At 45.2% G+C, this 72,089-nt stretch overlaps 2 protein-coding genes across 2 annotated transcripts; one reads left to right on the top strand and one right to left on the bottom strand.

Moving 5' to 3' along the window:
- Nucleotides 17,105-23,837, top strand: LOC8069463 (ras GTPase-activating protein-binding protein 1). The gene is made up of 9 exons (XM_002447577.2): nucleotides 17,105-17,332; nucleotides 17,449-17,592; nucleotides 17,733-18,075; nucleotides 18,167-18,399; nucleotides 18,913-19,072; nucleotides 19,146-19,267; nucleotides 19,364-19,429; nucleotides 22,733-22,799; nucleotides 23,223-23,837. Exons 1-9 carry the CDS (start codon nucleotides 17,246-17,248, stop codon nucleotides 23,480-23,482), a joined length of 1,482 nt encoding a protein of 493 aa, XP_002447622.1. The 5' UTR covers nucleotides 17,105-17,245; the 3' UTR covers nucleotides 23,483-23,837.
- Nucleotides 25,048-29,281, bottom strand: LOC8086479 (chloroplast envelope quinone oxidoreductase homolog). Its single transcript, XM_002446200.2, has 4 exons — nucleotides 28,938-29,281; nucleotides 28,014-28,155; nucleotides 26,732-26,823; nucleotides 25,048-25,952 (listed from the first exon to the last, which is right to left on the bottom strand). The coding sequence occupies exons 1-4, from the start codon at nucleotides 29,043-29,045 to the stop codon at nucleotides 25,260-25,262; spliced, it is 1,035 nt and encodes a 344-aa protein (XP_002446245.1). The 5' UTR covers nucleotides 29,046-29,281; the 3' UTR covers nucleotides 25,048-25,259.

The raw sequence follows: 72,089 nt of genomic DNA, 5'->3' as shown, positions 1-72,089 counted from the left end.
GGTACCGGCCCTTGGGCCGGTAGTACCGGCGGTTTTTTTTACTGCAGTATTTAAGCCGCCCACGGTTATTTTCTTTTGCCTTATCTCTTCCCACCCACCCGACCCTTCTTCTCTTCTCTTCTCCCGGCGGCGGCGGCTTTCTTGCCCCGATCTCTCGGCTCCTCCATCTTCTTCGCCCGATCTTTGAGGAGGACCTTGCCCCGGCCGTGAGGGACGCGTGGAGGCTCTTGGTTGACTCCAAGACCCTTGGGTTTGCGTGGAATCGGCCCTTCTTCTCCATGATGCAAGGTACTCGTTTGAAGTCGCCCGATCTACAAATGTACCTTATTTTAGGCCGTTTCCTCGCACTCCTTTCCTTATCTTAGTGTGTTCTTGCTTCTAGAATGCCTTATGCGCTTTTCCCTTGGTCGATTTGGTCGATTGGAGGTGATTCCCGTGCTCAACGGTGCCGCCGGTAGTACCGGCCCTAGGGCCGGTGGTACCGGCCCCTGTGAGCATGGCAGTTCCTCCCATCGCCTTGATCGATTCCTTGCTGCATTCTAGTGCGGTCTTGTAATCTTCTCTTGTTGTCTCTCTTTATGGTGTTGCAGCATGGACTCCGAGAAGTGCAAGAACCCTCCCCGTGGTGCTCGCCCTAGATCCAGTGACGCCGGTGGTCGGTCTGCGGAACGGGCAGTGCGTGGCCATGGGATTCCTTCCCGTGGTCAGGGTGCGGCTGGTGCTTCCACTAGCGATGAGGGCATTCCTGCCCCTCTTCACACCCACACCATCCTGTGTCCGCCCCTCTCTCACCAGGACAGAGTTCAAAGCCAAGCCGTGCCTGATCCTGTGCAAGAGGAAGGCCGAGCCATGGACCCCAATGTCCTTCGTCGCTCGCCCCTGCATCTCAGTGAAGTTGGTGCTCGCCGGACTCTCTCATGGCATCCTCAGTTTAATGCCCATGTCCGGAGGCCCTCTATTCCCTCTGGTACGTAGCCCCGGCTTGGTATTGATTACAAGAAGCGCCTTGTGGATTTGAGAAATCTGCGCAGCGAAAACCCGTACAAGTTCATCAAGTTTGAGGGAGTTGAGGAGCGGTTTTGGTCTCAATTTCATAATGACTTCTATGAGTCTGTCCTCTACAAAGCCAGCAAATTCACCAAGAATGGTCCCCTTTTTTAGCACAAGTATGTGGTCCTCAAGTCCTTGCAAGAATTGAATCATCTTGAGGTTAATGCTTTGATTAACAAGCTTGAAGAATGGTGCATTCTTCCCCTTATGACCCTTGAGAAGAATTGGAATGAAGAGATCATCTTTCAGTTTTGGGCAACATTTTGGGTAGATCAAGCTTCGAGGGTGCTGCATTGGATGACTCAAGGTGTTCATTATCGCCTTGACTTTATCACCTTCTCTCGCTTGCTTGGTTTTGATCATATGGATCGAGATGCACCCCGGCTGTCTACCTTCTTTGCTGAGGGGATTTCTGAGGTTGATCTTGATGCTGCTAAAATGTACAAGCCAGGAGCTCATCCGGATTTCAAGACCACTCAGCTGATGCCATTCTTCTATGTGCTGAACAACTTGATACGCTACACCATTGACCCCAAGTTTGGAGATTCTATTCACTTCCGTCTCGATGCTCCTAAGATCTTGGCTCGCTTTGGTGCTAATGGTGGTCGCTTTGGTGTCTCGGACTTCATGTGGAACAAGATTGTGGATGCCTCCATGGATCCTCACAAGTACTTGCCTTATGCTCCCTATCTCATGCATATCATTGAGCAAGTTGCTGGAGTACAGTTCTCGCACCCATGTGTTCACTCCTCCTCTCAGTCCTGCTGGTGCTGCTACTCCTGCTGGTGCTGATGGTGCTCAAGGGGAAGCTGTCCCTCCTTAGGACAGCGGTCGTGGACGCCGCAGCCCTACCCGTCATGCGCTGCAGCGGTTCTTCTCTTACTTTTGCTATTGCCAGAAGAAGACCGATCAGCGTCTCCGTCGTCTTGAGGAGAAGGCAGCTCTTCCTCCGTCCTCTCCTCTTCGTGAGTTCCAAGACCCCCTATGTTGAATATGACAACATGCATCGGACTTCTGTTGATGAGGATGAGGAGCAGCAGGATCCTCCACCACCCTCTGCCTTTGATCCATTCTATGGTGGTGGGATTCCTGCTGGCTTCTCCATGGAGGACATCGAGGCTGGCTTTGCTTATCTGGATATCTTTGGAGCTACGCATGATGTCACTAGGGCCTCTGCCTCTGCTGCACCCCTTCACGAGCAGTCTACCTCCGCTGATCCTCATGGTAAGGGGCCGCTGCGTACCTTGATCGACTATGACGACGATGACGACGACGACCTTGATGATGACGATGACGAGTAGTCTTTCTAGCTCTTTCTCGCAGCCTACCCTTTTTGGCACTTGCTGCCAAAGGGGGAGTGTTAGGCTTATCTTTGATGTAATAAGTTAGTTGTTGGTGCCCGTCTTAAACCTTTCTAAGTGGTGAACTATGTGTGGTGAACAAGAACTACGTTTGTGTGATGGCTGATTGTAAGCTAAACACTTTTATGTCTTTATTATATCTTGCTTGTGTTAGCTCCTTTAGACCTTTGTTAATGCAATGTTGTTTTTGAATGGTTATTGTGAGTCCTCCTTTAGTTCTTGCATAATCATTCAAATTCTTCTTTTACTCTTTGTGATATATCCTGTCATACGCATCACGGTTTATCTTTTGTTTCACACACACACTCTTTTAGGCACCCCACGGATTGAAAAATTTAGGGGGAGCTTGATCTTAATGTATGTCATCTTGAAATTAATCAAGATTTGAAATTCCAAATCCAATGCATACATTAAGGGGGAGCCCAACCTAATTTTTGGAATTCAAAAGCTCTACTTCTTTCAATCTTTTATAAGCCTAAGTTGGTTGTCATCAATTACCAAAAAGGGGGAGTTTGTAAGTGCATTCGCCCCCGGTGTGGGTTTTGATAATTAATGACAATCAAATTAGGAACTAGCATGTGTATCAAGTGTAATCTACAGGTGTTAGTTCATTGATGGAATCAAACAAACACATTTGGTGAATCACAGCACCCCCAAATTTTCTTCATTTTAAGCGACGTTTCAACTCAAGAAGCTACCCAGTTTTATTTCTTGTTTGAGTTATAGGAAACGCCGCACTATCAAGAGGGATACAAATTGAGTTGGTAAGATGAGGATAAAGGTGCTCAGGTCAACTTAGGTTTTGCGCTTGAGAGACACACTTGCACGGACGAACTTCTGGGAAGTTTCTTCTCTGCCAGGGTGAGCTAGTAGTACCGGCTCTCAGGGCCAGTGGTACCGGCAGTGCCAGTTCTTCTCCTGAGTTTTGCGAGAAAATGAACTACCGGTAGTACCGGGCTTTGACCGGTGGTACCGGTGAAACGCCGGTAGTACCGGCAGGTCAAATTCTCGCAGAACTGCTTTTTGCGGGAATTTGTACTGCCGGTGGTACCGGCCTTTCACCGGTGGTACCAGCGCTGGCCGGTGGTACCAGCTCAAGGCCGGTAGTACCGGTAGGCCTTTTTCTCGCATCCTCCTCGGCCTTCTCACGTTTAGATCTGAGGACGCCGGTGGTACCGGTGGTTGCACCGGTAGTACCGGCAAGTGTTTTGTACTCTAGTATAAATAGCTCTCTCCTCTTTTCTAACCGTTGGCTTGCTCATTCTAGCTACTCCACATCTGAGAAAACAGTCTCAAAGCTTTGTCTCACCCACTCTCTCTCTCCCTCTTGCTCCTAGATTTCATTTCTTGAGAGATTCGAGCTAGAGAAGTGAGATTAGAGAGTTGGGAGCTTCGATCTGTGACTTGAGCACTCCGTTCCTCGTCTTGCCGGTTTGGTTTGTATTTGTTACTCTTGGGTTCTTGGAACCCTAGCCGGCTAGGCATTCTTCGTGGTTGCCCGTGTTGATTCATTTGTGAGGGCACCCCAAAGTGTTTGTATTACCCCTTGATTCTTAGTGGAAACATCAAGCTAACCTTTGTGGTTGCTTGAGGAGGAGACCTAAGTGGTCAGACCTTCGTGGTCACCTCAACAATGGGGATGTACGAACTCCTAAGTGTAGATTGCCGAACTTAGGGAAAAATATCTTGTCTTGCTGTGGAGGTAGCTTCGACTACCCTTGTTTGTGTTCTTTGTGTTTCTCTCTCTTTCACTCCTCAACAGGTAAACAAAGGTCGATCTACATTGTGGAGAAGGACTAAGCTGAGGAGACTCCAACAACATCCTCTCCTACAATTAGGAAAGTGGGGTAAAACTCAGATCTGAAATCTAAGCCCTTTACACTCTGATTTCGTAGCTATTTTAGGGAGTCGGTAGTACCAGCAGTTTGCGTCGGTAGTACTGGTTGTGTGACACCAGTATACCGGCCCAAACTGTCGGTGGTACCGACAGGCATTTGACTTTCACAACTTGAGTTTTGAGTTTCAGGTTTTTAGATACGCCTATTCACCCCCCTCTAGGCCAATTAGATCCTTTCAACAACACTAAAAATGCTTGTGTGACACCAGAAGTGGCAAACGGTTTTACCGCAAGCGGACGATGGTCAATGTAGCACTTCACCAGGAGTATTCCAGGTATCATATTTTCCACGGTGAAAGCCCTAGTTTGGTTTTGGATAATTGATGAAACCCTTGTACTAACCTCTATACTATGTGTGTGTAGACTTAATGAGGTTGGTACATGCCAAGTGATGGAGCAAATGATGATCATGGTGATGATGGTGATGACCACAAGACAATCAAGTGCTCAACTTGGAAAAGAAGAAAGAGAAAAACAAAACCCTATGGAGATCAAGGCAAAGGTATTGCTTAGGGTTTTAGTTTTGGTGATCAAGACACCATAGAGGGTGCGATCACATTTAGGATAGATAGCCGTACTATAAAGAGGAGAATTCTTTGGCTAAGCGGTTATCAAGTGCCACTAGGTGCCATTGTTCATGTGCATGCATTTAGAATCTAGTGAGCTAACTTAACTCTTTCGAAGAAAATGATTGTGAAAATGCTAACACACGTGCACATGTTCACACTTTGTGATGTTGGCACACATTGAGAAGGAGGTGGAGTTTGATGGGTAGAGAGAGGATGGGAAAATTTGGAGAAACTCACCGGACGCTGGCCTAGAAGCACCGGACGCTGTGCCTGTGCGTCCTGTGTGCAGGCTGCCTGGCTCAGCTAGGGTTAGGCACCGGACGCCAGGCACCGGACGCAGACTGGAGCGTCTGGTGTTCTGAGTCTGGTGTCGGCGCGCTTTGCAATGCTCCCTAGGTTTAAGTCCGGTGAGCACCGGACGGTCTGGTGCTCAGCGTCCGGTGACCCCTCAAATTTGCAGACCTCCCTGAGTTTAGGACCGGTGTGCACCGGACGCGTCCGGTGCCAACTGAGGAGCGTCCGGTGCTCTGCAGGTTACCGTTAGACTCTGATGCGAGAGATTCAAAAGGCGACACGTGGCCGTTTCTGGAGCACCGGACGCAGGGGTTGAGCGTACGATGCCTCCTGTGTAGCGTCCGGTGACCCCATAGTTTGCCCAGTGAAAGAGCCAACGGATCTATTTGCTTGAGGGGTCTATAAATATGTGTTGGCCGGCTTAGGGCTTACCCTCTTGGCATTTTAGCATACATAACATCCTTGTGAGCCTAAGCAAACACCTCCCACTCATCTCCTTCATAGATTATTCATCTTTGTGAGATTGGGAGTGATTTCAAGTGCATTTGCATGAGTTATTGCATCTAGTGGCACTTGGGGATCGTTCTAGCTGCGGTTTTCTTATTGCTCTTGGTGGTTGCCGCCACCTAGACGGCTTGGAGCAGCGAAGGAGCATTGGCATGAGTTGATGATTGTTCATGGCCATCTCCCGGTGATCGTGAGAGGTTTGTGTCTACCTTGGCGGAGAGCCAAAGGCAACTTTAGTGGATTGCTCATGTCATTGAGCTACCTCACTTGTGGGTAGGTTCTTGTGGTGTCCTAGTGAGGACGAGGTTCGTGCTACACCTCTTAGCCACCGAACCACCAAGTGTTGGTCGACACAACAGGGACATAGCGTGCCGGCAAGCACGTGAACCTCGGGAGAAAAATTGGTGTCTCAATTGTGTTTGATTGGCATTCTCCCGGTGCTTGATCGTTTATATTGGTGATTGGTTCATCCCCTACTCGGTGGTATAAATATCTCATCCTCTCTTTTACATTCCCGCAAACTAGAGTAGCTTACTTACATGTATAGAAACTTTAGGTAGCTTTCTAGTGTAAGTAGTGACATAGCTCTTGTGTGTCTAGTGATTATATCAACTAGAATTGTGGGATAGGTGGCTTGAAAACACCCCTTTAGAGCTAGAGCAAAAAGCTTTGCTTTGTTATTTACTAACCTCTTGCTCTAATGAGTTTGTAGAATTTTTAAATAGGCTATTCACCCCCCCCTCTAGCCATATTAGGACCTTTCACACGGGAAACGAGAAGTGGAATAACTAGACCAATTGAGTCGTTAGATGATGATCAAAGGGCTTAGGATTGGGTAGTGAGGTATTTCTAGTATTTGGCTTCTGGCTAAGCTATTCTAAGTATACATGAGAGTTAACTCCCTTCCTACTATGGCCGATAGGTGAAAAGGGTGTGGCGAAACACTTCCCTAGGCAGCTACCATGTAGGCCAACTATTATTTGCAATTTGCCTAACAACACACTGAAGAGAACTCCAAATGTCCAACAGAGGCCTTCACGCTTCGCTGCTGGCGTTCTTCAGCTGCGACAAGAAGTCCACAAGGGCAGACTTAGTTTAGACACCACGTCTACACTAATTCTAGTACTCTAGACCCAGCTAAGGTTTCGAGCATTTCACACAAGGCAAAGAATGTGCCAGATAGGCCGGTTGTATACTTAAAATAAACTAAGACAGAAAGTAAATACTGGAAGTACTTAGATGAAAGGCAACTAGATGGAAGACTTACTAGAAGACGAACATCTGCTGAGGTGTTCCTAGAAGAAGACTCCCGACAAGCTGGGACTCCTCCTCGTGGAACTCCTCACTCTCTTCCCTCTATTCTCACACTTAGCTAAGAGTAGCTCTTCCTAAGATACATCATGATTAACTAGGCTCTCTAAGGGGGTATTTATAGGGAGAGAGGAGTAGGGGCTACTCCAGTGCCACATCAGCGATCCGTGTGCTCCTTCTTCTCCACCGTTGGATCAAACCGACCTTGGAACCGTCATATGATCAATGGTTGGGAATTTCCATCACATGTTCATCATGGGGATGTCGATGGGAGTGCACCGACTCAAGGTGGGCCCACATGATAGGTCGGTCGACCGACCCTTTGCTTCCATGTGGGCCCCACCAACCTTCTGGAAGATGGTGATGTTGGTGGGAGTGTGGACCAGGTGGTGGTCCACCAAATGTAGGTCGGCCGACCTACACTTTGGGGGGTTGGCCCACCACCTTGCTCCACATGATGTTCCCACTTGTCATCTTCAATCTTTTGTTGATATATGGTGGTTTTGGTTCTTGATCATCTTTGCTTCATTTGAGCTTGATCAGGCTTGATTTGTGGCTGTTTCCACCTGCATCCAAATAATGACATGTACATGTGGAACCAAGTGAATTGTACCTATGTCACTACTTAGTGGCTTGGTGTTATCCCCAAAACTTAACTTTTGTTGACGGTTTTAGTGGTCAAAAATCATAGTGAAAGTACCGTCAACACTTAAGAGCTCACGTCCATTGTGAGCAATGAATGGTTACAAGAGGCCAAGACATCATCTGATGTCATTAAACTTCTCTCTTGTTTCACATCCATTCCTTGCATCATAAACACGACCTCTGTAGATTCCCTTTACTATCCTATTGTAGGAGTAAGTTTGATGTCCAAATCTTTGGCATCAAAGCTCCTAGGTGAGGAATCGCTAACCCCAACCAACAAACTAATAAAGTTACCATCTAGAAAATTGGTCGACAGTTGCGGGATCGCATAAAATGTCTCTATCTCAATTAATAAAGTCAACATCCTCCTAAACTTCTTCATCTTTGATATGGAGGAGGTTGACTTGTTAATCGAGCACCTGATCATGAGATTCCTTGAGGGATATCATGAAGGGCACCTCAAGGGTCATCTCGAGAAGGATCTAGATCGTTATGTTCCTTTTGCCAGCTCTGTTAATTCCAAAGCCGAATCACTACCTGAGCCTGACCTTATAGAGGAGGTAATGTCTGCATCTCTTCTAGAAACTTCTCAACCTGATCTAGAGGAGGATGCCAAGAATTTTATTCAAGAAGAAGCTGAGTTAGACGAACCATTAGACTTGAATGAATCTGAACCTCCACCAAAACCATTTATAGAGCTTAAGCCAAAACCTTTCAGGCTTAAGTACGCCTTCCTTAACAGTGATAGAGAGACACACGTGATCATTAGCAATCAACTTTTAGAGGAGGAGTTCGCTAAACTCATCGCCATCTTAGAAAAACATGGCTCTATCTTAGGATAATCTCTACAAGACCTTAACGGAATTAGTCCCGCTCTCTGCACTAAATGCATCCCAATAGAACATGATGTTACACCTTTTAGGGAGCCCCAAAGGAGGCTAAACAATGCAATGAGAGAGGTAGTCAAGAAAGAGGTCTTGAAGCTCTTGCACGCGGGCATAATCTACCCTATTCCTAACAGCGAGTAGGCCAGCCCCGTACAAGTAGCTCCTAAGAAGGGAGGAATGATGGTCGTTAAAAACAACAACAACGAAAACAACGAACTAATCCCTCAACAAACCATCGCAAGATGGAGAAAGTGCATAGAGTACCAAAAACTTAACAAGGCTACTGTTGATATTAGTTACGCACATGAAAGAATCTAAAAGAAATAATTCGCAAGCGCATGGATATCGGTGAGCACTTCACCTAGGAGATAAGTCCAGAGTATCGTATTTATTTTTCTACCACTAGGAGAAAGCGTGCAAAAGACTAACCTTTATCTTACCTACTACCCATGGGCTGCAAGACAAGATAGTGAGATATCAGCGATATAGAGAGAACTCTTTCTTCAGTGTTCTTCTAACCTATGGTAGATATCGTTCTAAGGGGAGTACCTAGAGAAAAGAGACACCTTAGAGAGTGCTTAACTCTTGCACTATATACCCTACCTTAGCTCCTGACAGGACGTAGATTATAGAGACCTAAGAGGATTGTCACTTCCCCCCAAAGCTACCACAAATCAAGCCAAACAGGGAGTATCTACGAGTATTCCTAGTCCAAACACCATGCTTACGCTACGAATAATTACTCTATTCCCTACGCAAAGCAAATAAAGTAAACTCGTAAACCAAAGAACAATAACTTACTAGTATTAGAAGTCGAATTGCCGAACGATTCTAGAACCAAGCCTCGGGTTAGGTGACTTGATCCTGAAGATACAAAGAAGAAGGCATCGACAGGCCGGGCTTCCTCAACTCCTATCTTCACCCTATACTCTCTCAATCTCTCTTGTTGCTATCACCATATAGAGACAGATCCATTCGAGGGACCCCTCTCTGTCTAATTCTCTCTAGAAAATATGAATTAGGGTTTCAGAATTGATCTCTAGGGGAGTCAGGGTCTTATTTATAGCCCCCTAGGAAGCACCACAGCCCTTGGATCAAACAGACTTAAACGTGCGCTCAAGATTACTCCTCAAAGGCGTTGGAGGTAGGATCCACGAGGTGGAACCTAATTGGTTCTTGCCCTCGGGCGCCACCCCTGACAGGTGGGGTGCCCACCCCTGCTGTATGGCAGGTGGGCCTCACCTTTCAGGTGGTGTCTTCCCGAGTCTTCTAGAGTATTTTGGAGTTTACGTTCGTGTCTTCTCTCTATGTAAATCTGACATGTGGACCTCCTTTTGTTATTATTCTGATAACCCCCTGCAGAAATAGAAATACACAAAAACTCATGGAATTCTGTTTGTGATAACCCTATATCTACTAAGTGCTTGCAAATAGGTCCATTTTCATGTTTAGTTTACGGTTAAAATTAGGAGTTATCTGCCATCAACAAACTCCCACACACTTGTCTTTTACTCATCCTCGAGGAAAAGGATAGATATTTTAAACATAACCTCAAACCAAGATATCACCAATAGATTTATTCCAAGTCATACCATTACTGCGGGATTCAAAATGTCTACCATAAAACTTTGGGAAGTTGAAGATGGAATAGTACAAAATAGAGTTCTCTTTTCCTTCAGCCCTGTCACTTGGAGTTTTATAATATTTTTGCAAAGAAAAACTTAGCTTACCCTTCTCTTTCATGTAGCAAACTCGAATCAATCATAGTAAGTGGTATTTGTGGACCTCACCAAGGCATGTATGATATATGCCTCATATGTATCCTACTCTATAGAGGCTTATACGGAGTTGAAAGTAATTCAAGGAAATAGCATACTTACCTTGCATATATTGCTAAGTCAAAACTTAGATCCATGGAAGGGAATAACATACTCTTAGATCAAGAAGTTCATGTGTGTGGAATATATAGTGGCTAATCCTAATTATACATTGCTCTTTTTCAAAATGTCTTTCTTTCTCTGAAGCACTAATGGTATTTGCAGAGGATGGTATAGGCTATCTTTTATTCTTCGTTTTCTTTCTAGGACTATTGTCCCTTTTATCTTCTCTCTTTTTTCAATACTTTTATTTTGCAAAGCCACATACCTCCCTTCTATAACCAAGAAAAAATGAGAAAGACTTTTTAAAGAACTTAGAGCAATTATTCCTACTAAGACTCTTTTTGTGTTTCCTCTCAGTGTAGGAGTAAAACATTTTGTGAATGAAAAGGCATGTTTGTGCGCATTCCCAGTGTAGGAATGATAGATAAACGTGCACTCGAGGCCATGTCATTCGCTTGACCCTGTTTCGTAATCAAGGAGTAAGATTTAGTACCAAAGTTTACTCCTACCTTTACAATTAGGGATGACAACCTAGTTTCATAGTTAGGAGTAAGGGTCAAGAGGCTAGTGGCTAGTTGCTAAAGACAACTTAATTAGTACCAACATTTCTAGTGTCATTGCGTGGGATAGAGATTTAGGTTTTATTACAATGACTTTAGAAATGCCAATAGGCGGCGTCCTGAATGTTGAAGCACTCCTGCGTGGGATCATAATGGTCAGAGTTGAAGTTGGGGGCGTCGGAGTAGAAGATGGGGAACTATCCCTATCGATCCTCTACCAACTATCGCCTGATCATGCCGAGGGTGTACCGCCTTGGACCTGGTGCTCGTGAGAAACCTAAGTCTTTAGAGGCCGGCAAGACAGTCGCCAGCTCCATGGTGGCTCACAAGAGAGCCCCTGGGCGATCCTCGCATATACCAGCACTGAAGCGGATCGAGGCGGAGTACGTCGAGGTGGCATCATTGAGGCCAAACAGGAGTCAACGTCGAGCGATGAACAACCCGTGTGGCAGTAGGGTGGGCAGCGATGAAGCCGCATGTTCCATTGGAACATTGTTGGGTTCCCTCAACGAGGAGAAAGTGAAGTCTGGATCTTCGTAGTCTTACCGGCTCGTCCTCTGTTCCTAGGCATGGATCAAACGAATCCCCAACCAGGGGCTCCCTGTGGCCTGTCGAGGACAATGGGAAGACGACGGGCATTAGCCCAAATGCAGGGTGCTAATGACGGTGGTGCCAATCACACTTCCTCCTAGGTGCGGATGCATGATGGCGAGATCGACGTGCGGCCCCTCCTGTACATGGGGGCTCGATGTGAGTTCCACTCGGATCCTCGACTAAGAGTAGGACCATGTCATAGCCGCGTCTAGTGGACACGAACTCCAAACTCCCAAACCAGATCACCGTAGCATGTGGAAGTAGTGAGGTAGAATCATCCATCCGAAAGAAAAGTTGGAAATCGTCAATAACACGCAAAACCCCTACCTGGCGAACCAATTGTTGGTGTTTCAACCCCCGGGGGCCAACACCAACGAGTGAATTTGTGTGTGTGCTCCCTCTTCCGGATGGTGATACAAGAAGAACATAGACGATTTATCCTGGTTCAGGCAAAGAAGGCCCTATGTCCAGCGGGGTGGGAGAGATTATATTATCTTGCACCAATGTGCTTGTATAGGGCGAATACAAGCGGATGGAAACAGGGTTGCGAGGAGAAGGGCTAGAACTTGGAACCCTAAGTCCTCAGGATCCTAGTATGCAGGTTTAGGGTGGATGAGTTGCGAAGGGTGAACTTGCCCTATTCTATGCCCTGGCGTCCCCTTTTATAGGCGAAGAGGAGGCATAGGGGTACATGGTTCCTAGGGCTAACGTAGGTGATGACATCAGGGTGGATGCCGATCAAGTCGAGGTTACTGTAGAGGCATGGCATGATAAGTCTTGTAGCGATGTACTTTGGTGATGATGAGATCGTCCTTCCCATACACGTGACAATGTGGCTGATGTTTGGTGGAAGGCGAGCGCCCATGCACGTGCGTACGTATTTCTGCATGCGTCACGTCGGGAGTCGTTGAAGCGCTGACTGGTCCTGTGGGATCCTTGCTCGAGAAGGCGATCGATGGTCTTGAGGGCTGAGCGGATAAGGTCGGGCCCTAAAGAACGCGGAGGAGACGTTGACTAGTGCATCTCGAGGGGGTGCCTAACAGGGCATAGTGCGCGGGGTGGCCTGTCTGTCCTGCATGATTTACCGGCTCCCTAGGTATGGGCGGTTAAAGTAGGAAGTGACCGAGGTACGATTCACTTTTACGGCTGTTGTAGCCATGACATTAGGTGGGAGTAGGTGGAGCGCATTAAATGCTCTAGGAATCGTATAGGGAGTAGGTGATCGAGGGGTATCCCGCACTTGAGGCCGGGTCATTCGCTCGACCTTACTTCCGTAATTGAGGTGTAGGTCGAGTGGCGTCCTTGTGGCACCCGTCCTGCCTCGAGTGGGGGCGCGTCGAGCAGGCTATAGCTTGGGTTGTGGAAGACTGTTCTTGGGCGGGTCCAACGCGGCTTGTTTGTTGGGCTTTTCCATAGGTTAAAGTGAGAGGAAAAGTATTCTGGCTTTGACATTTGCCAGGGGTTAACTCTCTTAGTAGAGGATTAAGGGTACCCCTTATTCATGTCCTCGACAATATCTCATATCAGAGTATTGTCGAGGTGGTGACTTACATGCATACCTTCAACGCCATAAAATAGTTTCTGAAAAGGTTGCTAAGCATTTCATCCATCAGTTAGGCAAGTGATTTGTCAATCGTCACTCTCCAATAATAGCAACAATCCTCCAATAATATGCAATGTTGATCAGAAGGTGTGCTGAGATAAATTCCTTTTTTTATAGCTTTGTAATACATTCAAAGCTTATTTTTTAATGCAAGTCTACATGGAGAGCAATGTTTTTTCTCTCACAATAAATCAGTAAATAATACTTTCAGCTATAACTTTTTAGTAAAGTGAACAGCCAGGCAGAAACAACTTCGGAAGTTCTTCGTAGAACCAACATGTCCAGTAAGTCCTAATCCAATGGCCTAAAGAAGGGTCATGATACCTCGATTATCTTCTTGTGTGATTCTTATAGCCACAACCACAAACGTTCATGATCTCTTTCCCCTGCTATATATTGGTTCAATGTGCAGATATCTGCTGTGCTCAAAATGTTCTTGAAGGTATTTGTTAGATTCCATGCTTTGCACTTGTATGCTAGGATTTAAGTCCCCTAATATATATAGATTGCAGAATAAACAAAATAGTTTTAATACAGTCTTACTAGAGGGTGGAGGTATGCATAGTGCACGGCGGTTTAGGGTCCCTGAGGCACTGCATGATGTTGCCAAGTTGTCTTCCAGATTGTTGATGTCACATTTCCGTCCATTACAGTTAGATTCTCTTTGGTGCGTCAGTGTGTGAGTGAAAATGGAATTAGCAAGTTATGGATAAATGTTGTAATTCTCAAGTTATTTAAAATAACAATGTACACCAAATAATAATTTCTTATACTTTTTCTTATTTATTTTTGATGGAATTCAGATTCCAAGGTCAACCGAGCAAGGGATACATGGGCAATGGCTGACTGGCAATAGCTCAAATTATTATTACCCATTATTTTTGCCATAAGCTAGAACTAAAGGTAGTGAGCTTTGGAGAAAGAAGGATTGAATGAGTTGTTGCAGGAGAAATCAATAATATATAATTGTACCATGATATGAACTTGCTTCTGTTAATTTGAGCTACACACTTTACTAAACAATTCGTATTTGCTGAACGTCACTCTGTTGGTAGATTGATTTTTATGGTAATATTAAATTATTTTTTTGGTAACAATATCAATCAATTATTTGATCGCCGGAATGGACTCAGATGATGTTTTTAATATTGTCAACATTGTTTTGTCATTATTATTGGCAATGTTTTTTCTAACAATTATACTGCATTTTTTGTACAATTTAATTTGGTTGTTTTAGTTTATATATATGCTAGTTCTAATTTATATATAGCTAAATGTTGCCGCAGCATTAGCACAGACAATATACTATGCCTTCTTAGACAAAAGTGTTTCTCGAATTGTATACATGCTCAAACATAATTATGTAAAATTTGAATTATGAAAGAAAAATCATTGTTTCATTATTTTCATGTGGATCTCCACAATAAAGCTGTAGCATTAGGGCATTATACTAGTTAGGCATTATTTAGATCCAAAAAGTTTTTGGATTTTGACACTATAGCACTTTTGTTTTTATTTGATAAACGTTGTCCAATCATGGAGTAACTAGACTTAAAAGATTCGTCTCGTGATTTACAGATAAACTGTGCAATTAGTTTTTGTTTTCATCTATATTTAATGCTCCATGCATGTGCCATAAGATTCGATGTGACAAAGAATCTTGAAATTTTTTTTAAATATTTGGGGCTGAACTAAACAAGGCCTTACCAGCGACGAAGCTACTAGTTGAGCAAGCCGGGCTTTAGCCCAACCTACCAATCCAGGTAAAGTGAAGCCCCTCCTTAGCCCTACCTTGGTTTTTTATGCACAATTATGTAGATTAGGAGGGATAATTGGTGTAGATTTATTAGAGATGACTTTTTAATTATTGGGCCTTGAACATCACAAGCACAAGGCAAAGCACAGCCGTCCAAACCCAATCGTGAAACAAACAAACCCTATTGCTTGCTAGCTTCTGGCTTACTACATCCCGTAACCCATCGAGTAGAAGTTCTAGCGGCGGCGGTTGGCAGCGGGCGGGCGCCGGAGGCTAGGGCGCTCACCACAGCGGCGTGCGCCACTGTTGGACGATGGCGGCGCCGCGCAGCTGCTGGAACGCGAGTTGGGCGGGCGACCAGGCAGGCGCCGACGGCTGCAGTGTGTAGCGCAGCAAAGCAGGCAGGTCGCAGGGCGCAGGCGAGCATCAGGCCATCACCATCAGCCATCAAGCAAGCAGAGGAGCAGACATGTAATTTTTTAATTTTAAGTATCATTTTTTAGGCAGCACGTGATGTGTAATTCAATGCTTGATTTATGATAGATTTCAGTTTTTGGATTTTCACTTTCAGTATGTTGAAAAGAACTTTGATAAACTACTATTTAGGTTCAAGTGGCGGTGGCAGTGGCTCAACTCCATGGCTCAACTCCAGTTACTCCACATACTAATGAGAGCACAATTTAACCAAAGAAATGGGTGATAAATGGCTCAATGACTTGATGATATGTTATATTGAGAAGGAGATATTTAGAAAGATTGATAATGAAAAGATTAAAAAGCGGTTTCAAGTTATTGTCTAAGAAAGTAGTGGCACGCTCTATTCCCTTCTAAATTTATAATTTGGAGGTCCATAAATTATGACTAATAAATGTTGTATATTTGTGCATGTTGCTACTTCGAACGAATAATGTGGAGCAACGTGGGGTTGTTTATTAGTTTTGCAATTGGTCAATATGAATGAACTTTATTTTTTTATGATGTATTTTGTGAATTTCGTCATTGGTCGATATTTTCAATATAGATTGATTCAAGCTATTATGTATATGTCTATTATGACTTCGTGAGGGGCCATAGTAGAGATAAATTGCCATCGACTTTTGTTCAGCCCGATCTAAAATTTTTTTAGCTTCGTCGCTAGGCCTTACTATCAAGTACTCAAGGTGATATGCACTAAAACTTTAGCTCGTGGATTAGGCCTTGTTTAGTTGGGGGTCGAAAAAAAATTGGATGTCCAAATCGAATGTTTAGTAGGATGTTGGAAGGGATATTTGGATACTAATAAAAAAACTAATTACATAACTCGCCTGGAAACTGCGAGATGAATTTATTAAGCCTAATTAATTCATCATTAGTACATGTAGTGTAGCACTTCTATCCTCCCTACTACTAAATTGTGAAAATTTAAGTGTGCCAAAAAAATTTTATGCCGCTCACTGCAAACAAGTATAATATATGCAACAAATAAATAGTAAAAATCAATCTCAAAATTTACATAGACTTCGACTTCCCAATAAATGTTAGCTTCTTGTCTTTTTAAAAACAATGCATAAAATTGATAGAAACTTATACAATCTATATAAAATCAAAATCAGAAATTACAATTCAAAAGTATGTTAGGTTCCTTTTAATCAGAGAGTGTAAGGTGTCATTGTGCGTGAAATAAAAATCCTAAAAAGTTTAAGAGCATGTATATAAACTAGCTTCAAAGTTAGTTTTAAAAGCTTTAAAATTTTCAAATTTAATACAAAAAATAAAACACAAATAAATATAATAAAGTGCTCATTTTCTACAAACGTTTGTTTGCTACTATAGCAAAGCACGAATATATTTTGCTAGTAAGGTTAATCATGGACTAACTAGGTTTAAAAGATTCGTCTCGTGATTTTCAACAAAACTATGTAATTAGCTTAATTTTTTATCTATATTTAATACTCGGATGAAAACTTTTTAATTGGGGAACTAAAAAAGGCCTTAGTGAAAATCACGGTGAAAACGCGCGTGAGGACCCGTGGCCCACGGATCCACCCGCGCCGTCCTTCCCATCCCATCACGGCCGTTCAGCCTCCGCGTTCCCGAGTCCCAACGCGCAACGTCCCACGGGCCACGGGCACGGTCCCTCACGCGCGCTTGGCTCGCACGTGCCACTGCCCCCAGCCCGTACCCGTATAACCCCCGCCGCAGCCGCCAGCACCACCCTTTCCCTCCTCTCGCCAGCTTTGCGGGAAAAGAGAGACAAACCCCGCCTCCTCTCCGCCTCTCTCCCGAGTCCCGACCTGCTCTTTCGCCCCCCGCCCCACTTCCTGCCAAAACCCTAACCCCTCGACCTCCAAGATGGCGTCGCCGCCGCCGCCGCCGCCTCCCGCCGCAGCCTCTGCCCCACCCGCCGCGGCGTCCGGATCGCCGCCGCCGGCGCAAGTGGTAAGCCCACCGTCCCCCCGATCCGCCCACCGCCGGGGCCGAGCTCGCCCGCTGGATCCGCGCTGACTCGATTCGTGCGCCGTGCTTGTTGGCGGCCCTGCTCTTGTTCTGCGCAGGTGGGCAACGCCTTCGTGCATCAGTACTACAACATCCTGCACCAGTCGCCGGAGCTCGTCTACCGCTTCTACCAGGAGGCCAGCCGCCTCGGGCGCCCCGCCGGCACCGGCGCCGACGGCATGGACACGGTCACCACCATGGACGTAAGTTCCTCGCCCACACGCCGCCTCTCTACTCTCCCGCGGCCCAGATCTGGGCGCCCCCAGGCTTAATTCTCATCGCAATGGAGGGGGGTTTTGGGGTGGCGTGTGCCTCTGATTTGTGCGCGCGTCTGGTTCTGCAGGCGATTAACGAGAAGATCGTCTCAATGGGCATCGACCGGGCGGAGATCAAGGCGGTGGACGCACAGGAATCTCTCTGTGGCGGCGTCACTGTGCTCGTCATGGGCCACCTTACGGGGAGGAACGGCGTCAGCCGCGAGTTCGTGCAGTCCTTCTTCCTTGCGCCGCAGGAGAAGGGCTACTTCGTTCTCAACGACATACTGCGCTACGTTGGGGAGGGGGTAGGGGACGAGGGGACCAAGCAGCAGCCGGCACCGGAGGTTGCTGCGGATGTGGAGACCGCCACCCCTGCTCCTATCCTGGCCAACGGCACTGTCGGAGGGGACACAGGGACCGTGCCTCAGAGTGTGTAGCAGTGTAACATCTTTGAAACTGTTTTGTTGCTGTGATCTGAATTGCATGTTTGAACCGCTTTTCTTTCTTTGTCTGTTTGTAGATGCTTCGCCGCAGCCCGAGTGCCAGGTAGCTGAGCCTGCACTTAATCAAAAGGAGGAAGTTGTGAACGGGGAGGAGGTTTGTAACCCGACAAATGATGTGGAGAAGCCTGTTGTTGAGGAAACACTGGTTCCTGAGGACATAAATGAAGTGCCAAATAATGTAGCAGTGGCTCCAATTTCATCTCCCCCTGTACCACTGGAGGAGGCACCAAAGAAGTCATATGCATCAATTGTAGGTTTTCAAAATCCATTCATTTTCTTGTATCATGCTCAACTTCACGGAATAAAATCAGTACCTTAATTTGTTCATTCATGCATTTCTGAAAATCTTATATCCGGATTTCTTATTATATTTTGTAACATTATAGTGAATTTGTGTTAGCAATAGATATGATTTTGCCATATTCCCAATATTGTCTGTATCAGAAGCTTAAATGTTGTGAAAATTCGGAGTTCTTAGTTTCAGTGCGATCAGTTGAATAATTACTCACACATCATATGACAAGTCTTCTAAAGTAACTATTTGGTTGGGAACATGAATGAAAATTTGCTTATTTTCATGTTGTTTCTTGTGGCCGTATTGTTTTACTTGTAATGGAGTTGTTGCCTTCTGGTGAAGAAATCATGAGGCTTTCTTGATTTTGTGATGTTGGTTGTGTATAGCATGTTAAAGTCTACTTTTCTTGACATTTACGTTTTTACTGTTGTTACCATTATTATGACAGTTTTTTTTGTTATGCTCCAGGTAAAAGTGATGAAAGAATATCGACCACCAGGATCTGCAGTTCCTTCCAGGCCTGCACCCCTGAAAACAGAGAAGCAAGCGTCTCCTGCCCCCGCTCAGGTTGCTGATGCTCTAGCTTTCACCTCTAATCCTCAGAGTGGCAGCTTTCAAGATCCAGAAGGTATTATCTAACGAATTTGGAGCTAAAACTTTGATTTCAGTTGGCACCATCTGACATGCTTTTGTCTTCAAAGTTGATGCACATGCCATATATGTGCGAAGTCTGCCATTAAATGCCACACCACAACAATTAGAGGAAGAGTTCAAGAGATTTGGCGCCATTAAACATGAAGGCATCCAAGTTAGAAGCAATAAGGTACTTGCTTTTCTTCTCATTTGTGTTCTCAAAACAATTAAGAGCCTTCAGTGATTCTCTCTAATTTTTCTTTGTGTTTCTGTTGAGTAAACACAGATCCAAGGGTTTTGTTATGGCTTTGTAGAATTTGAGGATGCCAGTGCAGTTCAAACTGCAATAGAGGTATTAACCTTACATTTTTCTCATGTTGCTTTATGATGAGGTATAGGCAGATGACCTAATTTTATGCATGCCCTGTTCTCATGTCGGTTTCTTTTTAATGACTTTTGGGTCATTCCATAAGGTTTGTGTAACTAGTGAGTTTGGGTTTACTTGGATACTTGGAGTAAACAATTTTTTATCGCTTAAATGGTGTTCCAGTAGATTAGTTAGGTGGTATATTGGTATGTTTGTGGGTTTAGTTTATGTAAGAGCATCTCCATTAGTTTGGCAAATGACTTCCCATCCATAATTTTTTTGGCAAAATGAGGAAAAAACCCTCTTCAACAATTTGGCATCCCAATTCTCCATCTTTTTCAACTTGGTATATCTCCCTGTCTAGTGCGCAAATATACGGGCAGGCTCCGTGCTTGTCTTTCTCTTCATGCTTAGTGGGGCTTCGCATAGTGGGGCCCTTAGTTCGCTTAGCAGGGCTCTTCGTTTCGTTAGCGGCAGTGTTTTTAAGGTGTCGCCTAATCGCCAAGGTGCTCTAGGCGAGATGTTTTGGCAGACGACTCTCCTCAGATTGGTATGGTGTCCGCCTTACGAGCATGGCGTCCGAAAAACATCGATTTGGCATCCGATTCGTCCCAGATCGAGGAAGGCAAGCGCCATACGGGCATGCTCTGTGCGGGGCGGCGGGAAACATGGGAGATCGCGGGAGAAAGGACGGGGAAAAGAGCAAACGTGCGGGAAAGCCAGTCGTGCGTGCAGAGACAGAGGGAGGGGTGCACGGGAAAATTAGACGCGCTGGAGAGAAGAGCGTGGGAGAAATCAGAGAGCAGAGAGCAGAGGAGAGCTCATGGGGAAGAATACCTGCTCGTTCGCGTTTCGCCCGCGTCCGCCACCGGGAGAAGCTGCTGCCGTGGAGCCTCTGCCTGAAGCAAAGGCTCCGCCTTCCCCTCCCCTCTTCCCCATCCGCGTGAGGAGCAGCCGTCGGTGGGTTGCTGTTTCCCGCCTGCCTCCTCTGGTCGTCCTCCATCCGCGCGAGGAGCAGCCGCCGGCGGGCTGCTGTTTCCCTGCCGCCTCTCTGGTCCTCCATCGCCTCCTCCAGTTTTCCCTTGAGCAGGACACAAGCCGCCTCCTCCAGTCTTTCCCTCGAGCAAGACAGAGCCGCCTCCTCCAGTCTTCCCTCGAGCAGGCTAGGTAATTACTCTGCTCTGTTTTTTTCTACTTGCCTGTAGCCTCTTGTCTCGAGCAGAACACCAGGATGCCGATTTGTTTATATTTTCTTTGCTTGGTGCTCTGTGCTTAGTGCTTAGTGCTTACTGCTTAGTGCTTAGCCTCTTTTGGACAACAATTTGTTTTGACATGCTTCCAATTCTATAGTCTGTACTACTGTTGGATGGCCGTAAGGCGTCGCCTCGCCTTACGCCTTACTCGCTTAAGTGTAAGGCGGTAGTCTGTCACCACGCCTCGCTTTATCACCTTAAAAAATATTGGTTAGCGGTTTTTTGGGTTTCTGGAAATGAAATTTGTCAAATTGTTGGAGATGAGATCTTTTTTTGCTCCCCATATTATTTTGGGAGTTGGCAAACAACAAGATTTGGGAAACGAATTTTACCAAACGGTTGGAGATGCTCTAAGTCATTAATCAATCAATTCCCCGCAAAAAAAATCATTAATCAATCTTTGGCGGAAAACACAAAAGAACACAGTTTTTCTTTGAGGTACTTAACTTTTATAGTTACAGGTATTTACAAAGTTCAAAAAGGTGACGCTAGGCGGTCGCCTGGGCGCGCTTACACGCTGAGTGATGGGGTACTGCCTTGCCTACGGGGGTAGGCGGGTACCTAGGCGGCGATCAACTGTTGGCGGCGAAAGGAGGCCAGATCCACCATGGCAGGGATGCGTGGGTGGCAGCACGGAGGTCAGGCGGCGATGGCAAGGAGGTAACGTGGGGGTAGTGGCGGTCGGTTGGGGAAGAGGCGACGTCAGACAGTCACAGCAGGCAGATCCGCGCCAAGGCAGGCATGCGTGGGGGTGGCGCGGACGTTGGACAGCGGTGGTTGGAGGTGGCAACATTGATGGGGGCAGCGGCAGCAGCGGCCAATGGGTTAAGGAGGCAGCGGCGCGGGCGAGATGGCGGACACGAGTAGAGGAGTTCGGGTCTTCGGGGAGCTGGGGACAAGTGTCGGTGGGGGTTATAGGCTTACTACTTGGGCTTTTAACTGGACCTTCTTCTCTTTCTCTCCAATATTGACCATTTATCTCCTTTTTTTCTTTTATTTTAAGTATATATGCATGTATTTAACTAATCACTGCCTAGCCACCGCCTTGGAAACGACTAGGCTCTAGGCCATGGGTCACCACCTAGATACTGCCTAGCGCCTTCTTGAACTTTGGGTATTTATGATACTTATGCTAATCTGTTGTGCACTGTGTTGGATGATGGCACTTCTTTCTGAATTATAGTTTCTGTGGCAAGTTCTTGTTATAGTAGTATTGCAGGGGATTAGACTGGCATGCTTCGTTTGGGTTGGATCACATCAAGCGCCCTCAAAGAAGATTCTGTATCAAACTATAGAGCGATCCAAACCCGCTATTGTTTTGTTTATTCTCTTGGTCGTAGCCTTAGCCCATGGCTTTGTACCAACGACCCTTGCGTTTTGGCATGAAGATGCTGTTGGAATGCCAGGCCCTGTTTGGTTTGCATCGGTAAACTTTAACTCCTATCACATCGAATATTTGGACACATGCATGAAGTATTAAATATAGATAAAAAAATAACTAATTGCACAGTTTGCATGTAATTTGCGAGACGAATCTTTTGAGCCTAATTAGTCCATGATTGGACGCTAATTGCCAAATAAAACAAAAATGCTACAATACCTGTTAAACTTTAACACCTCCAACCAAACACACCCAATTTTGTTCTGGCTTTTTTGTTGTTACGCTCCAGTGCTTTGTCTAGTTGACAACTGATAGATTCTTAAATTTGAAGTCTAGCTATATTTTTTCCATGTCTGGATATCTTTTTCCTCTACTATAGCACAGAGCCTCACACTCTCACCCACCCACAAACCTCGATTACCCACTACGTTTTGATTGTTTTCTTGATTCCTTGTGCTCAGAGGTGTGTGGTTTTGGGTCTGGTCATCTGGTATGGGGGTGTGTAGGGGTTGTGTAACTCTGTTTTGAACATGAATGCAATAGTTATGTTTTTCTCTTTCTAATGGAGCATCTTCTACAACTGCTCTGAGAAGTATACTTGAATGATAGGCTTATGGGGATATTTGTTTATCTGATAATAACTCTTGATTGCAGGCTTCTCCTGTTACTATTGGTGAACGGCAATGTTATGTTGAAGAAAAAAGAACTACCGGTTCTCGTGGCAAGTCCATCAAATCCTTTGCCATTATTTTCTACCTAAAATAATAGTTACTTGTGGAATGCCAGTTTGTTTATTTTGGGAAAGGATATATATTTGTTTCTGTGTTCTTTGGAAGGCAATAATAGTGGCGAACTCGGCTGTCACAGGTTGCATTTTAGGATGCAGGTGAACAGTGTAAAGTGTTAATTTTGGTTCATGATAGCATGCGGTACCTAGAAAATCATCAGATAAAATGATTAGAGTATTAATAACTTATTATTTTGGTTGTCTATGGAAAAGTGTCATTTATGAAGCACAAATGACTTGGAAAATAACAAGATAATTTCAGGCGTAAAAGGATGCATGTGCCTTTCACCTGTTTTGTTTTGTTTTTTTTCTTGTTTATTATCATTTGAACTGATGGTCATTATTTTCTGGCTTCAGGTGGTAGCAGGGGAGGAAGGTTTTCACCGGGTAGAGGTGGCAACTTTCGAGGTGAAGGCATTAGAGGCCGTGGTACATACAATGGAGGTAGAGGGTATGGAAGGGGTGAGTTCAGTTATCGATCTGATTATGGAGGCCGAGGTGGTGGCAGGGGTGGCTCATCACGTGGTGATGTCAGCTACCAGCGGGTTGACCACTCTGGTACAGCCAGTGGTCGTGGTGCCCGGGCACCATCGGCTGCCACTGCTGTTGCAAAGTGAGTTCTTGGTAGCTATGAGTTGGTAATAGTTGAGTTTTATGGCCACCATCATGGTTGACCAAAAGAGTGGTGGGTTTGGGGGATTCGGGTTCATGTGAGGATTATCAAGAAAAGTCAGGTCATAAATTGATGCTTCCTTGTTTTGTGGCAAGGCAAAGCAGTGGTGATATCGGTTGCTAATTGTAGAATATACGTCTTGAGATGTCCTAGTATGTCTGGCTTCGGCGAGCATCTGATTTGTGGTTTTCCCTTTGTTACTCATTGCCAAATTATAGAGGTTGATTTGAGGTGCCAGGAATTTATAGTATTTTATTTTATTGGCTGTCGTGGAATAAGTTATGGTCTAGTGCTGCTAATATGAGTAAGATATTTTTCTTGTTTCTAGAATCTGCCAATCCAGTCATGTCTGGGAAATGTCTGTTCCTTTCATGCCGCCTCTTGTCGCCATATTACTAGAGGAAAGGCGTGGAAAACAGTTGGAATGTTTGAGTCTAGTACAGTCTAGTACAGTCGGAATGTCTTCCTTTTGGCTGAGCTCTACTCCCTCCGTCTCTGAAAGAATCAATTCCTAGGATCTGTGCCTGACTAACTTTATAGAAAAGAGTAACATCTATAATATAAAATACACATTATATGAAAATATATTTTATGATAAATCTAATAATACTAATTTGATACTATAAATCTTAGTATTTTTTTTTAGAAATTTGGTCAAAGTTTAAAAAGTTTGACTTAGGACAACTCTAGAAATTGATTCTTTCAGGGACGGAGGGAGTATTTGCTTGTAAAATCGAGATTTTAATTGAAATTTTGTATTAAAATTTCAAAACTTCAATAGGAAATACCCTAGTAAGAGAAGGGCGCAAACGAAAGGAAAATATATATCGCTCTAAGCATCTGCTACTTCGGATTGTGCAATGCTTTTACTGATTTGGACCTCCTACGTCCAGCCCAACATTCCTTAGCGTTTGATGTATTTTTATCAAGAAAATAGCTACATGCCTCCATGATGTATGTATCTGCAACGTTTATCCACTAGACTCGATAGTAGACCTGCAACGTCTTCCTTGGCCACTAGACTCGATAGTAGTGAAGCATTTTAGCCCAGAAACGTTTATCCATCCTTATGTTTGTTTCGCCTGCCTTACATGTCAGCAATAATATTTTTTCAGATATAATCCTTTCATAGTTGCAATAAGTTAAAATGAGTTGTATTTAAGTTGTTCATTACCCACAGAAATGGAATTTAGGATGTAAACTACATAGGAAACAGTGTTGGTTCTGGTGCATCAAAGAAATGTATATCAAATATTTTTTCATGTCAATATAAAAAATTATCTTAGCTGCATCAAAAAAAGTTTATAGAATAGAGTTTATGAGCTTATGACGCTGCGCTCTCCGAGTCTCCGTAACTAATTTCATGAACTTTACTTTTTAGATTACATATCACTTTAATACTATATTTAATTTTATAGTACTGTTATTTTATCGTGTGATCCGTATTTTTTAGTATAAAAGTTTAGTTATCCCGTAGCAACACACGGGCATACTATCTAGTTAAAAACAAAAGAAAAACAAGCCTGTAAACTGGTTCACCACTTACGAATAATTTAATTTGTACGACGACCAAACTCTCACGAATAATTTAATTTGTACGACGACCAAACTCAGACACTAGTACTCCATATCTGTTGACCTTAACCCTGTAGTGTCCAACTGCCTAGATCATGCTTAAGTATATTCTCCCTGGAAGTCTATGTAGGTAATGGACGCATAGATTAGCCTACCATCTCGACAATGATCTTTCCAGTAGCATGGCCCTCGATGCTCTTCTCCCACGCCTTGCTCACCTCGCTCAGCGGGAACCTCGAGTCAATCAGCGTCTTGAGGTTGCCGTCCTTCAGCAGCCCGACCAGGAACTCTAGGTCTGCCTTGTTGGGCGACAGGAGCAGCGGCACCAGCCGCTTCTTGGCGAAGGTCACCTTGTGCAGCGCCGATTTGAGGAACACAGTGAAGTTTGGAGTGATGTCGATCACCCTCCCGTTGGTGGCCAGCACAGGCTCGAACGTTGACCAGCTGATCCCGACAGTGCAGTGGACGACGCCATCGTACTTCTTACCTGAGGGGCTCTGCAGGATGGCACCCTCTGGCGTCCTGTAGTCAAGCACCTCATCCGCGCCCAAGCTCTTCACCAGCTCTACGTTACGTGCGCCACAGGTGGCAGTGATGTGGAGACCAGCCAGTTTTGCGAGCTGCACGGCATAGAGACCCACACCACCTGATGCTGCGGTGATCAGAACGTTTAAGGGCTGGCCAGTACCATCGAACTTGGCGCCGATGGTCCTAAGCACCTGGAGCGCAGTACCAGCGGCAATGGGCAGCCCAGCGCCTTCAGCAGCAGATACCTCGGGAGGCCTCTTGACGGTCAGATTTTCTGATGCCACAGCATACTCAGCAAGTCCACCTCCATTCTGGTAAAACAGAGGGCATCGTTAACATCAAGTCAGAACATCCCTTCCAATAAATGATAGCACATTCAACACAACATATGGAGGTCGACTGATGCACTACAAATAATTCTAGCAATCTAACATACAGCTTTGAACTACAAAAAGATCACCAAGGCTCTGCATTTCGCAGAGTTGATGCCTTCATTCAAGATGGCAACAGGGACATCCCCGGTGGGGATTGGCACCCCGTCCCCGTCCCCGTCGGCCATGATTTCCCCTGTTCCCCTCCCCCGATCTGCGACTCGGGGCTGGCTTGCTCCCGTCCCTGTCCCTGTCCCTGTCCCCGTCCCCGATAGGATTCACAGGGCCCCGACAGGTAGCGTACTCCCGATTTGTATGTCTTGCATCGAGAGCAAAATAGAAGCACGCAGCTACAACAGCTAGCAGAATCATGTCCAAATTAGCAAAACTGAAGACAAAATCAAACACTGGATCCTTCAAAGGGGAAAAAACACTGGATCCTTCAAAGGGAAAAAAAAGAAAGCTCAGTAGATCAGTTACATTCCAGAAGAGCAAGATCTCCAAATACTAGATCCTGTCCTAGAGAGCTGAAGCCTTAAGTAGAGAGCAGTTTTACGAGTTTCTTGCTTGAAGGCCGTGGGGCCAAGTCCTAGCAAGTAGCAACCAAGATGTGCTTGGTCGCATGGCTGTGGAAGCTCGTCATGGTTTAGCATAGTCAAGTGCATGTGCTTACAAGTGAGTTGAGCATAGCAACAACATAGTCAAGAGCATGTGCTTACAAGTGAGTTGAGCATAGCAACAACTTGATCTCCGGCTTGGAATCCATTGATTCCTGGACCAACATCAGCCACAACTCCTGCCACATCAGTCACTGCAGAAGATGGAGGAATTAGCAGAAACAGCCTTAGAGAAGTTGGACAGAGCATTACTCGTCAGTCATTGCCCAGTTATCTCTTGTGCGATACAAATTTCTATATTCAGGGTATTGCATCAGCACCAAAAGGTAAAACAGACACTGACTTATTTGTTTCTAGGGTTCGGGCATAACAATGTGTAAATGATCCAATATTCCTAAAATCAGGCCTGTCGAGAAAGCTGTGCGAGCTGCTCGACTAAACATGGCCACCAAATTAGTGGGCCCCATATTGACCTTTTCAGTTTTCCTAACCGGCAATATATAGCCTAGTCTATGCATGCGTCCCTGTAAGACTTGACAATCCCCCCTGCCGGTGACATATCCTGACACCTAACGCTGAATAAGTTAGCTCTAGATTAACTCCAGTATAGCTGCAAATTCCTATTGCCAATTGATTCTGTTGTTTAGGGTTAACGGCTTATGGCATCAGGAATCACATGCTATACCATCACATCATCAACATTTCTGGTGTCAAGGTCTGGGCCTTTTTGTTTCATTATCTTAAACTTTTTTAAGCCATTAAGCCGGGACTTAATATAGATATATTGCTTGCATTGTACTATGATGCAAGAAAGACTCAATGGGCTAGTGATAATCGCACTTGAAAATCATGTCTTGGAGAAGATTAATTCTGAAGATATAATTGGAGATTTTATTTTGAAAAATACTAGATAGATGATGCTTTTGGGTAGAATTTGAGGTAATAATATTTTTACTATTTTAGAAATAATATTTGGCATATTTCTATATGTTGTACAGAAGAATACATATTGAAGTTCTATATTTGAATGAAAATATGTCTTATTTTATTAGCCATACAAATTTTATAAATTTTAGGGCCTCAATTTGTAATTCATTCCGGAGCCACAAATTTCTGGAGACGGCCCTGCCTAAAATACATGTCATCATTACCTGTTATCAGAAGATGATAGACAAGATTATAAGAACATAAATAGTAGTATGGTACAACATAGACTAACTGAAACCCAAGCATAAACACCGTGTATTCACATAATAACAAGCATATATTGTTTTGTAAATGAAAGTGGTGTAATACATAAATGAAATAAATGGCCAACTATTGGTCGTAGTGTAGTCAGAATCAAGTAATCAACTACTATCGAATGAGTAATAAACTTGATTACCTGGGATAAAAGGAAATTTACGAGGCAGAAAAGGCTGCAACAACCCTTTCTGTATCTTCCAGTCCACTGGATTGATGCTTGCTGCTTCCAGTTTCAATAGAAGCTCATTCTTTTTGGCCATAGGGACAGGAACTTCCACATGCTGCATTAGAGGCGTTTCAGGATTGGTGGACTGATTTCTTTGCAAGAATACAAAGGAAAGAATCTAGAAACACAAGGAATAGTTTGTCGACCTAATATATTTTCAACCCAAACAAAATGAAAATCTAAAATCTTACTGACTCAGACTATGTAACAACAGAAAATACTAGAGCAAAGGACCAGAGACCCCCAGGTCAAATTAGTTTCCCTGTGTTTGTAAAAAGCATTCATCAGTCAAAGAGTCACCCAAATTCAGAACCAGTCAACACTCCTGTCATCCAATTGACACCACCCAGTACCCGTAGATTAATTTCATTCCTCTGACCTGATGACCACTTGTGGAGTTGTGGGCAAGATAATCTGCAGTAGACACCGAGTGGAAATCTGCAGTGGTCTTCTCGCCAACAAAGACAAGTATTTGTAGCGTGGTGGAATCTGGTCAACTGACTGGAATTTCCAACCAGGGGAACAGGGAGAAGACAAGTGCCACAAGACATTTAACAAGGGTAACAGGGAGAAGCCACAACAACTAGTCAACAGCAAACCAGTACTTCTATCTAGACCTAAAATAAAATAAAAAGTAAAGCAAAACAACTAATCGCTTGCACGAAGCCAGTCATACATTAATTAGATATAAACCGACTGTTCCATAGACTGCTGAATCCACCAATTGACTCCTTGTGTCTGGTCGTACTTAGCTCGCTAACCAACAATCCAATCTACACGTTAAGGAAGTAGCAAGAGGAGAAAACAACTGGAACTGCTTTGCGGTTAGCCAGTTACCTTGAGACCCGTGGCGCCCCCGCCATAGGCGTCGTACTGCACGGCCCGCATCGTCGTCGGGATGTTCGCTGTCTTCGTGGGGGCGGCGGCGGCGGCAGCATCAGCCATCGGAGTAGGCAAGAGCAGCACCGGCGAGAGGGGAGGGGACAACTGGACAAGGACAAGGGACCGAGTTGAGGGACCCCCGATTAGGGAGTCGGTTTCTTGGCTGGTTTGCTTCTTCTTCTTCCTCCTGGTGTTCACGCCTGACGCCTCAACGGACTTCTCTAGTTCTCTGTTTCTGGGTTGGGCTCTGCCGCGTGGTGGCGAGAGGAATATACGATGATGCGGGGGGTTTGATGTGTGGGGCCCGTGTTGCCAGCCAGGGGCGGCGGGGCCGCCCGAATCTGGAGCCCATGGTGGTGTTGCTGATTTGTTGTGGTGCGCGACGGGACCGGACAGGTGCGTTGGTTTCTAGAAGGGCCGGTAGGAAAGGTCTGCACACGGGATGGGGAGGACGCGAGCGGGCGCCGTCAGGGTTCACGTCACCTGGGCTTGTTTAGGCCTCTCAAAATTTTTTGGGCTGGATACCGTAGCATTTTGGTTTTTATTTGATAAATATTTTCTAATTATGAACTAACTATATTTAAAAAATTTATTTCGCAATTTAAAGATAAACTGTATAATTATTTTTTTTGTTTTTGTCTATATTTAATACTCTATGCATGTACCGTAAGATTCAATATTAACGGAAAATCTTGAAAAGTTGTTATTTTTTGGATGAACTAAACAAGACCTTAGTTTCCTTGATACTATAACACTTTTATTATTACAGTGTATAATTAATTATTTTTTTAATTATATTTAATGTTTCATGTATGTGCATTCCATGTAATGGAAAATTTTCAAAAAATTTTGGTTTCCTGGTTTGACGCGGAGCGTACGCGAGCGTGCGGGTGGCGCTTTGTGCGTGTAGATGTCCAGGTTTAAGCATCGCTTGTGGGCAGGTTGCTTCGTTGGGCAGCAACTGAGCAAAAGCAAACAATTGTCTAGTTCAGTTCTTGTCCTGTCCTCGTCTTCAAATTTCAAACTTCAGATTTTGCTAGTCCAGCAGTACGAATAGAGCTTCACACCTAGAGTGTTTTCTATACAAATCTAGGTAGCAAAACTAAATTAGGCTAGCTTAAATATGTCCCTAGCAAGCCAAGATCTGTTTGTTTAGGCCTTGTTTACTTCCAGCAAATTTTTACGAAATACTACTGTAGAACTTTTGTTTGAATTTGTTAATTATTGTCCAATCATAGACTAACTAGGCTCAAAAGATTCGTCTCATAAATTACATGCAAATTATACAATTAGTTATTTTTATCTATATTTAATGCTCTATGCATGTGCCACAAGATTCAATATGACAGAAAATCTTGATCATTTTGCAATTTTTTTGAGAAGTAAACAAGGCCTTAGTTGCGTGCACTGCTGAGCCTAGCTAGAATGAGTTGTTGCGGACGAATTTGACGTGAAACCAAAACCATTAGTTAGCTTATCAAAATATCTTTCCATTCATAAAGTATCTTTCCATTCATATGTGGATCATCGAGCATGGAGTCTGGATGTGTAACATCTTTGATGTTGCGGATACTAAAACTTGCCATGTCATCATATGCATCGCAAAGCATAGCACAACATAATGCACCAACCTAAAATATAGTTTTTATTTTTGTGGCTTGTGCTTAAGTAAATAGAGTGTGTCTACCTTGTTAAATGATACTTGTGATGGTGGAGAAATCCCTAATTAAGGAGGGATATAAGTACAGCCTTAAGAAAAACCCTAATTTGGAACCCTAGATTTTATCCTCTTTTATGTAGTTTAAAATATAAGTAAAATATGGGAACAAGTCCAAAAGAAAAGTTGTAGATCGTGTTAAGATGTACAACTTTGGTATTTTGAGTTTTTGAAGTTTCAATGTAAAATTCAAAGTAATTTTGAAAATACAGATTCTTAAAAAGTGTCCCCTTTTGATTTTGAACATCTATTTCAAAATCTATTAGGAATCTTGAAATGTGACCAAAAGAAAAGTTGTAGAGCTTTTCAAAATGAACAACTCTTATTTTAGAAAATTTTCATGTTATGGAGCAAAATCAAAAGTAATTTTTGAATTTCAGTTCTGTCCCAATTTAAACCTGATTTGCCCCAAATTGGGATTTGAAATTCAAACTGTTTTGATCAAATTCACCCTCTTCCACTCCAAACCAGTTTAAGACCCCTATATATGATTTGTAGAGCTCAAAATTTTGAACAAATCATATTTTGGTAGAATTTTGAGTGGTTTTCAAAATTTGAAAGTAATTTCAAGTTGAAGTCTCTAGATAAGTACTGCTACAGTACTCCAACCAATCCGCCCCCGCCAACCATCCCCGCCACTCGCCGTGGCCGCCTCTGGCATGCTTGCCACACAGCTGCTTGCTTGGTCGGGATTACTGTGAAGTGGCCGAGCCAGTGGCATCCTCATCCACTCCTTCCACCGCCTAACCCTTGCTGCCACTCTTCTTCCGTCTTTTGGCTCGACGCCGGTGATCTCACTCCGCCATTGAAATTCACTATAATCATAGCCTTGCCACCTCCCAGCGCTCGTCCTCAGCTCCGCCCCGAGCTTGGCTATCTCCTGAGCTCCTCCCCACACGCTCTAACCTATCTTAGCGCCTGCTCTGCTCCATCCTCCCCAACTTCGGCCAAACACCTCGCCGTGAACCCCCTCACCATGGACAGGTCTTGACGGTTGTTAACCATCAATTTCATATGTTAACAAAGGAGTGAAAAGGGGATAAAAACTAAACATCACCATAGACTTAGGGTTTTCAATGACAATTTTCATGAGTTTTGGTGAATGTCTGTTTCTACAGTGGGTTATCGAAATAAGAACAAAAAGAGGCCGACATGTTAGATTTACACAGAGAGAAGACTACGTCGGTAACTCAGGAATACTCTAGAAGACATAAGAAGGCAACCTTGCAAAGGAGAGCCCACATGGTAGAGACCTAGGGGCACCCGCCCATAGGGCAGAGGCGGCCGCCCAGGGCTCTCAGACAATGATCTTCAACCTCCACCGTCTTTGAGGTGTAATCTTAGCCATCTATCAAGGTCGGTTTGATCTGAGGGCCGTGGTGCTTCCTAGGGGGCTATAAATACAACCCTGACCCCGCCAAGAGGGAAGATATCATTATTATTATTATTTTCATATGAGAATTAGAGGTAGCCATTAGTAGAGCTAGGGATTAGAGATATCTCCACCAAAGAATTAGAATAGCTACTCCAAATCTTCATCTTCTACATAGGTTTAGACTAGATAGAGGAAGAGTCAGGCGCTTGTGCTTAGAACTCTAGATTTTCATCGTCAAAGATTGGTATTATCTTGTATCTTTCTTTTGACTTTATTCTAAATATCATATGCTTCTATTTATTTGGTTTCTAGTTTATTCTAGTTCTACATTTGATATGGTTATGATTGATAATGAGTTTATGTATATGTTTCCAAAGCGCTTAGCTCTCTTCATGTGAGGGTTAGGTGATAGATGTCATGTAAGCATAGTGCTTAAATGTCGTTTATCTGCAATTACACCCTATTGCTCGGGTCGTGTGGTAGATTGCAGAAGTGACAGTTTTGTTGAGTCCTTTGTATTCCATCCCCCGTTCGTAGGACAGGTAGAACCACAGTTGTGTAGGAAGTCCAGCTATGTCTTGGCTTTTTATAGCAATGTTCCTTATACGTAAATGAAGAGTCTTTTGTGCTATATATCATAGTGTAGCATGAGAATAGATGAATGACTTGATAAATTAGAACTACTTAGGATTTTCTATCTCTTGAACTAATCATATGTCCACCTGATATTAAGCTGAGTAATCTATATCTAATCTCTATGTGATTTATTCCCTGAGCTTTTATACTTCATATTTTTTATCTATCATGGTTTACCCCTCTGCCAAGTATGTGACTATGCAACCCATCACTCATAAGTAATCATGTTTGTTGGCACTTCTTAGCAACACTAACAGAGGACAGAGGTTAACTACTATCCTAGTAGTGGTACTAGAAGTGTCGGGTCGGTAGTTCTTAGCTACACCTAAGGTGAGGCTAGAGTTGACTAGTCTACTAATGCCAAATAGGGTTGTCAATCCCGACACTAATAGGTCCAATCGGAGTGATTGCAATCTACCTAGAATAATGGGATCTGCAAGCGCACAGAACTATCATGTGTAGCACTTCACCTTGTGAGTAACCAGATGTCATCAATTTATAATTTCCCAAAGGAAGGCTGGGGGATGTGGTCGAGTCGGGTAAGAATGGATGATCGGAGTTAGGATTGGTAAGGAATGGGTTGGCTAGTAAGGATGGATGGGTAAAATATAACCAAACTAATCTGCCAACTAACCTCAGGGGGTTAAAAGATAAATAAGAATGGAAGTAGATTTAGGGGACTCAGTAAAAGGATAGCACTAGTTATTCAAATCAAGCAAAGAGGCGTACCCGTCTTGAACTCACCGTATGGTTGATCAGGCACGAAGCACAACAAGCCTTACGTTTTAAGAACTAGACCGAACATGGGGGAATACGTAAATCAGGGCTGTCACCACCTGGTGCTACCCCAGATATCCGTGGGTCTAGCCGTATCTGAATGTTAGTCTATAGCCTAAGCACCGCGCTTAATCTATATTCCTACTATCTTTACCCGAGCTCTAGAGTAAAGACACACTAACCAGACGACAGAGCAATTACTTAGCTTGAACAACTAACACTAAACTAACCAAGCACTTATCCCAACACAATCAAGCACCTAAGCTCACTAATGATATGATCACTATAAACTAAGTACTTGAAAGGTAAACAATATAGCACTCAAAATACCAAAAGTAAATGATAAATAAATGAGTACTAAGATAGCAAAGGTATAATACCAGAGTAGAGAGGAGGAAGACTCTTCTTGTCTCCAAGCTGAGCTATGCCTGGCTACTCTTCCCGCTTACAACTTCGAGCTATTAGAGTGAGGCTAAGCTGGGGGCAGAGAGGCCATGAAACTGAGCTGGCTACCTAAGCGAGGGAGCTACTACACTAACACTTGCTCTAAGATCTAAACTATGCTTGAGCCTCTTCTTATGTTCTCTTCTTTTCTCCCTTCCATAAAACAGGTGCTGAGGGGGTCCCTTTATAGGTGTTAATCTCAAATTTTGGTGAGTCAGGAACTGCTAGTGGGCCTGCTTCGTAGAAGGAGGGACAATCGGATGAGTGGATCGACTAAACGAGAGGCGCAACAAAATTATTCAATCAGAAGGGTGTCAGAACAAGGCAAGACGAAGAAAACGTGTCAGGTTCAATTAAGAAAGGAGAAGTTAAAGTCCAGATTACCTTTTTGAGGAAAGAGTCGTATTAGGACATGAGACTAGGACTTTAGACTATAAATATTGGGAACACGATCCTTGTAAGAACATACACAATCAAAATATAAACCCTTTTCGGCTTCGGCCACCAACCTTAGGAGTAGGAGTAATAGTAGATCTCGACGAGACCTTAAATGAATCGAGCTGCATCGGTTGATTTCGACCTTCAGTTTGCTTGTAAATTTTATTATGGTTCATGTTTAGTTTGTCATGGCTGCATCATTCGAACTTATGTCAAGCTCGATTATGAACTAGTTATCGATTTGAATTATATTTGTAAGGCTGCATTGCTTCAATCTCTTATGAATATTGGTTCAAATTAGTTATCGGCTCTACTAAATTGGCAATTTAATAGATTCATTAAGTTATCAATATTGTTCAAAGATTAATGTTTAACTTGTTACAACAATATTCTGCCCAATCAAAATTCGATAGGTTAGTTCGAGATTCAAATCTAAGTGCTTAATATAAACCCTAAATAAACAACAATTATCAAACGAAATTAAGATAATTAACCTATTGATCTTGGTTGTTACATGATGTGCATTGGAGATATTTATTTTTATTATAATTAATTTGGTAACAATAACCAAACCTAATCGTAACAAAGTAGATGGATCTTGTTCGTGATTCATGGATCCTATATCGGCTAAGTAGTCGATCCAGTTAAGCTCAAACAAATAGTGCGCGTGCATGAACCCACTTGTGCATTAAATGAACTAGTAATCTCTGTTAGATTTATTAAAGCCCGCTGGCCTTTAGACCAGGTGAATATAAATTCAATACAATTATAAAAGTAATTTATTAGGATCGCAGGTCTTTAGACCAGTTTTAATAAGTTATCGTTTATTTAATGGATAAGTGAATAATGCACGTAAGCTATATCTTATTTATACACAGTGTATCAGCTAAACAGCCGATCCGATCATAGTCGTGCATAAGATGCCATTGTATGATGAATTTAAATATTTGATAATAATTATCGTTTTGCATCATTGTCAGGAGTTAACTTTTTAGTTAATTTTCTTTATTCAATGGCTTCTTAAGGTCATACATCTTGGAACTGTCTAGCAACAATCGGTAGGTTCCATAATTTAACTTTTGTACCTTTACCTTGTCAATTTCAGATCAAATTGACTTGTACGCCCCGGAATCAATTCATCAAGCTCGTGCATTTGTGGCTCAGGAGGTCTAGGACTTCAGCTCCTGCACTCCCTCTGAGAGCCCCCGAGATTGTTGGTGCGAGATACCAATTTTTGCACCAACATATCTTTTGGCACGCCCGGTGGGATATTACTCAGCGACATGGAGAACGAGAATGTGCTCAATGTCACTTTGGACGATCTCCCGGATCAATTGAAGGAATTGGTTGCGACTGCTGTGAACCAGTACCAGGAGAATTGCTTGGTTTCCTTCAGCAAAAATAGAGACAAGAAAGTATTTTAGAAGACTCTTTTTTCGAGAGTAATTCTACAAGGAGAGCAAGATCCTAGTGTTCAGATTCAGCACAATGCTATGTACGAAACTATCAGCAAAGCCATGGTAGCAACCTTGGCTAATCATAATGAAGTTTTATTAAATGGGATTACAAATGCTATTAAGGAGGCTTAGTCTGGATATTCAGAATAGAGGTCCAACATATTATGTTACTATAGGGAATGGACAAACATTTGTTGGGCAGACTTTGGGAGATCATATATCTAGAGAACTTGCAAATGGGAGTCAACGCTGCAACACTGTTCAGCAGTCAGTGCAACAGCTCATCTTGGATTATGGTCAATCGGCTACAAAAATTGCTCCTCGTAGCTAGAGGATTGCTAGGGATTTCAACGCTCCACGATATCAAGGAAGACTGACACCTGGAGAAGTACCTCCTGGCTATCATTATGTTGCTGAGCACTATACTTTGAATGGTGGTGAAAACCTTGGATATCAGCCAAATACTTAGAGAATGTAGAACCAAAGGTGTCTAGAACCAAATGGTCCACACGGGAACCAATTTCAGATAGATCAGCTGATGAACCAAGTTACTGATATGGTTCAGCGACAATTTGGATTAAAACCCAAGAATACAGTAGTCTCATATAAAAAGCCATATCCAGAATGGTTTGATCATGTTTTGTTGCCACTAAGGTTCAGACTGCCAGATTTTGTCAAGTTTATTGGAACAGGATCAACATCGACTATGGAACATATTAGTCAGTATTTGGCTCACCTTGGTGAAATTGCTAAAGAACCTACATTTAAAGTGAGGTTCTTTCCTCTTTCTCTGTCTGGCCCAACATTTTCATAGTTTGCATCTTTGCCACATAATTCCATTGAAGGATGGGAAGATCTAGAAACCAAATTCCATCATTACTTTAATTCAGAAGTTAGGAAAAGGGCATTACTGTAGGATTATGAGGATGCTACGCTAGCTAGGAAACTAAAATTTCAACCTCATAAACAAGGATCAACTGCAAGTTATAGATCACGGGATTACCACTAGGCGTGCAGATGTAGCAGAAGCGACTTAGTGCAGTCGTGCGTGTAGCAGCAGTGCCATACAGTTGCGTGGTCGTCCACCTCGCAAATCCCTCTCCCGCGGTTCGTCCTTGTGCTCCACATGCAGCACCTCCGAGGTATCTCACACGTGCGAGGAAGAAGCGTTGCGCCTCCGGACTGCTAGGCCCGTGAGGAGCAAAAGGCGCTAGCGTGGGTGAGCGGCAGCGGCTGCCTGATGGCATGGGATTAACCCTGGCTGCGCCCCTCCCTCTCTTATATAGGTGTCCTTCAATCAGCTTCGAGTCGAGGGCCCAATTAGAAACCCTAAGCCTTGTCTAATTCGGGTCCAACCTGAATTAGGTTTCCAGCCCCTTAAGCATGCAACCCTATGAGTTCACATGCATATAGACATGAGCCGAGTACTCCTACTCGCCCAATAGTTGACAGCGGCCTCTAGCAAGGTGTGACAATTCCTATACATACGCAAAGATCATATTAGATGAACCACTATATACATATACATGTTATTCCCTTGCCACACGATATTTGGTCCAACTCGTGGGTTAACACTTAACCCAAGCACGACCATGCATTTGTTTATCCAATTACTTGAGTGATCCAGTGATATCTCTCTCACATAGAGAGGGGCAAGTTCCATCTTGATCATCTATGTCTCACAGCATGTTCCCCGACAAAACCCGAAGACCACCTTTATAACTACCCTATAACGGAGTAGCGTTTAATAGTCCCTAAGTAGGTCATTTCACATTGACAACATACGACAATCTTAGGTCTAAGGATATAATGTACATGATGTATAAAGAGATAATAAGAACATCTCATGTTGGGTTAGTCTAGCCCCATGTCATACATGTGCCCACATTATTAGTTTGACATCTCTGTCTATGACTTGTGAAACAAAGTCATCAACTAATACATGTGCTAATCTAATGTTCATGTGTATCCTCACACAAACTCTGATCATGGACAACTTTAGAATAACCATACAAGTAAAAGAGTTTCACAAACAATTCACATAATTGTTAATCAATACAAGTTTGTCTACAATGGATATTCACTTAACTCATAATATATGTCATGGATACAATCGTAATATCATCATCTCTATATATGATTACCTCTAGGGCATATTCCCAACAGTCTCCCACTTGCACTAGAGTTAATATCTAAGATATCTAATACCCATAGACTTCAAGTGTGCCTCATGCTTAGGCTGTGGAAGAGCCTTTGTCAAAGGATCTGCAATATTCAAATCCTTATGTATCTTGCACATCTTAATTTAACCTCGCCTAATGAACTCTCAAATGAGTTGAAACTTCCACAACACATGTTTGTTCTTCTGGTGATTCCTAGGCTCCTTAGCCTGTGCCCCATTGTTTTCACAATGTAGATTCAATGGGCTCGACGCATTTGGAAACACACCAAGCTCAATGAGGAACCTCCTCATCCAAACACCTTCCTTTGTAGTTTTTAGAAGCTGTGATGTACTCAGCCTCTGTTGTAGAATCGGTCACTGTCGCCTGCTTGGAACTTTTCTAGCTTACTGCACCACCATTTATCATGAACACAAAACCTGATTGAGATTGTGAATCATCTGTGTCTGTTTGGAAGCTAGCATCGGTGTAACCATTTACAACGAGCTCCTCCTCACCTCCATAGATTAGGAACATATCTTTAGTCCTTCTCAAGTACTTAAGAATGGTTTTAACAAGTGTCAAATGACTTTCACCTAGATTATTCTAGTACCTGCTCGCAACACTTAGAGCATATGAGACATCTGGGCGAGTATATATCATGGCATACATGATAGAACCAATTGCCTAAGCGTATGGAACCTTACTCATGTGTTTGCGCTCTTCATCTGATGAAGGACACTGCTTATCACTAAAACGCATACCATGTGACATAGGCAAGAACCCTCTTTTAGATTGTTTCATGTTGAACCGTTTCAACACCTTGTCTATGTATGTATCTTGGATTAATCCTATTAGCCTTTTGGACCTATCTCTATAGATCTTAATGCCCAAAATGTATGCTACTTCTCCTAAATCCTTCATATAAAAACTATTATTCAGTGAAGTCTTTACTGATTGCAACATTGGAATGTCATTCCCAATCAATAATATGTCATCCACATATAAGGTTAGAAATACAACAACGCTCCCACTTTCCTTCTTGTAAACATAAGGTTCTTCTTCATTCTGACGAAAGCCAAAACCTTTGACAACTTCATCAAAACGAATATTCCAACTCCGAGATGCTTGCTTTAATCAATAAATGGATTTCTTAAGCTTGCATATTTTTCTAGCATTATTAGGATCAACAAAACCTTCGAGCTGTATCATATACATGTCCTCTTCCAAATTTCCATTTAAAAAGGCTGTTTTAACATCCATCTGCCATATCTCATAATCAAAATATGCAGCAATTGCTAGAATGATTCGGATAGATTTAAGCATCGCTACTGGCAAGAAAGTCTCATCATAGTCAATTCCTTGAACTTGCCTAAAACCCTTTGTGACAAGTCGAGCTTTATAGACGTGAAAATTTCCATCCATATCCTTTTTGTTTTTATAGATCCATTTGCACTCTATGGCTCTAACCCCATGAGGCGGATCAACCAAGTTCCAAACTTGATTGTCTCCCATGGAATCTATCTCAGATCTCTTGGCACTTTGCCATTTCTCAGAATTTGGGTCCATCATTGCTTCTACATAATTTGTAGGTTCGTCATCATCTAACAATAACAATTCCCCCGCAATTCACGAAGTCTTGCTGATCTTCATGGTTGCGGTGGGTTTGTACTACCACGGACGTCTCAACTTGTTCTGCTACGTTAGCATCGCTCATAGAGTCATTCCCAACTGGTTCGTCTTGAACTTCTTCAAGATAAACCTTCTCTCCATTTTTCTCCCTTTTGAGAAACTTTCTCTAAGAAAACACTGTTTTGAGTAACAAACACTTTGCCCTCTGTCCGGTTATAGAGATAATACTCTAAAGTTCCCTTTGGGTATCCCACGAAAAAGCACTTATCTGATTTGGGTGTTAGTTTATCTGATATAAGTCATTTGACATAAACTTCACAACCCCAAATTTTCAGAAAAGGCAAACTGGGACACTTACAAGTCCACATCTCATATGGTGTCTTAACTACAGACTTAGATGGTACCCTGTTTAAAGTGAAAGCGACTGTTTCTAGAGCATATCCCCAAAATGATAAAGGTAGGTCCGACTGGCTCATCATAGATCGAACCATGTCTAACAAAGTTTGATTACGTCGCTCGGACACGCCGTTCCTCTGAGGCGTTCCAGGTGGCGTAAGTTGTGGAATGATTCCACAACTCTTTAGATGATTGCTAAATTCGTGACTCAAATACTTGCCTCCATGATCAAATCGCAAAGCCTTAATTTTCTTGCCACGTTGATTCTCTACTTCATTCTGAAATTCTTTGAACTTTTCAAATGTTTCAGACTTATGTTTCATTAAGTAGACATATCCATATCTACTAAAATCATCAGTGAAAGTTATGAAGTATTGGAATCCGCCTCTAGCTATCGTGCTCATTGGTCCACATACATCAGTATGTATAAGTTCCAATAAATCAGACGCTCTCTGAGGAAAACCTATGAAAGGTGCCTTGGTCATCTTTCCCAGTAAGCAAGACTCACATGTCTCGTATGATTCAAAATCAAACGAAGTTAAAAACCCATCATCATGGAGCCTCTTCATGCGATTCTCACTTATATGACCCAAACGACAATGCCACAAATAAGTAGGACTTAACTCATTAAGCCGAGGTCTTTTTGAACTAACATTATAGATAGGTGCATCATCAAGATTTAAAATAAATAACCCATTCACAATGGATACATAAGCCACAAATATGTCATTCTTAGAGATCACACAACCATTGTCTTTGCTCGCAAATGAATAACCATCCTTCATCAAACATGGAGACAAAATGTTTTGACTTAAACTAGGAACAAAATAACAATTATTCAATTCCAAAATAAATCTTGATGGTAGATGAAGTTGCATCGTCCCGACGTTCAACATAGCAACTCTTTCATTATTGCCCATGCGGAAATCAGCTTCTCCCTTTTTAACGCTTCTACATCTTATCATTCCCTGCATCATATTGCAAATACGAGCAACCCCGATCCGGTATCAAATACCCAAGAATTAATATAAGAGTTAGCGAGAAAAATATCTGTAACATAAACAACAAGTGTATGAGCAACGGAAGTACCTTTACCACCGCCATCCTTCTTCAAGGACGCCAAGTACAACTTGCAGTTTCTCTTCCAGTGACCTTTCCCCTTAGGTGCAGGTGGGTTTGGCTTATGGATCTCATCCTTAGCATTTCCCTTTTTCTTCTTCCAAGCGTTGCCCTTCTTTCTCTTAAAGTTAGGTTTGTTTTGGACAGCCAACACTTGGCTACAGCCTGCACTTTTCTTGATGTCAGCCACTGCTATTTTCAGCATGCCACACAACTCATTCAAGCCCTTATTTGCCCCATGCATATGGTAGTTGTTGGTACCCCTTATCTTATAATTATAAACATCATTTTAATAAATAAAATAAATAGATGGTAGGGCTTTGAACTAACCTTTCCACAAGTTTTATTGCAAATATCAATTTCAGCTATGACACATGGAAAGACGCAAAAGACACGAGAAAGCGCACTTCAATAAAGTGTATTCAGAAAAGGCGCAAATCAAAGATAAATGGAAAAGCCCACCAAAACACCGAACTGGATCCATCCGTAACCACGGGAAGGATCAGGTCTTAGAGACGAACCGACCACGTGAAGGCGGTGGCCAGGGGGGGCCACCAGTGGTGTGGCCGCACCCTGGTGCGGGCGCACCCCCTGTGGCGGCAACTCGGTCCCACCTTTTTCAGGCGGTTGCATGGCGGCATGCATAGGATGGTTTCACCTCCTACCAAATTTAGATCGCCATGAACCATCCTTGTTGGGCTATAAATAGATGGCTCCACACCATTCAACACACACACAACATCATTTGGAGCAATACACCTCACATTTCTGCACTTGTTCTTTAGTTTAGATTCAGTAGTAGAGCAAGGCAAAGCTAGCAAGGAGAGCTTGTCTCCTTAGAGGATCTTAGAGCTTCTTGGTATGAATACAATTCAGTTCTCCTCCATGAGCAAGTTCTTATATTATTTATATGATTATGCAATTGAATTAGAGTATAGTTGTGTTCATATCTTGTTCATAGTATATGAACTAGTTCTTAGTTCTTGTGCTATGTTCTTGATGTGTTCATCCTTGTTCTTCATCGTTCATCAAATTAGTATGAATAGAAAAAGGATTAAGATTGGGGTAACAGTTCGTTGGGCTGTGATGGCCACTCTTAGCCGAGCCTGTCAATCCGAAGGGTTGGGGTCCCGAGAGGCTAGGAGGCATTTCCAATTACACGGGCAAGGTGCTCAGGTATGCGGAGATCAGCGGATGCGCGGGTATCTTTCCGGTAGAGGGGTAGGTGGCAGGGTAGTGACAGCCCTGTCATCCCTGGTATTCCCCCACGATCAGGTATTCCGATAGGAGTTCTGTAAAGTCCCTATCGGCTGGATGTCCAGCTGCGGGGATCTCCCCACAGCCTCAGACTTAGTTCTAACTCTAGTTATATTGATTAGATGTTCTACTAACAATTCTTTGCATAGTTATATAAGATCAATGCTGGCTAAAGTAGTTGTTCTTTATTTCTTTTATTTCCTTATTTTCTCTTTATTTCTTGAGGTTGCCCCGATGAGTGTGTCCACTATCCATATTTTAAGAGCCTGCCGTGACCCCTGATTAGACTATGTCTACCTATGCATCTCAATAAGTGATCATGCTACAAACCAATCTAGATGCATTTGTTATGCCCTCCTACGGGATTAAATATGATAACCCTTGAATACTCACGAGATGAAATGCTACAATGATAGTTCTGTTCGCTTACAATTTTATTCTTTATATTCATGAACTATTGATTGGCGTACCTAAGTACCGTTACTTAAGATTGTAAACTCTGTGCATTTATCTGGCGCCGTGCTACAACTTTGCATATCGTAAGTAAGGATGGTTAGGATGGCCAATTCAGCATTCCTAATTATTGTTACCAGACTACAGTGCTAAGGCTGGTACCGTTAAAGGCCTTGGGTTATCTCTCTGACATAACAATAGTTATGGTATACCAACACCCGACATTTCTGGTGCCATTGCTAATGATGGATTTATAGTCTATCATTAGTATTGACGCTAAGAAATGCCAACAAGCATTTCTGGCGCTGTTGTCGTGGAGGGCAAAGAACAATGCAAATATCTAGCTTTGGGATTTAGCATTGATTACAAAATAAGCATTGGTAGCCATAGTTTAAGCAGGAAATCATTGCTGTTTTCTTCCTCTTTTTATTGGAATGAAAACAGGATAGTGTATGAGCAGTTTCAACTTATCGGCAAACTTCAACAGCAATCCGAAGGCACTCCTAAGGAAGAAAAGGACTCGTGCTGTTTCTTCCTCTGCCACGCCGCCGACAGTCGAACCAATCACCCCCGCACCATCCGTTTCAATCACCATGGCTAGGTCACTCCGCGACTATTCCACCCCCAGTGTTGCCAATGTGCCCGTTGGGCCCGCAGTCAACACTGGGAATGGAAACTTCGAGCTTCGCACTGGCCTACTCACGATGGTGCAGGCAAAATAGTTCTATGGTTTGCCAAGTGAGGACGCAAACGTGCATCTATAGAACTTCGTTGAGCTGTGCAAAACCATCATCATCAAGGATGTCGCACCTGAAAGCGTCAAGCTCCGCTTGTTTCCCTTCTCCCTCTCGGGGAAGGCGAAGCATTGGTTCTACCAGAGCAAGGAAGCTGTCAACACGTGGGACAAATGTTCCGCGGTGTTCCTCGCGAAATTTTTCCCCATGAGCAAAACAAATGCTCTGAGGGGAAAGATATCAAACTTCCAGCAGACTTCACTCGAATCCATTCCTGAATCTTGGGAAAGGCTCTAGTAGTACATCCGGGCCTGCCTCCACCACGGGATGGAAGATTGGCTCGTGCTTCAGAATTTCTACGAGGGGCTCACGCCCATGTCTAAGGGGCACGTCGATGCCGCTGCTGGAGGCGTGTTCCTCTCCCTGACCATCGAGAATGCTACGGCATTAATTGAGAAGATGGTAGCCAACCAGAGTTGGGGAGAGGGACGCAAAACACAAAAAGGCATGCATACCATGAAGGATACGGATCTGCTTGCCACAAAAATAGACCTACTAATAAAGAGATTAGACGGACAGGCCACTGATCCTACCACCGGCACTATCCAAGCCATCTTCTCACGCATGCCGTGTGAGGAATGTGGGAATGTTGGCCACATGGGGATCAATTGCCCTGGAACCTAGGAGGACGCATCGTTCATCAACAATGGGTTCAGCCAACAACAACAAGGTAATGGGTGGAACAACCAGAACCGCCCCCAAGGTAATTACTCTAGTTTTAATTCCTCCTAGCCGCTGAAAGATCTTGTGCTAGGTCAGGCCAAAATCAATGAAAATCTTGTTAAAAAGATTTCTGAAAATGATCAAATGTTTGTCAACATAAATACAAAGCTTGATGGCCTGACCCTTTCTGTTAGAGATTAGCTAGCTTTTAATAAGAATATCGAGTTAAAAGTAGCTCGGCTTGCTTCTGCCGCTAAGGCTGTTGTTTCTCCTGATTCTGTGGAAAATGTAAATACAGTGACCACAAGAGGGGGTAAGACCACTCATGATCCCCCTTATCCTAACTATAAGACAGGAAGGGTGCCACGGCAACATGAGGAAACACAGGCAGAAGGGCCGGCTCAACCATCAGAAGAATCCATGGAAGACGAGCTGACCCCAAACAACTATGGGGACACCACGATGCTACCCTTTCCTTGAGGAAGAAGAAGGACGAAAATGAACAGTTCCTCCGCTTCGTGGAAATGGTCGAAAAGATGCAAGTCAGTGTACCGTTGATGGATGTCTTGCATATTCCGTCCTACTCCAAGTTCATCAAGGACATCATCAACAAGAAGCGACCATTGCCGTCCACTAAAGTTGTCAAACTGACAGAAGAATGTAGCGCAGCTATACTCAAAGAGCTGCCCGAGAAGAAGCAGGATCCTAGGTGCCCCACAATCTCTTGCTCAATTAGGGCCTAGCAATTCGACCACACCCTATGTGATTTGGGGGCGAGTGTGAGCGTCATTCCGAAATCAGTCTTTCATAGGCTAAACTTCACCAACTTGGAGCCAACTACCATGACACTCCAGTTGGCAGACTCGTCAGTCCGGTACCCGACTGGGATTGCTCAAGACATCCCTGTCAAGATCAGAGGATACTATGTTCCAATGGATTTTGTGGTGCTCAACATGGAGCTCACTAAAGAAACACCACTAATCCTGGGAAGACCATTCTTGAGTACAGCTGGAGCACAGATTGATGTTGGGGCTGGAGAAATCCGCTTCAACATTAATGGCCAAGAAAAGAAGTTCGAGTTCAGGCCACGCCGTCAACAAGAGTGCAACATGATACACATCCTCTATGGGCCAAACCACCAAGGCATCAGGCAGGTTGAGATCCAGCCTCAACTTATTAAAAATACAAAAATATCTAAGAAAAAGCCGGAGCCAAAAGAAAAGGCGGCTCCTAAGAAAAATAATAAGGAGCAGAAAAAGAAAATAGCTCCTAAAAAGAATGAAAAGAGGGACGAAGTCCCTGAGCCTTCACAATCGAAGTAGGTGTGGAAACCAAAGCAGAAGGTTGAACAAACTTCCTCTCAGTGTTTGCCCCCGCGGGGTAACACCAACGAGTGAATTTGTGTGCGTGCTCCCTCTTCCGGATGGTGATGCAAGAATGACACTGAGATTTATCCTGGTTTGGGCAAGAGAAGGCCCTACGTCCAGCAGGGGAGGGGATTTTGTATTATCTTGCACCTAAGTGCTTGTATAGGGGTGAATACAGACGGATGTAGCCAAGGATTCTAAGTCTTAGCTGGTGGTGGTATGTGAACTGTGTTCTATGAGTTGTGTGTTGTGTGTGATGCGTATATTGTCTGTTGACACTAGCTAACACCACTTGAATACTAGGTTGTCATCCCCAGCATGATGCCAGAGTGTAGGTATTTATAAATATGGAGGCTCTCTAGAAAATAATCTATTCTATCCGCAAGCGCACAGATAAAACACCTCATTGTAGCATTTCACTAGGATAAGTATTCCAGGTATCGCTATTTATAATTTTGCTTAAGAGAACGAGGGGTAAAATTAAGATAAAGACTAAATCTATCAAGGCATAGACTAGAGATAAACTTGCAAGAACATGATTACTAATGAGAAACTCATCACACAGTCACTTACTTTGGCAGGGGGTAAACCATAAAGATAATGATAATGAATTATAAGTTCTTGGGTAAATTACACAACGATTAGAAAATAGACTACTCCTCATATATGTAGGTGACATCGGATTAGCTAGAGAATGGATTCTAAGTTATCTACTATCTACTAAGTCACATTCTACTCTAGTTATCTACAAGATCATATATAGCGTAAAAGACTCTTCATTCATGTATAAGGAACATTGCTAAAGTAAATCAGAACATCGTAAGACTTACTCCGCAATACAAATTCTGCCTGTCCTATCGACGGAGGGTGGACTATATAAGAATCAACGAAGCTGTCACTATCGCGAACTACCACACAACCCGGCCAATAGGATATATTTGCAGGTAAATAACATCTAAGCACCATGCCCACATGTGATCTACCACTTAACTCCCTCGAGTCAAGAGCTAAGCGCTTTGCAAACTTATACATAAACTCATTATCAATCATAATATATCAAATATAGAACTAGAGCATAATAAATAAAGACATAATGCAATTAGAACAAAGTATTAGAGAAAGATATGAATAATACCAATCTTTATTACCAAAGATCCGAATCCAGAGCGTAGTGCTCTACTTCTCTAATTGCTATCTAATCAATCCTCTAAACTTGAAGGATTAGGGAGTAGCTAATTCTAATTCTCTGTGGGAGAGAAGTCTAAACCCTAACTTTGATGGCTACCTCTGATAATGATTTCTCCTCTTCTCCTCTCTCCTCTAGGGGTGGAGAGGCCTTGGTTATATAGTCCTTTAAAGTGAATTTGGGCCGTTGGATCAAACCGACATTGATCGCACGGTTTTCCTTGATCCTTTAGGTTGGTGGAGCACGATCCAAGAGTTTGGTTCGGATTGGCCCTGAGACCTGGGCGGGCGCCTAAGGGGGGAGGGCGGGCGCCCTTCCCCCGAGCCCGTCCGGTCTCCCGTTCGTTCCCGTGGCTTCTGGACTCTTCTAGATTGAGGAAAATTGCGCGGCACGTAATTATCTCGTTGTAAACATGACATGTGGGCATTCTCTCCATATTTTCTGATAACCCCCTGCAGAAATAGATAAACACCAAAGCTCGTTGAATTCTGTCAGATAAAACCCTAATTCTAGATGTTTGGTGCATATTGATCCTTTTCCATGTTTAGTTGATGGTTAATTTTAGTACTTAAGGACCGTCAACATTGTCCTCAGTGTCCCCTTTTATAGTTCCAAGGTGAGACCTAGGTTACAGGGAGTAGGCATTAGAATAAGCCTCGGTAGGAGTACGGCGCGCTGACCTACTCGAGGCCTCCGTACTGGCGTGGCCTCGAGCAGTCTTGTTACAACGTACTTTGATTATGATGGCACGTGTGCTTCCGAATTTAGCCCCTATACACCGTCTCGGATTGGTTTAGGCATAAGCATGCTTGTACGTCGTTGTAGTAGTCACGTCTGTGGTTGTTGAAGTGTTGACTTTGCTCGTCTGATCCTTCCACGAGAAGGGATGTGTCCGCTCGAGGGTTGGGCATGCGAGCGGCCTTGCTACGCAGGAGCCTCGACTTCTGGCGCCTCGAGGGATACTGTGATGGGACATCACGTCTACTATACTATGCCTAGTTGTACCTTTGTCCATTTGGGGGGATAAAGCTGGGAAAAGTGGAGATTTGACGGGTGCTTGTTCCCTATCACGTTTCCCGTGACTGTCGGGTTAGGTGGGAGCATGGCAGACACATTAAATGCTCTGGCTTCCGTACCCGCGACAGGCGGCGGGAGGAACTTTTGCGCTCGAGGCCCATCGATTCGCTCGAGCCACTTCCATACTTGACGGTTGTAGCTCATCGAGCCCCTGTCAGTTCGCAGGACACTATTTTTGTGTTCGAGGCTATGGTCGACATCGAGCCTTGGCGATTATGTGTCGATGTCGGAGCGTCGAGTTGGAACCTCGATTTGCAAATCCTCTTGGCATGAGTGTTGGTTGGGGTACCCTCTATTGGTATCCTCGATAGTATCCCCCGAGTCTTTGCTTGAGCACTTGTGCTCGAGTAGAGGCTCCTTTGACGGTCGAGTCTCCGTGGGGGGTCACGTGAGCGGCCCCCGCGGGGGTAGCCCTCGAGCCATTGGAGGAGTCTTGGACTCCTTCGAGGGCTGTATTGCTTTTCCTAAGGTATCCGCTCCCGATTTTCCCTTTCTCAAAAAGGCGTTTTGTTCTGGAAGGGTGCTTCCGACCCTTATCGGTCATCCTTACTTTTTCATGGCTGGGATCGTGACGTACTCTCGATGGAGCGAGCGTCATCGCCCAAGGTGAGTTCCTATCAGGTGATCCAAGCGAGAACCCTTGCCTCGTTCGAGGGGGTTGGCTGCAGCCCAGAGGCGTCCTCATTTAAGCGGGGCTAGTGTGGTGTGGGATACTGGTCTCGTTCGATAAAGTCTAGCGGCTTGGTGCCTCCCTCCGTGGGGATTCCTCTCGACCTTCTTGCCCCTGCCATGGATACTCCCAGCGAGTTCTCGAGGCAGGCCTCGTTTTCGACCCCTCGCTGGGTGTCCCTGACTCTGGTTCTCAAGGGCGACCGTCGAACCTGTCTGGTGGGCCAGACTGCGCTCCCTCAAGATTCTTATGGCGGCGCACGCCCGTCTTACCTTGCCGTAGAAGGAAGAGTCGTGGTGGTTTGTTTTCTTGCCTGTTGGATGCGCCTTTTTAGGAGAGAGTCGTTGTGGCACTATGCCGCCTACGGAATCCGTAACGTCCTGTCAAGGGGAGAGAGAAGACCGTTAGGCGGCGCATTCAATAGGGACGGTACCGCGTTTGTCGGATCTGCCTATTATGGTGGGTCATCTATAAAGGCCGCTGGTTTGCCCGGCTGCCTCCCCTTCCGCATTCTGTCATTGCTCTCGCCTCTGCTCTCCATTGCTGTCTTTTCTTGCCTTCTTGGAGCATAGTGCACCCTCGAGCGAACAAATCCCGTAGAACAGCCTTTTCTTCTTCTGCTAAGATGCTTGTGAGACTCATCGCCCCTGATGACTAGCGCCCGTCGTCCATGACAGAGCGCCGATTGAGGGATCTGGAGAAGGAGGGGCTTCTGTGCTCCCGTACTTCCTTGTCGCGACCCGAATGGATCGCGCCACCGGCGGACCATCGGACCCAATCTACCAAAGGGGTATGTCGTGTCCTTCGCTAAGTTCCATCACCATGGCCTCGGATACCCTCCGAGTCGTTTCATGAGGGCGCCCTGCCACCACAACAGCGTGGATCTTCAGCATATCTCCCCAAACGCCATCACTGCCGCGGTGGTTTTTGCCGCGGTATGCGAGGGCTACCTAGGGGTGATGCCGCACTGGGAGCTATGGCTCCACCTCTACAGGGGCGAGCTCTTCCACGTTCCTAGTGGGGCCACAGGGGTGAGGAAGCCGGTGCGGGCCAGCTGCCTTAACCTGGTGCAAAAGATGTGGCAACCGGAGGAGCCTCGAGAGTACATCCCGATCGGGCTGACATCCAACCATGCCCAATGGGACTCTCAATGGGTCTACCTCCACAACGACGATGATCTTTTCCCCACCTATACCGGGCGGTTGATCTTGGAGCGCCCGAAACACTAGAATTGTGGCGTCGTCAAGACCCTTCAGTCCCGTCTCCACCCACTCCTCGATGCCCTGAAGGCGCTGCATGAGGGAGGTCTGACCGCCGCGCTCGTTCACTCGGCGGTCCACCATCAACGGATACTCCCGTTGATGTCTCGACCACTAAGGATGGACGAGATGGGCCCTATGTTTCGTCTCGGGACCTCGAGGCATACGGGATGTCCAACATGGCGCCCTCGAATGAGGAGGTCGTTGCCAGAGTTAGCGCGGCTGTTGCGGGCGGCTTCCAGCCAGAGCATGTCAACAGCCTCCCCATGAGGGCGGAGGAAGGCTGCCCCAATCTGGTAAGCTTTTTTTGCTACCATTACTCGATTCTTGTCATAGGTCGTGTCGCTCTTTTTTCTCGATCCTTCTGATTTCTCCGAAACTCATGCCTCCTCTGACAGGGGATGATCGACGCTCGGTCCTCGAAGCCTCCAGTGAAGGAAGACGACGTCGATCGTGAAAAAAGGCATGCGTTCGCAGAGAAGCAAAAGTCCGTAAAGGACGTAGAGAAGAAAAAGGAAAAGAAGAAGAACCTCGAGCGGCAAGCGCTCAAAAATGCCGAGCCAGGTCAAGGCGTGAGGGGGTGTTTGAGGAGGATTCCCCTGACGAGGACGATGGAAATGATGGCGACGACGATAGCGATGACTCCGAGGGGATGGCGGCTCGCCTCGATAGGATCCTAGAAGACCCGCTGCGAACCGACGTCGATACATCGCGCGCGGGTGCTTCCAGAGGGCCGCCAGGTGGGCCCCGCGACGGGCGCCAGAAGGAAGTGTCGCCACACGCTTTACGTGTCGACAACCCCCCTGCGCCCGCGTAGGGTCACGTCGTTCCTCAGCCGCAACCCCCTCCGGTGCCCAGCACGGGCCATAGGGTCAAAACCTTGGCGACAGGGCTGTTGACTCGTGGCCGCACCGCTGTGGCAGCTACGAGCCAAGGGCACCGCAGGAGTGCCAGCCCCGGCGTCCGTCCGGCGGGAAGGGGGGAACCGAGGCCCGCGCCCGCCTAGGGGAAGTCGGGGGTCATAACATGGGGTGGCTCGAGACCTGTCGGTCGAGGAACCAGTAGGAGGGTGGTCCTTCCCGTAGGGTAAGCTCTACGTGTTGCGATTTTGTTTTTGATGTCTTGTTCATCTGTCGGTTTCCACTTCTTTAATATACTTCTTCCTTTTTTAGGCTGAAGAGGCCGTTGGAGTAGGCTCAGCCCTCGATGGCCAAGAGGCTCAAGGCGGGGGCAAGCTCCAAGGGTCCGGGTGAGTGACTTGTTCCTCTTTTTATGGTTCTGTGGTCAGGTTGATTGGCACTGAGTCTCTCTATGACTGACGTGTCGCTTTGGGATGTGTGCAGGTTCCTCCGACCCTCAACCACCTGCTGGTGACGATAAGACCCCATCGGTGGGGGGCGATGGCTCCAGAACTGTCTTGCCATCCCCCGGACTGGGCGAGATGCCTCGTCCCCATGGTCAGGAGGGAGCCCCCGAGCCACCCTAGTCAGGAGGAGTGGGCGACCCCATCACTATCAGCGACGAGCTTGGTGCCACGGATAAGGGGGTCGAGACCCCTTAGGTTGAGGAACGGACACCATAGCCCATCGGGCTCCACTCCGTCGAGGAGAAGAAGCGGAAGGACGACGAGGAACAGAGGAAAAAAGAAGAACAACGTCGTCCACAGGGGCAGCTGTCGCCTCAGCGAGAGGCTCAAGCGCGGCAGCAGCAGCAGGTGCAGGAGCAGCGGAAGCCATAGCCGCAGGAGGAGCAGCAGTAGGAGAAGCCACAGCAAGAGGCGTCGGAGCATCCTCAGCAAGAGCGGGGGGCGCAAGTGCATCTTGAGGAGCAGTTGGATCAATGCCGACATCAAGAGCTGCAGGAGCTTCAACAGCAGTAGCAGATGGAAGGGCTGTTCGAGCGGCCACCACAAGATGTGCACAAGCCACGGTCGCCGCCACCGCAAGGGCCCAAGGCCGGGGAAGAGGAGCTGCCATTCTATGGTCCCCGACTCCCACGTGGCTCCGCCCTAGGGGGCCTGTCACCATCCCGGGCGAGCCAGGGCGGGCGGACGGTGTCGTGGCGCTTGCGTGTGCCATGCGCACACTGGTGGATCCTCGCTCCAAGATCAAAGGTACCATTTATGGTATTGAGGGGATCGCCCCGGTGTTCCTCGAGGGTCGACGGTCGTGGCATCATAACGGCGGCGGGGGAGACGAGGCTGGGAACTTTGGCGGCGGCGACACCGACGAGGCCGGGACTTGGAGGTCGGTGGATCATGACGGGCAGTTTCCCTCCCTCGTTGATGTGTTCCTACGCCATGGGGGTTTGCTCGAGAGGGTGCAAGAACTCATCCGGGGTGTTAAGGTGCACACGGAGGAGGAGATGGAGCACTGGGGCCTAGGGAGGATCCACCTTCGAGCCTCCACTTCTCTGGATGAGCCCAACATCATGATGGACGACCAAAAGGAGGCAGAGAAGTGGGAGCACCTCGAGGAGCTTCGTCTTTGGATGAAGCACGTTGTGGGCCTTATGTCCGACATCGTTAATTACGGGCTCGGCCAGGCTTTCTTTGTAAGTATCTTGGGACTTTTGTTATTTGGGAGCATTTGTTAGGCTTGCGTTCTTACTGCCTCGTGATCTTCTGTAGGATTCGAAAGAGACCTCCCGCCTGAAATCAGGCTTTATTCATGCGGCGAGGGGTGGATGGGAGCATCTCCCTCTTCTTAAGGATCAACTCGTCGAGTCACAAGAGAAGCTCCTTGTCGAGGATATCAGTAAGGGGTATCCTAACTGATGCACATAATGAGATTACCTATACGCAGGTCGAGGCCCTCAAATCGATGTTCTAAATCAGCCATACATACGGTCATCGACGGCCGCAGCCTTGAAGACGGAAAAGGCGTCGAGCGAACCGCTCAGGGGTCGAGCACTAATTACCATCGAATACGAAAATAGGCTCGAGCGAACCAGGAGCCGTCGAGCGCCGAGGACGCCGCCCGCCGCCTGACGCGCGCACGAGAACCCGGGCATTTAATGCGCCGGTCGCTTTCCCACCTAACACGCTAGTCACGGGAAACGTGATGGGGAACAGGCACCCGTCCGGTCATTCTTTTTGCAGCCTTCCCCACCAAATGACCCAGAGCATGTCAGGGCACGGGAAGCCAGGATGGAACGTCAAGTCAGGACCCCCTCGAGACGCCAAAAGTCAATACTCTGGGTAGCAAGGCGCTACGTGACGTCGGACCCTCGACCAGACATGTTTCCTTCCTGGGGAAGGGTTAGGCGTCGACCGACGACACTGCCACCACTCTGACGTATCAGCCGCCGGGACGTACAGGCATGCAACGGACAAACCGGCTCGAGACGGCGTACGGAGCGTGATATAAGGGCACGCGTGATCATCATCAAGCTGTCGGGACGGGACGGCTCGAGACCACGTCGGTACGGAGGCCTCGAGTAGGTCAGCGCGCCATGCCTCTATCGACCCCTACTCTGTCATCTATATATGTACCCTAGGTCTCTCCTTGGAGCTATAAAAGGGGAGACCCAGGAATGAACAGACATCAGGCAACACAACACCCACACGAAGAGGAGTCTCCATACTCCATCCCAGTTCATACGCACTTGTATTCGCCCCTGTACAAGCACTTAGGTGCAAGATAATACAATCTTCCCTCCCCCGCTGGACGTAGGGCCTTCTCTTGCCCGAACCAGGATAAATCTTTGTGTCTTCTTGGATCACCATCTGGAAAAGGGAGCACGCATACAAATTCACTCGTTGGTGTGACCCCCCATGGGGAAAACACCGACAGTTGGTGTTGACGAAAGCTAGTCGGCAGTCTACCTTGGGGTATACCCACGGTAGTAGTTTATCGGTAGACGGTGCGCAAACTATGAACTCGATGGTGACGCAAGACTCGGGCAAGCTTTTTATCCAGGTTCGGCCGCCGAGTTGGCGTAATACCTACGTCCTGCGTCTGGTTGTATTGATTTGTGTTGAGAGAATAATGTATGGTCTGTCCTCTAGGGGACCCCTGCCCCTCCTTATATATCCTGAAGGGACAGAGTTACAAGCAAAGTATCCTATTTGGTACAATATCTTGTAGCCTTGCGGTGCACGCCGACTAGTCGTGCGCCGCACGTCTTCATCCTGTGGGCCGAGCCACCTCTGATGGTGCGGCCCATATAAGCCCATGAGGGTATAGGGGTTTATACCCCCACAGCTAGTCCCCGAGCACCATGTATTGTGATGTAGCACGCCGTCTTGAGCTTCTTCGATCAGTGAGGCTTGACGTCTTCAATAAGTAGGAAAGTCGCCCAAACAGTTGCAACGGTATTTTGACCAACTCAAAAGACAGTTGATCAACATTGACATCGAAGAAGCAGGTTGTTCGAAGAATGCATGGTGCTCTAAATTAAAAAAGATTTCTTTCCTGGTGAAGTGTGCCGACTTTACTTTTCTGAAAAGTATAGACCTCAAGAAAGCAAGCATATTCACCGTAAGGTGAAGTGTGCCCATTTAGTCCCCGAGCCTGGTAGTAGGTGACGTAGGCACGTGGTGCCAGGGTCAAAAGAAAAGTCCTCAAAGAAATTCTGAGACTGAGATGCATCGCCAGATGCATCGTACCGATGTAGTCCCCGAGCTTGCTGGAAGGCGAAGTATGAGCCTTGTAGCAAGGTCTAAAAAGTTGAATTTACCAGTCCGTCTGCAATTGAATAGACTAATCGACCAGTCCCCGAGCATATAACGCTCAGTGGTCGGTACAGTCCCCGAATTCTCAAATTGGTGGGCTGGTCGACCAGTCCCCGAGCGTATAGTGCTCGGTGGTCGGTACAGTCCCAAAACTCTCAAATTGGTGAGCTGGTCGAACAGTCCCCGAGCGTATAGTACTCGGTGATCGGCACAGTCCCCGAGCACGGCGTAGGGACCGGTGGACAAGTCCCCGAGCGTGGTTGGGAACGTAAACATGCTCGGTGGTCGGCACAGTCTTCGAGCACAGCATAGAGAGTAGTCGACAAGTCCCCGAGCGTGGTTGGGAACGTAAACGTGCTCGGTGGTCGGAGCAGTCCCCGGACATAGCGTAGGGAATAGTCGACGAGTCTCCAAGCGTAGCTTGTCGACTGGGCCAAACTCCTGAAAAAAATAAAGAATTGGTAGTACATGATGTATAAATAACCTTTAGATAAAAAATCAATACTAAGATAAGTTTTAGATTTTTTGTTATAAAATTAACACGAGTAGTTAATTCATCCTAGAGCTTGTACCAGCTCTGGTCTAGCCAACAATCAGCATGATGTGCGGAACCTAGGCACGCGTAGGATTGTCAGCCACGTCAGAGAGCTACTGCCGACCACCCGGAACGCAGAGGGCGGATCTCGTGCACGTGTAGGGAGGAGTCGGAGACAGTACCGGCTCTGGAAAGCTCGTGTAGGAGAAAAAACTAGTCGGCTAAAAAAGTTGTTTTGAAGTATAATAATATTAAAAATATTATGCCAAAAATAAATAAAATATTAGAATTGTACTTATCTTTGGACGAAAGTCTGGTCGGGAGAGTTGCTTGACTTGTTGTCGTGATGGTGGTCGCGGCTGTCGTAGTGCCGTTCTTTGCGGCGATTATTATTGTGACTCGTGGTCAGAGCAAGTAGGCCAAACAACTTGGTCGATAGCCTGAGCAGGTCGGTGTCGTCGATCTGCCTCCCTTTGTAGCAGAGAAGCGGGTGACGCGTTGTCGGCGTGGTCGGAGACGTTGCTGGAGTAGTTGGAGTCGTAGCCAGCGTGGTTGAAGCCGCCGCCGACGTCGATGAAGAAGTGGTTGGCGCAGATCGGATCTACACCTCCTCCGTGGTCGTGGCGGTGAAGCTGTTGAAGCTAACGGTAAACGTGAAGTCGCCCGCCATGGCCACGAAGTCGGGGATGATGACCATCTCGTTCGTCGGGAGAGCTGTACGCACACCCCCTACCTGGCGCGCCACTGTCGACGAAAGCTAGTCGGCAGTCTACCTTGGGGTATACCCACGGTAGTAGTTTATCGGTAGACGGTGCGCAAACTACGAACTCGATGGTGACGCAAGACTCGGGCAAGCTTTTTATCCAGGTTCGGCCGCCGAATTGGCGTAATACCTACGTCCTGTGTCTGGTTGTATTGATTTGTGTTGAGAGAATAATGTATGGTCTGTCCTCTAGGGGACCCCTGCCCCTCCTTATATATCCTGAAGGGACAAAGTTACAAGCAAAGTATCCTATTTGGTACAATATCTTGTAGCCTTGCGGTGCACGCCGACTAGTCGTGCGCCGCACGTCTTCATCCTGTGGGCCGAGCCACCTCTGATGGTGCGGCCCATATAAGCCCATGAGGGTATAGGGGTTTATACCCCCACAGTTGGCGTGCCAGGTAGGGGTCCTGCGTGTTTTTTCATCGATTTCCCACTCCTTTCCAGATGGCCAGCCTCGCTTCGCCGATCCCGCGCTCCACGGTGATTTGGTTTGGGAGTCTTGAGTTCATGTCGACTGGCTCCGGCTATGACATGATCTTGCTCCCCATCAAAGGACCGGGAGGAGCCCGCGTTGCGCCAGCACAGTTGAGGGCCCCAAGACGCCCTTGACACCACGCCTCCCCGCCCAAGAAGAGGCGTGGGCAGCATCATCGTCACCCCTTTGCCCCGTCACGACCGGCAGTTCGCGCTAGGCAGGAGGTGACACAGGAGCCGGCAGCGCCGCGTGCCAGAACTGTGGGCATGCCGGCCCAGCATCACATGATGACGGGAGGCGACGCGCCCCGCGCGCTCTCCCCCACCGCTAGGTTACTTCCACATGGGTTGTTCACTCCAAGAAGGGTGCTGCCGTTCGGATTGGACAACGCCGCGGCGTCGCTCGCCAGGGCGATATGCCCAAACGCCCAGACGTACGTAGAGAGACCAATGGTCCTCCCACGTGACTCTGAAGCACAGCAGCCAACGTCCGAGCTGCCGGATTTCTCCCAGGTACGAGGCCTCCGACGCCTAGGCCCTGGGCGATACATGATCACCTCGCTCAGGCAGCGGCTGCTGGAGGAGGGACGTGGATGTTTCTACGCCGCCGAGCCGAACTCTGACTCCGAGACCGATAGCTACGAGAGCTCAAGACAAAGCTTGACGAGGATCGTGAACGCCTAGTCCTGCTCGAGCAAATCCTCGAACAAGACTTGCCTTACCCGCCTGGCGGAAGTGTCCGTAGACGAGCTCGAGAGGTACACCGAGCAGTCGTCGGGGACGTAGAGCCAGAGCAGCCCGTCAGCCGTTTCCCTCGAGCAGGCCAGAATGTAGTGGCAGCAACAATGCTGCTGCGCAACATGCCAGAACCATCGAACTCCCAAGCTCGACGCATTCGAGACGAGGTACAGACTCTGCTCCAAGTGGCGGCAGTTCAACAAGCCGAAAGCTCGGCTTCCCGACGTTGAGGAGCTGTCACTGAAAAGCGCGACGAGCCAGCCCAAAACGAAAAGGAGGTGTCGGTCCATCAACAGCCACCTCCCCGAACAAAAAAGACCACGCTCGTCCTCCCCGTCGACAACCAGCGTCGACACGACGCACGACGCGATATTGAAGAGAATCGACACCGTCGGCATGGAGACGCGGAAGAGTGCGGCTACAACGCACATCGCGGTGGGAGGTACGACAGTGATGAAGACCGGATGGCCCCCGAGCCACCAGGCCCACGGGTGTTCAGCAGGGTGTTGACACTAGCTAACACCACTTAGATACTAGGTTGTCATCCCCAGCATGGTGCCAGAGTGTACAAAGGTATTTATAAATGTAAAGGCTCTCTAGAAAATAATCTATTCTATCCGCAAGCGCACAGATAAAACACCTCATTGTAGCATTACACCAGGATAAGTATTCCAGGTATCGTTATTTATAATTTTGCTCAAGAGAAGTAAGGAGATTAAATTAAGGGCAAAATCTATCAAGGCATAGACTAGAGATAAACTTGCAAGAACATGATTACTAATGAGAAACTCGTCACACAGTCACTTACTTTAGCAGGGGGTAAACCATAAAGATAATGATAATGAATTATAAGTTCAAGGGATAAATAACACAGCGATTAGAAAATAGACTACTCCTCATATATGTAGGTGATGTCGGATTAGCTAGAGAATGGATTCTAAGTTATCTACTAACTACTAAGTCATAATCTACTCTAGTTATCTACAAGATCATATATAACATAAAAGACTCTTCATTCATGTATAAGGAACATTGATAAAGTAAATCAGAGCATCGCATGACTTACTCCACAATACCGGTTCTGCCTGTCCTATCAACGGAGGGTGGACTATATAAGAATCAACGAAGCTGTCACTATCACGAACTACCACATGACCCGGCCAATAGGATACATTTGCAGATAAATAACATCTAAGCACCACGCTCACATGTGATCTATCACCTAACTCCCTCGCGTCAAGAGTTAAGCGCTTTGCAAACTTATACATAAACTCATTATCAATTAGAACTATATCAAATATAGAACTAGAGCAAACTAAGAACATAATAATTAGAGACATAATGCAATTAGAACAAAGAATTAGAGAAAGATATGAATAATACCAATCTTTATTACCGAAGATCCGAATCCAGAGCGTAGTGCTCTACTTCTCTAATTGCTATCTAATCAAACCTCTAAACTTGAAGGATGAGGGAGTAGCTAATTCTAATTCTCTGTGGGAGAGAAGCTCTAAACCCTAACTTTGATGGCTACCTCTGAATAATGATTTCTTCTCTTCTCCTCTCTCCTCCAGGGGCCAGGGGGTCTGGTTTTATAGTCCTCTGAAGTGAATTTGGGCCATCAGATCAAACCGACATTGATTGTGTGGTTTAGATTGATCCTTTAGGTCGGTGGAGTTTAGCCCCGAAGCAGAGTCCCGATTGGGTTCCAACCCTAGGCGGGCGCCCAAGGGGGGTGGGCGGCCGCCCTGCCCCCGAGCCCGATCGTGCTCTCGTTCGTTCCCGTGGCTTCTGGACTCTTCTAGATTGAGGAAAATTGCGCGGCACGTAATTATCTCGTTGTAAACATGATATGTGGGCCTTCTCTCCATATTCTCTGATAACCCCCTGCAAAAATAGATAAACACCAAAGCTCGTGGAATTCTGTCAGGTAAAACCCTAATTCTAGATGTTTGTTTCATATTGATCCTTTTTCATGTTTATTTGATTATTAATTTTAGTACTTAAGGACCGTCAACAAACTCCCCCAAGCTTACCCTTTGCTCGTCCCTGAGCAAATAGCTAAACTTAGACAAATCAGAAGTTGCTTCGATGTTTTCTTTCCTGACAGACACACATGCTTTTACATAAAAATTCTTCCAGATTAGAGTGAAGTGTTATGGAGTTTAGTACCTGCACTTAAATCTTAAGTACTTGAAAGACAAAATAGATAAGTCAAGCACTATCCCTCCTGTCTATACTTCACCTTTGTTCCAGAGTTTTTCATAAGTTTTCAAAATAAAGCTCAGAGTTCCCAGCAATAATCTCTCAAGTCTCTCTATATGTGGTATTTGTGGATCCTTACCATAATGTCACTTACCTATAGCTAATGAAATATTTAAGTGGAGCTCATAGGAGTGAAAAACAGCTCATACATACTTTGTCTAATCGAGCCATGGATCCAAAGGAACTCAGCATATAATTAAATCAAGATGTGCATGTGTGATGGAGTAAATGATAGTGATGGTAAAAATGTATAAGTAATAATAAAACTTACTTCTCATTGCTCCTCATATTGCTATCTCTCCTCTTCTTTGATCTTTGCTTTGGGAGAACATGGGCTATCTCTTTTTCTCTCTTTTTTTTTCAGGTGGGTAGTAGATACCCCTAATTCTACTGTCGGACACTTGTCCATTTTTTTCGCTCAAGTGGGCATCTTTGTACCCCTAATTCTACATCGGACACTTGTCCATTTTTACCTCTCGTCTCACTTTTTTTCTTTCTTTTTTGAGGTTCCGGGCACTTGTCCCTTTTTATTTCCTCGCATATTTTTTGCATAACCCATGCCTCTTCTGCATTGAATCTTTTTAGAGAGAGAAAATAACAATATTTGGGACAGTGAGTGATAATATTTTTAGCAATTTTAATGAATGGTGATGGATGGTGTAGTAGATGTGTGCAAGTGAATATCTTAATTTAACCATATGAAAAGCTCCTAAGGGTATACACAGCTCGATCAAACTCAATGTAAATATAGTAAAAGATGTTATATCAAGGATGGCTGTGGTAGGTAGTTTTGTATGCTAGGAACTCATCATGTGATTTGCAAGTTTTCAAAATAAATCTCCAGAACTTAGTGTAGTAGGAACAAGATAAACAACAGCTCAACTCTATATCATGCCTTTCTCTTACCTAGACTTTAGTTTTATGCTTCCCAGAGATAGTAATTTTAGTTTTAGTAATTCCTGGAAGAACTCTAATATAAAAGCTAGGTACTTAAAAGTAAGCAAACAGAGCAACTGTTCATTATTTCCATCATGCATCTTTTTGATCTTTTTGTTTTTTCTAGAGATTTGCACTTAACAGATAAAATAAAAGCACACTTATCTACACACTCTTTTTATTTTGTTTTCATGTTTATAAAATGCAGTAAATTAAAGCAAGAAAATATTTATTTGGTTTTCTAAGTTTTTCCTTTTTAAAATAAATAAAACACTAAGACAAAATAGAATAAATAAGAAGAGCGAATAAAAACTTACTTGATAAATTGGGGAGGAACTCCCCCAAGCTGGATGTTGACGTCGGTCTTACCCGATGTTCCAGAACCGCATCATGGTTGTGATGTTGTCATTCATTGTTGTTGTATCTTGTCTCAGTTCTTGCACTGCGGCGGCATGGTCCTGGTTCCATTTTTGTTGCTCTTCCAGGAGTCTTCCATGTTCTGCTTGCGTGTTTTGGATGTCGAGGAGGGTGTTGTCGGTACGAGTGAAGAAAGCACCGGCCTCTTGATAGTAGTCATTCGTAAAAGCGTAGGAGGCGTCGGAGTATCGTCCTGCATCAAATTGGGGCGGAGGTCTGGATCCTGAAGCTCCATATGGATCAGTGGAGTACCTGCCCGTATGAAAAGGCGGGTTTGTCCACTGGTGATCTTGGCTCTCCGGCCATGTCTCCTCTGTTGGCTCTTGTGGTTGCGCATGACGAACCCATGGGTCTCGAAGGACTCGAGGGTTGTAATCGCAATAATGCAGGTGCGCTGCTTCTTCTGGTCCAGGGTCGGCTCCATACCAGGTGCGTTCTTGGTGGGTGGTCATCCTTTCAGATGCCACTCGCTGTGGAGCTCTCGGGTTCACTGGTGTTGCTGCAATCTCGATCAAAAGATTTTGAACAACGTAGAGGCCAAGGTTCGGGTTAGGTAACCGAATCTTGCCTTTATCATCATATAGTATATATATTATATTCCCCTCTTTCTTTAACATCCGAGCTTGTCTAAATGTGTCTGTTGACGGTGGATATACCATAGAAATCCACATACAAAACACCGTCAACATGCCTCGGTTGCAAGGGGAAATGACATGACATGAACATATTTTATCCATAACTAGTTCCACTTGTACTCTTCGCTTGTTTATGCAGGAACAACAAATTCAAGACATTATTTGACAAAGCCAACATCAGAATCATCAAGAGGAGATCGAGGGGACAACAGGTGACACCCTGGGCCCACAGGGAGGGGGTCGCCCGACCCCTCTTTGGTGGGACCCAGGTGTGCCACCTAGTCCACCGACATAAGGGACCCCTGTGGACACTGCTGGTGGGCCCAGAGGCCCAGAAGTGGGGTCGCCCGACCCCACATCAAAGGCGGTTCCAGGGTCGGTGGCCTCCCACCGACCTTCCCCACATGTCCCACATGTTGATTTGCCCCTGCCGTTGATCAAATGGCGGTTGTGAGGTCGGTTTGGTCCAAGGGTGGAGAGAAGATGTCACGCGGATCGATGACGTGGCGATGGAGTAACCCCTACTCCATCTCCCTCTATAAAAGGCAGCCTCCATCCTTCATTTCAAGTGTGCAATTCCAAGGCCAAGTGCATTACAAGTTCCAAGCATACAAGTAGAGTAGTAGTTAGTCTAGAGTGGGAGTTAGAGTCGAGTCGAGCGAAGCTCGGGGTCTCCGGAGTCGTCTTCTGGAGAGTCTGGTATAGCTCTTGTACCTTTCTACTTTTGTAAGACTTTCCCTTTTATTAATATATTATTCTTACTTTACTTTACTGAGTTCTTACTTAGTGCAAGTCTTTTAGTCTTGTTGTGCATTTACTTTAGTAATATAGTTGTCTTAGCGAAGTTAGTGACCTGTAACCACTCCTGTGTGTGCATCATCGTCCTATCTTGTATAGGAGCTCTAGCTAGCTGCAACTAGTTAGAGTTGTAGGATTAAGTGTGAGCGTGGTGCTCATACTTAAGATTACCTTTGATTACCGCTGGCTTGAACGGAAAGTAGGAGCGCACTCCCTAGTAGGTGACAGATCGTGGGCGGCATTAGGTTCTCCTCACGTACAGGCTAGTTCTTAAAAGGTAAGGCGTCCATAAGCCCAATAGTCGCTTTCGGTAAGGGGTTAGGTGAAAAACCTTCTAAGCGTCTTACCAGCTCGGCTATCCCTCGCACACAGTTAGTAAGGCTCTAGCGTAGTTAAGGCAATTATCTATTAAAGTAAGTCACAGAAGTCAAGTTAGATACATAGGAGTCCTTTACTCACTCGTTGTCCTCCCACCTAGCTAACTCTACCATTTACCTTTAGCATAGGACCTTGGATTCACCACTACCCTTCCTATTCGTCATTTACCACCCTTATTCACTAGTTGATACTAGACAACTCAAGGAATCTCATTCCCCTTTTTGTTAAACACACTTAGCCGCTTTCCCTTGGGAAAATATAAATTACGATACCTTGGAATACTCCTTGGTGAAGTGCTACAGCGGTACATTCTGTGCGCTTGCGGAATTATCCAATAGTAAATAGAGTTACCCGACCAGGGCACTTCTGGCGCCGTCGCCGATATCCGGTGGTTGCGTTAAGAAGTGTCAACAAGCATTTCTGGCGCCGTTGCCGGGGAGAGCGTCTGTCTAAGAGTTTTAACAAAAAGAGAATCCAGAGTTTGCTAGTTATCAAGTAGTGATAGGGATAACCCATCACTTGTCTTGTCTTCCTTTATTGTGAAGCCTGACAGTGTATGAGCGGTTTCCAATTGCCGTCAAACTTCGTTGAAGATCCTGAGCAACTATTGAGGAGAACTAGACGTCGTCAAGTTCCACCTCAAAGGTTCATCTCGAACCTGAATCCGTTAGAGGAAGGAGTATCTGCACCGGTTATCAAAGAAGCTATGGCCCAGAAGACCATCTCTGAGTACTCTGCGCCGTCGGCTGACAATGTCGCCACGGGTCCGCAGCTTAACTTGGGGGATGCGACTTTTGAGTTGAAGCCTGCGCTTATCAATATGGTGCAAGCCAATCCCTTCTGTGGAAAGTCACACGAGGATGCCAATGCCCATCTCCAACACTTCTTGGAGGTGTGCGGCACCTTCACCATCAAGAATGTCGCCGCAGACGCCATCCGTCTTCGCCTCTTCCCATTCTCGTTATTGGGGAAGGCGAAGCAATGGTTCTACGCCAACAAGGGTGAAGTGACCACGTGGGAGAGGTGCGCCAATGCATTTCTCAAGAAGTTCTTTCCGATGGGCAAGACCAGCGCCCTTCGTGGAAAGATTTCCAGCTTCCAACAGCAAGCGGATGAGACGATTCCCGAAGCATGGGAACGTCTGCAGGAGTACATTCGCGCCTGTCCTCATCATGGGATAGAGGAGTGGCTCCTAATCCAAGGTTTCTACCATGGCCTGACCGGTTTGGCCCGTAGTCACCTTGATGCTGCCGCTGGAGGAGCATTCTTGCAACACAATGTCAAGGATGCCAAGGACCTCATTGAAAAGATGGTTATAAACCAAGGATGGAATGAGGAACGCCTCCAACCCAAGAGAAGAGGTGTCCATGCCTTGAATGAGGTGGACATGCTCTCTGCTAAGATGGACCTCTTAATGAAGAAGATGGAAGAAAGTTCCAAGCAAGAGGCCATTCAACCTTACGCCACTACACGGGCCATTGAATCTGATTCATGGTGCGAAGTGTGCGGAGGAGATGATCATTCGGGAAACAATTGTCCCGAAACAAAGGAGGAAGTGAGCTTCATCAACAACAACAACAATGGGTACCGGCCCCAACAACAGCAATGGAACTCGCGCCCCTTCTACCAAGGTAATCAAGGTAATGGTTACAATCAAAATTTCAATAATTCTTTTGGTAACCAACCTTCTCTTAGAGATCTTGTCTTAGGCCAATCTAAAATCAATGATAGCATTAACAAGAAAATGATGGCTAATGATAAGATCCTTGAAAACTTAAGTGAAAAGTTGGATAGCTTTAACTCTGCTATGAAAAATCAGTTGAGCTTTAACAAAATGCTAGAAACACAATTAGCTCAATTAGCAGCAGCTATCCCATCCTTCGAGCAAGGTAAGATCCCAGGGAAACCTGAGGACCCAATTGAAGGAGTTAAACTAGTTACTACGAGGTTCGGTAAGCCTCCGGTACAATCCAACTGGAGCTATCTTCTGGATTCGCCCTTCATCACCAAGAAGGACGACCCAGGCCTGCCGACCATCACCTGTGAGATCGAACCGCAAGTCTTCCACAACGCCTTCTGCGACCTTGGATCGGGTGTCAACATCATGGCCAAGGTAACTTATGATAATTTGCTAGGGGGGCCTTTGCACCCCACATTTGTTCGTTTGCAGATGGCAGATCAGACGATCAGGTTCCCTGAGGGGTTGGCAAGGGACATACTGGTAAAGGTCCAAGACGACTACGTCCCTGCCGACTTCATCATTTTGGATATGGGATCCAATAATGATGTCTCGATCATCTTGGGAAGGCCATTCCTCAACACGGTCAATGCAGTCATCTATGTGGGGTCCGGCCAGATTCACCTCCAATTCCCAGGATGGAAGGTAAAATGTCCATTCAATGGTTATAAAGCTAACATGCAGGTGAAGGACAAAGAACCTCCGACTAAGCCTCGCCACATCCGACGCCGAAGGGACAAGAGAGGTAAGTCGGCCAAAAGGGCCGAAAAGAAAGAAGAGGAACCCGCTGAACCAAAAATCAATACCAAGCAAGTATGGCGGGAGAAAGAGGTGCAATCAAGGTCCACGTCTCCGGGACCATCTGATGCACCCGAAGAATGAACAAAATGGAGAGGTCCTGCTCTACGGACCTAAAACATGGAGCCCTTGCTGATAAGGTAAATCAGTAGTTATCCCATATTTATTTTCTGCATTTCAATTTCTACTATTCACTTTTCAATTGCATTCTTACTTTGAATTTTGCATATCTTATTTCGACAAAATGTTTAGCCATAATAAATAAAATCTTGAGAATAACTTGTCATAAAAATTTGAGCTGCTGGAGCTCCCAAAGGGGGGTCGCCCGACCCCACCTTGGGGCCCACTTCACCATATTTCAACCTTGCTAGTCATAGAGGTTCCAACCCAGCACTTGGATGCTCTGGGAGCTCCAATGTGGGGGTCGGCCGACCCCCATATTGGCCCCACTTGCCTCCTGCTGGCCACCATTTGAATCACAATGGAGTCCTATGCTTGTAACACTAGCTAAAGTTTGAAAAAGAGTGGTCCCTTGATCCTTTACTTTAGTCATAAGATGCTCCTTTCATCTTTGATTCTTTTGGGACCACTCCACTAGCTTAAATTCTGGAAAGTGGTCACCTAGGCATGCTTGAGTGCTCCCATGGTCCATAGGAATCACTTTAGACATGTCTCCACTTTTGCCATTCATCTTTTACCTTTCACAAAGCACTAAAACAGGGAATCTCAGAAACAATTTGAAAACTTTTGGTCCACACCTAGCCTTTACTTTTCTGGACAATCAATGACACAATGTTTAAAGTGGAGGAGGGGCTAGGATGGGGGTCGGCCGACCCCCATTTTGGACCATCTCTGCAAAATCTGAAAGCAGCAGAATGGTTCCCTGTTTACTTCTATGTTCACGTTCAAAGTGCTTCTCGGGGGGGTCGGCCGACCCCTATATTGTGGGTCCACTACTTGCATCTATCCCCCTATAAATACCACAGCATTGTGAGCTCAACTCCACACCCAAAACCACCAGAACCATTTCGAGCTCACAATCCTTTCTCTTCTCTCTTTGTTACAAGCCATTTCTCAAGTTTAGTTTAGAAATAGTCATCAAAACAAAAAACCCAAAAGGATTCCCCTTGCATAGTAGTAGTAGTAGGAGCTTGGTTTGCCTCACTTGTGTAGGAGGATGAAGAAGCATATCTTCGGCAAGTTCAAGAAAGCAAAGGGTGAGAGCTCTTCTCAAGGCTCTCACCATGCTCATGGAAGGGAGGAAGAAGAAGGTTACCATGGGATGGTACCCTACGAGCCTCCATCAAGGATGAGAGAGCCCGAGAGCGGCCTCATGTTAAGCCAAGAAGAGTTGCAAAGGTACTACATCATCCGAGAGAGTCTCTTCCTACACACTAGCATCATCGATCCGGACCTTTTGGCCCGCACAGGTATGGATGTTGAATTCGATAAGGTGTTTAGAGCAATTGGTTGGAGTAGTTTTTGGCAAGTGCCTGAATTTGGAAAAGAATTGCTTGCAAAGGAATTTCTATGCACCCTAAAACTCACAAATAATGGAATATCTTTTCGCGTGTGTGAGCAAGAACATCAATTAAATTGGAGTTTGCTAAACACTGCTTTAGGGTGTGAACATGAATGTGAACTTGATCTAGATCATGCCACTAGAATGTTCGATAAATTTAGATTCTGGAAAGCAATTTTTGGCTCTAATGATTGTTCAAATCCTACTCCCATTGAAATCCATAATCCAACCTTGCGCTTTCTTCACTTCTAGATCATGTGCACTCTATATCCTGGCATGGGAACTGATACTTTAATTGATGATGAACTTAAAATTCTCTATGCCATGGTTAGTAAAATCAAGGTCTCCCCTGTGAAACTGCTAGTGAACTATTGGCTTAACTCTATTGAGTATGGGAAGCCCATCTATTTCACATCCTTTATTACTCGAATAGCCGATACTTTTGGATTACTTGAATCACATTATTTTGAAGACATTGGCTATGTTAGAGGAGTGGTAGATGAGAACTTCTTCATCAATGCTAACATGCTCATAAGAGATCAAAATGGTGAACTTAAAATGATTTATCCGGGCTATACAACCGAAATTCCTCTCCCATGTGCGAGGCGCCGGTTGTATGGGGTCCGCACACTTACCATTAGACTAGCCCGAGTGGCAAGTCCAGATGTTGCAGGGACACGCAGGGTGACAAGAAGGATGATGCAAGCCGCCCAGATGGAGCAAGGAGGATCCTCGCACCATGACGTTGAAGAGGGCGATGAAGCGATGTCAGTGGATGCTTCAGACTCCATGGGTCTACCTCCACAACGCACTCCACGCCCAAGGGGCAGGGCTAGGCGTCACCAGCCCACAGGTATGGACAGTCTCATTAATGACATGGGCGAATTGCAGATTGGGCAAGAAGCAACATTGCAACTGGCGTTACAAAACGGCCAACATATCCGACGTGTGCGAGAGGAAGACGCACAACGCTGGGCTGGATGGTACCAGAATTTCCCGCCACCACAGTGAGCGAAGATCTAGCTTGGGGGAGATCCTCTCCCCCACTAAGGTAAGTATTCTATCCTATTTATTTTCATGCATTTTATCATTCTTACTTAAAAAATAAATATTTATTAGCATTTCCCTTTAGCATATATGCTTCATGTATGTTTATATCCCTCATGGAAATGATGACTAGTTGCTTGTTAATGTTTCTCTAGTGCCTAGTATACAACTTAGTATTTCTCTAAGTATGGATCACTTAGCTCACTTAAACTGCCATGAACCTAAAAACTTTGTGGGTTGCAAGTGCTAGAACTAAGTCTAAGTTGTTGTGGGACATGAGATAGTAAGACAAGAGCTACTATAATATTTTTCTAAGCATGCATGATTATCAGAGATTTATTCTTAAAATGATCAAAACCTTAATTGTTCCTCAATGGTGATGAATTCCTACCACAGCCATATCTACTTTACATAATTGCAATCTTTCCACATAAGCTATTTGCTTTGTGTTGAGTGTCGTCAAGTCTTGTTGACCCTTGTTAAGAGACTTTTCATGCTCCTAAGATCAAGATCACGTACACACCACATATATACATGCTACTTCTACACTGGAAGTACGCAACCACATGTATTTCGCATCCACTAAATAGGTTGCTCCATACTCTAAATGTTAGAACATCTCTCTAAGCATTATTTGGTAAATGAGACATCAAAAGGCTTGGCAAAATAAAAGAAAAATAAAAAGATGGACATGTGCAAGTCCACAGAAAAAGAAAATTGAGCACATGAAAGCTCGAAGAAAAAAAAAAATGCTAGCCATGTCTCAATACATAGAGAGTCTATCAAATAAAGGAGCAACCTAGTCCACCATATATCACACTTGCACATCTTGATCTGGGAGTATGACACTTCTTTTCAAGGATCCGAGCTTTGACTTCGCAATACATGCAAAGTAAGTATGCTATCTCCTTTCATCCCTACCTTGAACTCCACATAAGCCTTTTAGAAATAGGATGAAATAGAGAAGGCAACTCTTACCATATGCCTTGGTGAGGAATCATACACCATTTGAGTGACATGAGAGAACCATAAGAGGAACATTTAAGCTTTCTTTTGAAAATATCACAAAACCTCTGATATGAAACTTGCTAAGAATGAGAAAGTTAGTGCTCAAGTCAAACTGTTCTGTCTCTCAACCACCTAAGACAAAGGAAAAGCCATAAGCCCCATAAGGGACTAAGGTAATAGGGGTAAGTTTACATAGCTAAATTTTTCATGCAAAGAGAAGAACTTTGTTGTACACATGGTACTCTTGAAATGTGAACATAGTAACAATACCTGATCCACCGAGGCTAAGTTTGATTGTTTGCTCGGGACGAGCAAAGGTTAAGCTTGGGGGATCTTGTTGACGGTGGATATACCATAGAAATCCACATACAAAACACCGTCAACATGCCTCGGTTGCAAGGGGAAATGACATGACATGAACATATTTTATCCATAACTAGTTCCACTTGTACTCTTAGCTTGTTTATGCAGGAACAACAAATTCAAGACATTATTTGACAAAGCCAACATCAGAATCATCAAGAGGAGATCGAGGGGACAACAGGTGACACCCTGGGCCCACAGGGAGGGGGTCGCCCGACCCCTCTTTGGTGGGACCCAGGTGTGCCACCTAGTCCACCGACATAAGGGACCCCTGTGGACACTGCTGGTGGGCCCAGAGGCCCAGAAGTGGGGTCGCCCGACCCCACATCAAAGGCGGTTCCAGGGTCGGTGGCCTCCCACCGACCTTCCCCACATGTCCCACATGTTGATTTGCCCCTGCCGTTGATCAAATGGCGGTTGTGAGGTCGGTTTGGTCCAAGGGTGGAGAGAAGATGTCACGCGGATCGATGACGTGGCGATGGAGTAACCCCTACTCCATCTCCCTCTATAAAAGGCAGCCTCCATCCTTCATTTCAAGTGTGCAATTCCAAGGCCAAGTGCATTACAAGTTCCAAGCATACAAGTAGAGTAGTAGTTAGTCTAGAGTGGGAGTTAGAGTCGAGTCGAGCGAAGCTCGGGGTCTCCGGAGTCGTCTTCTGGAGAGTCTGGTATAGCTCTTGTACCTTTCTACTTTTGTAAGACTTTCCCTTTTATTAATATATTATTCTTACTTTACTTTACTGAGTTCTTACTTAGTGCAAGTCTTTTAGTCTTGTTGTGCATTTACTTTAGTAATATAGTTGTCTTAGCGAAGTTAGTGACCTGTAACCACTCCTGTGTGTGCATCATCGTCCTATCTTGTATAGGAGCTCTAGCTAGCTGCAACTAGTTAGAGTTGTAGGATTAAGTGTGAGCGTGGTGCTCATACTTAAGATTACCTTTGATTACCGCTGGCTTGAACGGAAAGTAGGAGCGCACTCCCTAGTAGGTGACAGATCGTGGGCGGCATTAGGTTCTCCTCACGTACAGGCTAGTTCTTAAAAGGTAAGGCGTCCATAAGCCCAATAGTCGCTTTCGGTAAGGGGTTAGGTGAAAAACCTTCTAAGCGTCTTACCAGCTCGGCTATCCCTCACACACAGTTAGTAAGGCTCTAGCGTAGTTAAGGCAATTATCTATTAAAGTAAGTCACAGAAGTCAAGTTAGATATATAGGAGTCCTTTACTCACTCGTTGTCCTCCCACCTAGCTAACTCTACCATTTACCTTTAGCATAGGACCTTGGATTCACCACTAAACTTCCTATTCGTCATTTACCACCCTTATTCACTAGTTGATACTAGACAACTCAAGGAATCTCATTCCCCTTTTTGTTAAACACACTTAGCCGCTTTCCCTTGGGAAAATATAAATTACGATACCTTGGAATACTCCTTGGTGAAGTGCTACAGCGGTACATTCTGTGCGCTTGCGGAATTATCCAATAGTAAATAGAGTTACCCGACCAGGGCACTTCTGGCGCCGTCGCCGATATCCGGTGGTTGCGTTAAGAAGTGTCAACAGTGTCATAGCCATGGTAAATTCTTAATTCCTCTATGAAATCCAACGATGAGTTTTCTAGTAAGTGAAGATTAAAGGCTAGACGAGTGATAAGTGAAGTACATCCTACTGGTCCCTGAAGACTAGGTATACTTAGCCAATGAGAAACTAAAAGTGTAACAGGTGAAGTAGGTACTTTATTAATAGCAGCATATAAAAGTTGTAAATCTCCTACTCTTACTTTCCTAATATCATCACGATAGAAAAGATTGTACCCAAGCTATTTGTGGAACATCCTAAGAGTGGGGTGTTCCATGTCACTGGTTCGGGCTTGACTATAAAAATTATCTCTAGATATTTCTCTCCAAAACTGGTGTCTCTCAAAATTGGGTAAATCGGAGTCAATGTTTAGGATGCATCTTGAAGAGAAACCAAGATGGTCGCTCAGCTCTCTCCAAGACAACATAATTTCCTGTTTGAACATCCGAAAAACAATCCCCCCCCCTCATAGTATTGTAAAGTGCAAAGAAATTCAAGTGTGAGAAGACGAGAACCTAGCTCAGTTATGTTCCAAAAATTTGTCCAACCTATCATCTAGAAAATTAAGTTAAATTCAGTGTCCATACCTGTTTCTTGTAGTAAGATTGGATCGAGAGTAGGGGTGTGAATGAAATCCTTTTTCTTCAGTTGCTGATAGACTCCCTTCTCCCTTCGGGTCTTCAGTCCTAGGTCTCCTATCTTGAGAAGGACCTTAACTTGCTGACCTGATGAAGATGATGGAGCTTGTGTGGGTGTCGGGTCGACGCTCATCTCTGATGGCTGTGAGGAGTGTCGGGCTGAACTCCTTGTACCAATGTTCTTGAGAGCCTTCCCTGCATTCTTCACCTTCTTAAACATCCTGCAAACAAAAGTTGGCAAAAACACAACTAGTGGAAAATGTGAGAGAAAATGTTAGTGGTCAGTTGTCCGGAGTGTCAGTAGTCCTGGGGTTAATCGTTCAAGATAAGTTTCTATTTTAGCAGAACCTCCCCCTAAACAACTTTTACTTCTGCTTAGACAGCGGGATCACTTCTTGCTAGGTGATACTCACTCTCTATCAACTTCTTTTCTACTCTTCTCTTTCTCTCTACCCTCTTCTCTCTTCACTACAAGAGATCTTTCTGGAAACTGATACTTGTGTGGTTTTCTGGAGTGCTTGTGTGGAGAGGATGGAGGTAGAAGGTGGCTATTTATAGGAGGAAGAGGGAGCAGGGCGGGCGCCCTTGGTAGGTGGGCGGGCGCCCACTCCTGGTGTCCATCCTGGGCGTGCCTCCTCCACTTGCTTCCTTGCTTTGATCTCACGCAGAATAATGTTGTGTGGGTGGTGGTTGGACGGTGGAAAGATGTCTGGTGAGTGGAAACATATTGGTGGATGAAATTATGTGATGGGATGTATGTGAGGTGTGGTGTATGACATGTGGGACCCAAGGAGTGTGGGTCATGCTTCTAGAAGGTTACCATAATTTAAATATAATGCAGAAAAATCTATGAGAATTAAAAATTAAGATGATAATGGAAAATATTTTTGTTGTGCCTCCACAATAATTAATAAATATGGGTTGTT

This window comes from Sorghum bicolor, chromosome 6 (assembly GCF_000003195.3).
Source record: "Sorghum bicolor cultivar BTx623 chromosome 6, Sorghum_bicolor_NCBIv3, whole genome shotgun sequence".
Taxonomy (NCBI): domain Eukaryota; kingdom Viridiplantae; phylum Streptophyta; class Magnoliopsida; order Poales; family Poaceae; genus Sorghum; species Sorghum bicolor.
Note: the sequence above shows the minus strand (reverse complement) of the source record. Positions and strands in the feature narration are given on the sequence as shown.

Coding starts and splice junctions, on each gene's coding strand:
- LOC8086479 (XM_002446200.2), bottom strand. CDS start 29,045: ATGGCTGATGCTGCCGCCGCCGCCGCCCCCACGAAGACAGCGAACATC. Junction 28,156..28,937: donor GGGGCGCCACGGGTCTCAAG/GTAACTGGCTAA, acceptor CCTCTAATGCAG/CATGTGGAAGTTCCTGTCCC. Junction 26,824..28,013: donor TAAATTTCCTTTTATCCCAG/GTAATCAAGTTT, acceptor CATCTTCTGCAG/TGACTGATGTGGCAGGAGTT.
- LOC8069463 (XM_002447577.2), top strand. CDS start 17,246: ATGGCGTCGCCGCCGCCGCCGCCGCCTCCCGCCGCAGCCTCTGCCCCA. Junction 18,400..18,912: donor AGAAGTCATATGCATCAATT/GTAGGTTTTCAA, acceptor GTTATGCTCCAG/GTAAAAGTGATGAAAGAATA. Junction 19,268..19,363: donor TCCAAGTTAGAAGCAATAAG/GTACTTGCTTTT, acceptor GAGTAAACACAG/ATCCAAGGGTTTTGTTATGG.